The sequence below is a fragment of the Nicotiana tabacum genome, chromosome 11, assembly GCF_000715075.1.
Source record: "Nicotiana tabacum cultivar K326 chromosome 11, ASM71507v2, whole genome shotgun sequence".
In the NCBI taxonomy this organism is placed as follows: Eukaryota; Viridiplantae; Streptophyta; class Magnoliopsida; order Solanales; family Solanaceae; genus Nicotiana; species Nicotiana tabacum.
Window position 1 is genome coordinate 8844331 of NC_134090.1, and position 72089 is coordinate 8916419.

Below are 72089 nucleotides of genomic sequence, written 5' to 3' on the forward strand. Positions count from 1 at the left end.
AAGTGTCTCAAATCTTACCAAAATTATTCCGCATACGATTCGACCAACCCGATACCACAAAACACGGATGAACAAAACATAAAGAAGCAAAAATGGGGGAAACGGAGCGGTAACTCATGAGACGACTGGCCGGGTCATCACAATCAGCCTGGTTGATTGAATATGGACATAAGCGGATATAATGGATCATTCACACATTCGACCGTGTGCCTGTTAGGCCTATTCCTAGCACATGGCCGGCACATTACTCTCAAAATAATAAGAACAAAAATGAGCAATTTCCTTTGCAGGATAAGCTTCGCATATAGATCCTTCAATCCTATTCCTCTTGTATTTGCCAATTGTCCTACATAATTTCAGGTTAGCCAAGAACATTCAAATAAAATAGAAAATTACATCAAACTTATAATATTACCTATCAAAGGGATACATCCATCTGCATTGAACAGGTCCTCCAAGTCGTGCCTCGTGTACAAGTTGGATTGGAAGGTGTTCCATCACATCAAAAAAACAACATGGAAATATCTTTTCATCTTAGTAGAAGTTACACGAATGTTCTGATCCATCCGGAGTAGGTTTTATTCCCTTAATGTGGAAGAACACAAGTATTTAAAAAACAAACTAATCTTTGTGATGGGTTTCCAGATTCTTTCAGGCAAACCACAAAATGCAATAGGCACTAAGGTCTCCATGAAAACATGACAGTCATGACTTTTCAAATGGCTCAACTTCCCTATCTCCATACAATTTTTTTCCAAGATTCGACGCATAATCCTCAGGCATCTTCAATTTCGTTACCCAATCACAAATTTGCCGTCTTTCCTCCAAAGTGAATGTGTAACTTGTTTTGGGCTTGAATATCTTACCATTGTTTTCTGTCTGCAAGTATAATTCAGGTCACCTGCAATATTCTTGTAAGTCCATTCTAGCCTTCGGGTTATCCTTTGTTTTACCTTTAACATCCATCACTGTGTTGAATAAATTGTCAAAATAATTCTTCTCAATATGCATGACATCAAGGTTGTGACAGAGAAGATTATCCTTCCAATAAGGCAACTCCCAAAATATACTCTGTTTCATCCAATTATGAGTAACACTGTATCCAGGGAATCTATAAGGTGGAGCTTTAGTAACTTTACTGAAGTTCTGGACCTTCTCCCAAATTTCCTCACCTAGAAGTATCGGAGGTGGAGAATCATATTCCATTTTATTCTTTTTGAATGCATTTTTCATCCTTCTAAACTCGTGATCAGGAGGTAAGAATTGACGATGACAATCAAACCATGATTGCTTTCGGCCATGTTTTAAAGTGAACTCTTTACTATTTTCCATGCAGTAAGGACAAGCTAGCTTCCCAGCAGTCATCCACCCAGACAACATTCTATACACAGGAAAATCATTAATTTTCCACATTAAATTAGCACGCAAATTGAAATTCTGCTTGGTTGATATGTCATATGTTTCAACACCATCATACCACAATTGTTTTAGCTCATCAATCAAAGGTTGCAAATATACATCAATCAAAATTTTCGGATTACGTGGACCGGGAATAATACAATTTAAGAATATATGTGGACTAGTCATGCACAAACCAGGTGGTAGATTATAAGGTGTAAAAAAGACAAGCCAACATGAATATGTTGTCGCAGATACAGAAAAAGACGTGAAGCCATCCGCACACAGACTTAACCGAATGTTCCTTGGGTCACTAGCAAAATCTGGATATGTCCTATCAAAGTGCTTCCAAGCTTCTCCATCTGAAGGATGACACATAACACTAGGTGGTCTTCTATTTTCAAAGTACCATCTCATATGAGGAGCAGAACTCATCGACGCATATAACCTCTTTAACCTAGGGATAAGAGGTAAATAATGCATTGCCATGATAGCGACCATATTCCCGCTGGAAAGCCTCTTGAAACGAGGCTTTTCGCAAAATTTACAATTGTTTAAAGTTGCATCATCTTTATAATATAACATACAACCATCTTCACAACAATCAATTCTCATTGACGAAAGTCCTAACTTAGAAACTAATCTTTTTGCCTCATAAAAATAACCAGGTAATTTGATATTAGGGGTCAACTAGTTCATTCATAAGGTCAATGAAAGAGTCCATGGCTACTTGAGAAATATTCCAATCAGATTTGATACTTAGTAATCTAACTGCAGCAGACAACTCAGAGTGCGGAATTCCTTTACGTAGTGGATGACTAGCTTCCTCTAACTGTTCATAAAAATATTTTGCGTCATCATTAGGAGTTTGTTCAACATTTTCATTGGGCTCACCCCCTAAGTGCATCCCAAAAGCATCGGCAACCATATCATGAATTCTAGAATCACGATTTGTATTCTACACCGACCTACTACTTTCACCCACAACCATGTTATGAAATATCCCATGGCTACCATCGATCTCTCCATGATTAGTCCACACAAAGTAATTCGCTATAAACCCTTCCTATAAAGATAAAGCTTAACTTCCTCCGATTTTCCAAACTTCATACAATCGCACCTAACACAAGGGCACCTAATTACTCCTTCACTTCGGTATGGTGGAAGTGACATTGCATGTCTAATAAAGTCATCAACCCCTTATACAAAATCCTCCCCCAATCCCCGCCGATTAGGATAATTCCTATTGTGCATCCAAGTATGATGTTCCATCTATACAAATAAAACAAGAAAAAATTAATTTAGTTAATTCATATCCTAATCTTTTTTTAGTTAATTAATTTCATATCCTAAAAGTTCAATTCATAAACTAAAAGTTCAATTCATAAACTAAAAGTTCAATTCATACACTAAAGTTTCAATTCATATCCAAAAGGTTCAATTCATAAACTAAAAGTCCAATTCATATCCTAAAATACTCAATTTATAAACTAAAAGTTCAATTCATATCCTAAAATTTCAATTTATAAACTAAAAGTTCAATTCATATCCAAAAAGTTCAAATCATATCCTAAAATTACAACTTATAAACTACAAGTCCAATTCATAAACTAAAATTTCAATACATAAACTAAAAGTCCAATTCATATCCTAAAAGTTCAATTCATATCCTAAAATTTTAATTTATAAACTAAAAGTCCAATTCATATCCAAAAAGTTCAATTCATAAATTAAAAGTTCAAATCATATCCTAAAATTACAATTTATAAACTACAAGTCCAATTCATAAACTAAAATTCCAATACATAAACTAAAAATCCAATTCATATCCTAAAAGTTTGATTCATAAACTAAAAGTCCAATTCATATCCTAAAATACTCAATTTATAAACTAAAAGTTCAATTCATAAACTAAAAGTCTAATTCATATCCTAAACCCTAGATTCTAACTAAACTACCAAAACAATACAAAGTATAATTCAAATCTAACTAAACTAAATTCAACACTAATTAAACTAATTAGTTAATAAAATTAATTAACAAAACTAATTAAAACAAGACCTAAACCCTAATCCTCAATAAAATACAATATTCAAAGAATTGAAACACTAATTGAAACAATAAGCTACAATATTGAAATAATTGAAACAAAAACTAGAAATAACAAAGATTCAAGGTTATAATTCAAACCTAGGTTATAATTCAAACCTAGTTTTTTTAGGTGGATAAGGAGAGAAAGGGGCAGCGGCAACGGTGGCAGCGGTGGCTCAGGTGGTCACAGTGGTGGCACGGGGTGGGAGAATTGATTTGTGTGAGGGAAATAAAGAAGGGGAGGGGAATGTGTTGAGAGAGAGTTTGTCACGACCCAAAAATACCTCCAAAGAAGTCGTGAAGGCACCTAGTCTCTAAACTAGGTAAGTCTAACATTTACTGTAATAACATGGGTATTTACTAACTTCACCAAAATAGCGACCAATATTGGTCGCTATTTCTAAACAAAATTAAATAATTTTTTTCTTTTTTGGTTTTTAAATATTATACGCTATAAAAAATTATTATTAGCTATAAATATTTATTTTATTTGACTATAATTATTATAAATAATTATAAACTATAAGTATAATCTTTAAAAAAATTATATTAACTAGGTAATTACTTTTAATAGATTATAATAGCATGCATGTAAAGGAATTTTTTAAGTTATATTTAAGTATATGAGTAATTTCATACACACGCATAAACTATATTGCAATTGATGATCAATCTTATACATTACTACGTACGAATAATTAATGAATTGATAAACCAATATAATATTATTCTATTAATTGATATAATAGTATTCATTATTTGTATTATAGCAGAGTTAATAAATTACATTTATTCATCACTAGGTTATAAGTCGATGAATCAATTATAACAGATTAATTGATATAAGTCGAGACGTTTTGTTTTTAATATTCAACAATGCATCTGAGTAGGTTATAAGTCAATGAATTAATTTACAAGTGTATCAATCCCTAAAATATATATATAGATACACACACACACACACAGACACTTCACTGTAATACTATAACGTATATATAACTTGTTATAGTATATGTTAGTGTGTGTATATATATAACACACACACTTCGTGCTACTTTAACTACATATATAGCATGTTATAGTACATGATACTGTATTCATTATTTGTATTATAACAGAGTTAATGAATTACATTCATTCATCACTAGGTTATAAGTCGATGAATCAATTATAACAGATTAATTGATATAAGTCGAGACGTTTTGTTTTTAATATTCAACGATGCATCTGAGTAGGTTATAAGTCGATGAATCAATTTACAAGTGTATCAATCCCTAAAAGAACCCGACCCTATGTTCCTAGCGCTTCATGTTCTTATATATATATATATATATATATATATATATATATATATATATATATATATATGAGAGAGAGAGAGAGAGAGAGAGAGAGAGAGAGAGAGAGAGAGATACACATAGGCACTTCACTGTAATACATTCATTCATCACTAGGTTATAAGTCGATGAATAAATTATAGCAGATTAATTGATATAAGTCGATACGTTTTGTTTTTAATATTTAATGATGCATCTGATTATGTTATAAGTCTATGAATCAATTTACACATAGATATATTTGATGAAAAATTATATTTACTAATTAGGATCTTGGCAAGTCTATCAATCCCTAAAAGAATAACCTACTCAGATGAATCGTTGAACATTAAAAACAAAACGTCTCGACCTATATATATATAACACGCTTCGTTGTACTACTTTAACTACATATATAGCATGTTATAGTATATGTTAGTGTATTCATCCCTTGTATTACAAAAGTGTTAACGGATTACATTTATATTATTTAGATAGTAAATATAAAAGTGATTTTTAATTTTGATCAATGTTGACCTAATATCCGACCAACTTTGGTCGGTTATTTTCCAGAAATTAAAGTATAGCGACCAAAGTTGGTCGGTAAATGCTTCCCTTATATTAACCGACCAACTTTGACCTGTAATTTTAAATAGGATTTCTTTATATTTTATAAAATATTTTAAATAATAATATTAACCACTTTACCGAACAAAAAGTGACCAACCTTAGTCGGTAAATTATTTAATAATTTTCTCCATATTAGAGACCAACGTTGGTCGCTTTTTTTGACCAACCAACTTTGGTCACAAATTTTTGGTCGATAATTCCCAGATTTCTAGTAGTGTAGAGGCAATTGTAATAGGTACTTAGAGTATTCAAGTTAGAGTTAACTTGAAGTTGTCGCAATAGTTAGAGGATGTTTGCCACAACGGGATTAGAGTCAATCCTAGGTTTACAAAAGTATTTTGTAAATGCAGTTTTTGGCTCCGTGATTTAGTGGAGAGTTTGGGAAAATCTTACTGAGAAGTAGGTCGTGTTTTTTTCACCTTTTCAGCCAGGTATTTTCTACGTAAAATACTTGTGTTCTTTACTTTCTGCATTTACTATTTTAGCAATAGTAGGTTAAGGAACACTTAGACGAATCAAGTCCTTCCATAATCAGTTTAAGGGAAAATTGGACACCACACAAATCACCCTCTTGTATGGTATTAAAGTTAAAACATCAAATCTTTATACTACTACTTCTTTCACGTTTATCAAAACGCTTGTTATATCGATCAAGCACACCTAATTTAATCAAGCCTGAAAATATTTTTTCGTTGAGCCTTATTAGAGTTTATAGAACTTAAACCACTTTGTAAAAATAACATTAAACAAACACACACATTAGCATGTCTAGTTGAGTTGATATTTCGATCTTGATCATAGTTGGTCTTAACAAGATCAGAATTCATTCAGAGGTATTTAATATATCGTAACAAAATTAGATGAGTGAATTTTGAACTCGTGAATATCTTTGGATTTTGTTGAAAGAAGTGGACGAAATGAATAATAATTTAACAAGAAAAAGTTGGATTATATAATAGTACTAAACACTAGTGTGTCAATTGGTGCAGCACAAAATAAGGATCTGCCCTTGGACTTAGAAGTTATAATCCTGATGTTGTATTTGCTATTCTTGTTATTATTATTAGCTGCTAATAATAATAATTAGCATAAGACTATAGACAAAAAGTAGCAGTAGTGTCGTTATCCAAGTGAAAATACTCTTGACCAAATCCTTAATTGAAAATGACACGAAAGTCATTCCCTCTTTGGAAAGAAAATTTGGAATCATTATCAATTGCAGGAAAAAAAAATAGAAAAAAGGATAGAGATAACATTAATGACTGCAATTTGAAAAGGTACGTGTGTTAGGGGAGTAAGAATTAACTTAAATAGTCGTCTATCCAAGTGCTTAAACTTAAAATAGCTGGCAGATGTATAACATATGTATACTATATGTATAATATGTGTATAATAGTGTATAACCATTATATAATCTATGTATACTAGCTAAAAAAGTAAACATTAAATTCCACCAGTTATTTGTGTAAGGATCTCGAAATTGTTACGCAATAGCCGGCCGGATTCCATGTTTACTTTTTTAATCGGTGTATATAAATTATACATTAATTATACACAGTTATACATATATTATATATGAATTATACATATATTATACGTCCACCGACTATGATTAGCTTAAGAAATTAGGTAGGCGGTTAATCGGGTTAATCTTTCCAAACTAGGATCCTTACGAAAGGTTGTACATATATTTTCCTTTTCTCCCTCTCTTTTAGCTTTATTATTCTTTTTCTTAAATTCAATTATTCATTATCCAAAATCACTTATGTGACTAATCTAGATTCAGATCTGAGAGATCTACTAAGAGCGTAAAGCACTCTTTAACAGAGAATTGTACTCCTATCTTATATGGATAAATAACATTGAAATTAAATTAAGCTCTTCTTAATTAGACATAGATATCGCACATCGTCGGGTGACTGTATTGTTTTATTATATTGTATTGTTTGATGAATACATTATTTGGTAGATTGTATCGTTTGCTGTCATTTCATGATGTCACGCACCAACAATAAAAAATGATTATTTAATACTAAGGAATATTCTAAAAAAAAGGATATATAAAAGAGTAGGATAAAGTATAAAATATGATTATTTAATATTAAGGAAGGGAAGATGAGAGAAAAAAGCAAGGTGACGACGCCACCACACCAAATCCGTCATTTCATAAAGTGACACTTTTCATCGCTACGTAACGACAGATACAATAAAATTTAAATAACAATTAAAACAAATATTGTATTTAAGGTAACAATATGATACAATACGATAGGTAACAACCATCCAAACAAGTTGTTAAATAGGTAGAGAATAATATGTCCATATGTCAGCCTTCTATTGTCCTTTTGAATTAACCAAAATCCAATTAGTGAAAAAAAAAAATCAACTAAATCCAATTCAAAAGGGTTTTATCTCCACCTCCCATTTCCCTCCTTTTTTTCCCTCCGTTTCCAATTATTTCTCAAATTTTCTTCCTCCCCCACTTGCCACTCTACCCGTAAAAATAGCCATAACGCTATAGTACATAAGTACATGACCACAAGTTTGAAGTGAATTAGTCAGTATTAAGGGTTTCAAATAACAGAAGACGTTCGACTTCACTCAACGAGTGTCAGTTATTTGCATGACGTTATCAAATTCAATTAACGTAAAAACTTCGTGTCACGTCTGTTTTAATGCATGATCAAGTGAACTTTTTTCTTTTATACATGCTAAATTCTTCGCTTTTCTTCTAATTTTGATGTCAAATGTAGATCACATTATCGTAATTGGAGCAAATGCATTCACTATTTTCATCTCGAATTATATATTTAACGTGAGTATTCTTTAACTCACACGTAAGGTGTCATTTCTTGTGGCAGTGACACTTCATATCCATTACCTTAAAGTTTTGAATTCTGATTCTGCCACTGATAGTTAATGTCAACTCTAAGTAATTCTCCCCTCCCGATCACCACTTCCCCTACCGCCACCACTACCGACGCCACCAACCGCCGCCTCTCTCTCTCAAAATGGAAAGGTGCAAAACTAATACCACTAGCAATATCATTAGCAATAGGCTTACTCTTCCGATGATTCTGCTAGGAAACTTGGTGCTTATCTTATTCAAGCTCAATTGCAGGTTAGCATTAATTTTATTCTTTACTTTTATTTACTAAATAGTAGTATAGTACTAGTATGTTTTATGATTTTAACTTATATATACTGACAACGTATATTTTTACACTATTTGTTGACTATAACTTGTTATAGTAGATGACCAGTCTTATTTGCATTGTCAGTGTATAAGGTTCTTATATTAGGGCAGCCCGGTGCACTAAATTCCCTCTACGCGCAGGGTCCAGGGAAGGTCCGAACCACGAGGGTCTATTGTACGCAGCCTTACCCTATATTTCTGCAAGAGACTGTTTCCAAGGCTCGAACGAGTCACCATTATGTTTCTTATATTGTAAGGTCAAATTCACATATAACAATAAACAACTTTTCATAAGACATTTGATATGGTAACCTAAAATAGTAACTTGCTATAACAATATGTAACTTCTTCATAAAAAAAAGTCATGTTACTAATAACACTTTTTATGAATGATTATATGTAATAACAATAGTAATATTCCCAGTATATTTCATAAGTGGATATGGGGAGGGTTATTTGTGTGCAGATCTTACTCCTTCTTGGGCAAGTAAAAAAACTGTTTCCGATAGATCTTTAGCTCTTACAAATGATTATATATAATTATTCTTTACATGATCTGATATTATAAAAATTAAATAAGTTTTTGAAAATAAGAAGATCAACACAAAGTTTAAATACTAAAATAAATTGTTTTAAGCATAATATTAATTTGGTATATGACTCAAAAAAAAAAAAAACCAACTGCCCACTATACTTCTTTTAGATTTAGTTAATTAATTTTAATATTCAGATGGAAGGGGAGCCTTGGCATAACTAGTAAAGTTGCTGTCATATGGAGGTCACGAGTTTAAGCCGTGGAAACCACCTCTTGCAGAAATGTAGGGTAACGAGTTGCGTACAATAAACCCTTATGGTCCGGCTTTTTACCGGATCCCCGCATAGCAAGAGCTTAATGCACCGGGCCCCAGTTTTAATATTCAGATGTTTAGTATTGTGTCTTGTATATTTTAGTTCCATTTCTGATAATTCCTATTGTGGTAGTATTTCAATATTTTTGTGGGCATGCAAGTGGCTACATAAATAGTTATGTGGCTTGATCTCTTTGAAGCTATGGCCAAGTGTATAGAGCCCCTGCCAAATGTCTTGTGCGTGGAAAGTTTTTGACAAGTAGATGAACACTTGTCAGTTTCTTATACAAATCTTATAATTATAAATACTCACTTCCTATATTATCCGAAGACATACCAATAAATATTTTGTTCTCTCATGATTGCTAATGATTAGTAATTATCACTACAAGCCTTCTCATTTTTAATTACGTCTAGCCTTTTGTGTGTTCCAATTTCTTTTATAACCTGTGTGTATTTCCTAATTCCAAACTTGTCGGTGTTATTTAATTTTGTTGATTCCGGTATCCTCTAAATAAATAGAGGTATGCTTGTTTAATCCTAGGGAAACATTTCACATTGCTAAAATAGTTTCTTAAGATAGTGCCTAGCACTGCTCAAGTTAATTTGTGTATTTTCGCTCACAAATAATATTATTGCAGTATTATGATTGTTTTTTCCGGTGTCATTTCCCTACACCTATCACTAATGCTATTTATGTTGTGATGCACTTACAGGCTTCTAATAGCTCAAGTGCCTTATTCCTAACAGCTGCTGCAAATAACTTACTGTGTTTAAAATTGGCTGAGGGGTTAGGAGTGAAAACATCAAGTAAATGGCTAACTTGGTTCAAGGTTTCAAGCATACCAGCAATTATATCTCTTCTAGCAAGTCCAGCTATTCTATACAAGATTTTCCCTCTAGAAATGAAGAACACACCAGATGCTCCATTAATGGCTAGAAGGAAACTGGAGCAGATGGGTCCCATCAAAAGTGATCAGTGGGTTATGATGATAGTCATGCTTGTAACTGTTGCATTATGGATTTCTGGGTAATGTTCAAATACTTATGTTTTTATGTGTTCAAATACGGATGGGTCCCTAATGTAGTTTAGTCGTATGTTGCTCGGACTCTCCGAAAATGTTGCCGGATGTGTGTCGGATTCTCTAAAAATAAGATCCGACAAGGGTGCAGCATCATTTTGGAACGTCCGTGCAACATAGAATGTAGCATGAAGGTAATACAAAATCAAGTTATATATACTGGTGAATGTGCTATCTCTATATTAGATGGTGCAATCACTATTTTTCACACTCAAGAAGAAATTTTCTAGTCTTAGGTTCTCAAAGTTAAGGAAATAGACTGTGGGGCTAGCTCAATCTTAAAAGCGGAATGCCCAGTTGTCTCTTTGTATGATTTTGGACAATATCACCTCAACAATATAGCTTTTATTTGGGGTTAATTTAAGCCCAAACGTTCATTTTCTTAACATGTTATTAGAGCCATACGGATCCTTATTCTTGCTTTACCCTATGTTAGGCTCTTATATTATGTTTTTGTTGCTCCGGATGTCCTCCCTGTGTGTGTGCGCTGACGGAGCGAAGGATGTTAGAGTATCCTATATTAGTTGAGAGAATGAGTTGTTGTCTCCTTAATATGGTCTCGGGCGACACCACTCATGAACTAGATTCTGGGATTGAGTTACACTCGAGGTCCATTTTCTTAACAATCAGCATGATATTTACTTCTTTAGATTTACTAGTACTGCAATAATGAGCGAGGTAGCCTGATGCATAAAAGAACATTTCTTGGTCCAAAAGATTAGAGCTTTTGTTGTGTTTATATATACTTAAATACATGTGCTTCATATCCCTCTGCTCATGACCAGATTAACCTCTGCACTAGTCTTAAAATGTTGCCATGTCTTTTCTTTATTTCTCTATTTCATTGTAGCCTATGAAGGCCGGGAGCTTTGGAGCAACAGTTAAGTTGTCTCTGTATAACCTATAGGTCACGGGTTTGAGCCGTGAAATTAGTCACTGGTACTTGCATCAGGGTAGGCTGCCTACTGATGGAACATGCAACTTTGTGGCTGCTTCTACAGCTTGAACCTGTGACTTATAAGTCACACGGAGACAACTTTACCGTTGCTCCAAGGTATCAGGGCCCCTCGTGAACGCGGGATGCTTTGTACACCGGCCTGCCTTTTTTTTTTCTTCTCCTCCTCATTGTAGCCTATGTTTGATAATGAAACAACTTTCCATTTAATACAGAGAGGCTCTTGGGCTAGCAAGTGTTATCACAGCAATGCTAGGATTGTCACTACTTTTGGCATTTGGAATACTTACTTGGGATGATTGCTTAAGTGAAAAATCTGCATGGGATACCTTAGCTTGGTTTGGAGTTTTAATAGGGATGGCAACACAATTAACTACTCTTGGAGTTGTTGCTTGGATGTCAAATGTTGTGGCTAATTTCCTCAACTCTCTTTCACTACATTGGTTTGGAGCATTTTGTATACTTCTAGGAACATATTACTTCATTCACTACTTGTTTGCTAGTCAAACTGCTCATGTTGCAGCTTTGTACCCAGCATTACTTGGAATGTGTTTGGCATCAAAAATTCCAAATCTTCTTGCTACATTGTTATTGGGATACTTCAGTAATCTTTTTGGTGCATTGACACATTATAGCAGTGGTCAAGCTGCAGTATATTATGGAGGTATTTTCTTCAAGTATATTTGATAAATTATCTCCATTAAGATTATGAAGGGGAGCCTTGGAGTAACGGTAAAGTTGTTTCCTTGTGACTTATAAGTCACGGGTTCTAGCCATGAAAACAGTCACTAATGCTTACACTTAGTGTAGACTGTCTACATCACACCCTCTTGGGGCGCGACCCTTCCTCGGACCCTGCGTAAACGCGGGATGCCTTACGCACTGAGATGCTCTATCTCCATTAAGGGGAGCCTTGGAGCAACAGTAAAGTTGTCTTCGTGTGATCTATAGATCACGGGTTCGAGCCGTGGAAGCAGCCACTGATGTTTGCATTAGGGTAGATTGTCTACATCACACTCTCTTGAGGTGCGGCCCTTCCCCGGACCTGCGTAAACACGAGATGCCTTGTACACCAGGATGCCCTATCTCCATTAAGGGGGGCCTTGGAGCAACGGTAAAATTATCTTTGTATGACCTATAGGTCACGGGTTCGAGTCGTGGAAGCAGCCACTAATGCTTGCATTAGGGTAGACTGTCTACATCACACCCTCTTGGGGTACGGCCCCTCCTCGAGCTCTGCATAAACGCAGGATACCTTATATCTTATCTTCATTAAGATTATCTCTAAGCAGTCTAAGATAACAGTTATCTATATTTTGGTAACTGTTCTCTCTTTTCATTTATGTTTTAGGAAGTTGAATAATTAATCTCATTTGTTGCACTTTGGCAGCTGGTTATGTGGAACTACGCGATGTCTTCAAAATGGGGATTACCATAGCTCTTATTAATATTGCCATATGGGGATTAGTAGGAGCTGGTTGGTGGAAGATTCTTGGCCTTTACTGAGACTGAAAAATATGCAAGTGAATCTTGTGTTAGAAAATATGGCAATATTGACAATAGAAGAACAGAAAACACTTGAAGATTTAAATACTGTGTCAATGTCAAGTCACTGTCTTAAAAGCGATTTCAGCTAGGCTAGGTGCAAATCGTTGAGATCAGTAGCTCCCAAAGGTTACACGACACTCTCAAACACGTGTACTCATGACCGGAAGTTCGGAATTTTGCATAAATACAATTGCCCAGAAACTTATTGAAGAACAAGAGAAAGAGAGGAATGTGTTTTCTGTGTTAGTATAGAAGAGAAATCAGAACTTGTATATACAAGTAAGGAGGCAATGGTTAGGTGGTAATAGCCAAGATCTGAAATGGCTGTAACGTTAATTGTGTTTATGGTTTAAATTCAGGAATGACATAATGACTGCTTTTAATTCCAGGAAATGAACCTGGTAAGCATGCATTTGGAGATATTTTTTGTAAACTCAAAATATCAAAAATAGTTTTTTCCAATACATGATTTGGATTGGGTCTCACGTATATCTGACGCGCATGGGTCAGATTGTGGACCATTATATGTGCTTGTTTATTTCAAAACAGTTTGATTGGTACAAGAGGCTATACTTTCTTAATATTATTGGTACCAGTATCTGAGCTTGTTTATTTTAGCTGATTACCATTCATTTTAACACGTTAAGCCTTGTTGCATCATTAGATTAAATGGGTGAAATCATCCACAATCCACTGCCTTGATCAACTTGGCTACATTCTCCTCGAGATACGCAATAATGCCCTTGATAGGCACTCCAGAACCCACCAACTCTCGTGAAAACCTAGGTAAGTCGGTCCTCCATTCATGTAACCCGGGGTATGGATCACGAGACACTTGGCTGCAAGTGAATTTACCAGATCAAGCATAAAGCAGATGGAGTTTGAGGGGGAGTGTAGTATCATGTATTATTATAAAGTGATAATGATGCTCTTTCTGTTCTGTGCTTTCTTCTTGATTTGCGCCTTGGTAGTCAAGGAACGCGTCTGAAGAAGTGGCGGGCGCCCTCTAAGTTGACCACCCTCCTCCTCTCAACATTTACCTTTAGCTACTTTAAACTTGTCCCATAACATAGAAGAGGAAAAAGAAAGACCAGAGATATAAAAGACAAGAGATCTCTTACTGAATAAGCTCAATTTTTGCCCTGGTTCAAAGGCAAATGCTAGTTGGATTTTTTGTTCAAAATGAACCTCTTCTTTAGGATTGCTGAGACTTTGTCCTTACAGCTCTAAACAGTTGGACTTCTATTATGTAGCCTAAAATTGTGACAATGCTTCGTTTAGGCAGAATTTGTAGAAGTATTACTCCAAATGGTTGAAAATGAGAAGAGACCGAATTGCACAGATAGCATTTGAGAAATTGTAAGACTAATAGCTTATTTGGCCAAGCTTCTAAAATTTGCTTATTCGGAAAAATATTTTTTTCAAAAGTTCTTTTCAAAAAAGTACTTTTGATGAGAAGTAGTTCATGTTTGACTAATTAATTTGAAAATTACTTTTGAGCAACAATTAGTGTTTGACAAAGCTTTTAAAAAGTGCTTCTAAGTTATTTTTCAAAAAAGTGCTCTTGGGAGAAACTACTTTTTCTGCTTCTTCGAAACTACTTCTGCTTATACTCAAAAGCATTTTTTTTTCCTTCTAAAAACTTGGCCAAACACCTTAATTGTGGCAAAAAAGCATTTTTGACTAAAAAAAAAAAATCACTTTAGGCCAAAAAATAAGTTTGGCCAAACATGCTATAAATCTATGACTAGCTCAATGTGTGAAGACCTCCGGGTACTCTTATGTTCTATGAAAAGGAAATATGACTATTGTAAACTCTCTTATTTCTGATTCTGCATTAAACTCAATCAAAGAGCCAAAGAATGAACCATATGTTGCATAATTCTATCATTTTTATTAATCAAATAGTAAGTAACAACTACTCCGTATTTAGTAATTTAGATAACAAGTTATGCATTTTTCTTTTTTTTGGTTATAATTTCCAATTGGATGATTCAATAATCCAACCAACGGAAGATTTGATTTCATAGAATATTAAAGGATTCAATTTAGAAAATTAGAAGATAGATGCAACCTCAGCAAGATTGACACTCTTCTAGCTTTACCTATGCAACATTTTGGGATTGTTTTCCGCGGCTATTTTCTTTATTGCGTTTGCTTATATACTTTTCTCTATCTTTATTGCCAACCTAAAGGCACTAACGAATTCACTTATAAGGAAACTCATCAAATACAGATTTTTCGAGTCTTTCAAGAACTAGTGAAGCTTTAATTGAATTCTTTTTCAGCTCAGCTTAACGGATATCTGCATGTTGAACTTGGTTTTACCAAAGATACCTGGATTGGTACAACAGTTCATGCAGAATGTACAACACCGGATATTCTTAATTCTTAGCTACTTTAAATTTGGTATAAAAAAAAAAAGAAATTATTTTCTTGTAAAGTGAAAGGAGTGAAATCCAAAGCCCAAATCAGTTTTCTACTTTTTCCTTTACTTTTCCAAGTTTTCCCTTTAAACAGCACTCACAAAATAGAAAAAGGGAAAGTATGGAAAGCAAAGTTGCCTACCATTAAGGGGTCTACACTCTAAAAAGATTACTTTTTCATCAAAATCTTTTTCCTCCATTTGTAACTTTTTTATTTTAAATGTATTAATTAATCATTCCCTTTTTTCTATTTATTGATTCTTTGGACAATTCATAGGCCATATCAGCTACCTCAAGAAACAAAAAGATCACTCTCTTTTCCTACTTTCTAAAGTAGAGGGAAAAATATGTTCTTTATTTTATTGCTACTTTTATTTTCTTGTGCGGGTCAATTACTTTCACTTTTGAAAATTAAACTCAAAACTTAGCTATCTATCACTGTCTTCTTGAAAAGTATTTTGTATATATAAACATTCCAATACTATCCATGTGTTACATGCACATGTTGTTATCAAGGTTAATTCGGTCAGTTTTCACATAGTAAAATGCTCCAAGTTTTTTATCGAATTAATACATTAAGACAAATAGTGCATCGGAGAAAATTAAGTTATTTGTACTCCGGAGACTGATAAGGCGCCATAATTCTTTGATTGCTACTGATCAGTGTGGACGTGTATGACCATTTCACCTAAAAACTTAAGTTGTTAGAGAAAGCATACTTTATTTACTTAATTGTCTCTTCAATTAATACATTAATATAAAAATAATAAATATGAACCCATAACTTTAAAAATATAATGGGTTCAATGCTAAAATCTTTAAAAGTTGAACTCATATGATTTAAATCCTGGATCTAGGACCTCAGTCTGCCTCTAATACCTGAATAAAGTGTGTGATCATCTCATCAAAAAAATTAAGATATCAGAGAGCATACTTTATTCACTTAATTGTTTCTTTAATAATCAGGACAAGTTGGTTGGTTCGTTTCATCCTCCTAGTTATATAATTTTTTGTTTTTGTTTGTGATCGTGTTGCACAGAAAGTAGTTGTCTAGGAGTAGTTGTGAAACGTTAAATTTGTGTATAAAAAATTGTTAAAACTAATCCAACGGAAAACCATAGAATTTTAAATTCCTAATGTATGTTATTTATGGTAATCCTAAATCAATTGGTACTAATTAAATGATTATTGACTAACTTAAATAAATCACTTCTCATGTCTTAATATGGTTAGATACTTACAATTGCTTATCAAGAAGCAAAGTCACAATATTTGATTTCTAGGAATTTAAAGTCCACATTTAATAATCTACTCTATCCATATCTTCCTAGTAAATAACAAAATATAGCATTTTTATTTAACAGGTGGAAATTATTAATAAGATTATGATCTTAATGTCAAGATTAGTAGCTGGGATTAATTTTTCTGTTATAATGGGTGTGGAACCCCTAAGCAAGCTGCCATGGGAAAGAAGGAAAAAAAAGAAGTAAAAAGTAACTTTTTATTGAAAAATATTTTGAATTTGTCGGATTTATACTAGTTGATAAAAAGTCTGATTAACAAGTTTAAAATTTTGGCTTATTGTGAAAATTGACGACTGCTATTCTCTTGGAGGCGTTCTAGAACTGCTCCACTTTTGAAAATTGAGTGATTAAAAGGTGTTTCTTGCTAATTAATAACTAGGGGTTTTTTTCACTAGCCCGAGCCACAAATTATATACATTCGATAGCCGAAAAAATATATAAAATTGTATAATTTTTTTGGCTATTATTTTTAGAGCAGTTATACAGTGTCATTTTACCTGTATTAAATTTGAAATTGATTTATTCATTATTTGAATATTGGTATTAGATAATAATAATTTTATACCGAAATCTTGATATTATTTTTCATAGTTTGAACTAAATTTCTAAATCATAGGGTTGGTGGTCTTTTTCTTAATTTTAATTTTTGAGAAATTAATATTTTTAGCCGTTTCAAAATTAATAGCCGATAATATAAATTAATGAGCGTTTCACCGTAGCAGTTAAGTCATTGCAACTAGAGCAATACGCGGAGTTTCCAACTTGTAACTGAAAAACTAATTGAAATTCATTATATGGATCTTGATATATTAAGAAATTTATCAAAGCATTGCAAAGATATGGCAACTATTAAATTACTATTGCCTAGTTTATTTAGAGCCAATCATTTTCCTGTAGGTAGGGGTGTACAAAGGAAACCGACAAACCGTACCAACCCGATAGTCCGAGTCAAACAGAGAAAAAAAACCCGACTATGGTTTGGTTTGATTTGGTTTGGTGTTGGGGAAAAAACCCAACCATAATTGGTTTGGTTTGGTTTTAACTAAAGAAAGTCAAACCGAAACCAAACCAACCCGACATTACATATATAGAAATTTTAGATATATTTAATATATAAATATACTTATTGTGATGTAATTTATAAATATTTCTTAAATTTTTTCATAATTTTATCATTTAAGGTATTATTTCAAGGTTGGACTTAGAACTTTTAAATGCTCCAATAAGTTTTATAGCCATTAATATTAGTAAATTAAATATTGCTAATAAAAGCCCAAACCAAAATCAAATCAATACTAATACTAACAAAAGACATTCAATTCAATATTACGAACGAGAATGTATTGAATATCTATTTTTTGTTTTGCAATAATTTAGATAAAAATGCATAACCTATTTTTATTTTTCTTTAGTCATGTAATTAATACTCCCTTATTAGTCTATTTATTTTAGCATGACTTAGTACTTTTAGATTATGTTTATTTTTATTATGGCTTTTTAATTAGCAATATTTATATTAAATAATTTTATTGTCTTTATTATTGAATATTTTAGGATAATGCCATGACACATATCATATTTTGTATTATTCTCTTGGAAAATACTTTATATAGTTGTATCTTACTAGGATTAAAGAAATATTTTGAGCATACATTATATGTTTTGTTCTACGAGGATTTTACCGAGGAAAAAGAAAAACTCGAGAAAAACGATCGAAAAATCCGAGTTTTATTGGTTTGGTTTGGTCTTTAGATTTAATAACCCGACACAATTGGTTTGGTTTGGTAATCATAAAATCCGAGCCAACCCGGACTATGTACACCCCTGCGTATAGGTATCTTCCATAGATTTTGTTATAGTGGAAGTATTATATTTCTCCAAAACCAAGAAGCTAAGGCGCTTTTTCAAAGTTTTCATTGATGGGATGCATCTATATAAAAAATAAAAATAAAAAGAAACGGAGTCAAAATTTGAAGTTTATGAATTTATAAATTTAATTCTTCTAAATTATTGAGTTTTAAACTAATAGTGTATATATAAGTAATAACTTTTTTAAAACAATGGACCAAAGTTATTAAATTCAGCCGAACCCATAAATTAAAAACTAGCTCTATTCCTATATACAAATGATTAAATCATAGAAAGATGTACATAAAAAAGAGAAGAATATCTAAGAAAAATGTTATGGGGGATTAATATATATACTTTTATGCAGGGTCAGAGACACAATTAATATGTCCCATACTTTTTGATCTCTTATCAACTAGAGAAGAAGATCTTCCTCTTCCCATACCCTTTTTTCAGACCTGACTTTCAGTTCAACTACAGCTCACTAACAAGAAGTTGTATTTTTTCTGGATTTACCGAGCATTGATTTTGAATATCATGACTTAAGAAAAGTAGACTAATAATATATAAAAAAAAAAATCATTCTTTTTTGTTTTCATTTATTATATTTTCACGTTTGGCATGAACTGATGAAAGTGAAGGAAACTAACCATATATTGAGTTCAAGAATGAACTATGGTCTATATATGGTGGGGGTAAAATAACCTTATTTTTTCCTTCCAACGCTTCAACGATAAGAAAGTTAGACGTCGATTTAGAATTAAGGTGACGAATATATTTCGAAACTAATATATATACATGTATTAGTTTGAGTGCACGTATGGATTACTACAGAATTTGGTTCTTTATCGTGTTTCCTAAGCGTAAAGTAAACAACCAATAAAGCGAACACATCGATTTTTTACGTGAAAAATCACCCGACTCAAAAGGTGCAAAAACCACGACCTACTACGTAGGATTTGCAACTCCAACTCCAACTCCACTAGAATAAATTCTTGTACAATGACCCTTATCACTTATAGCAGCCTTCTTCCACCAAACTCGGACTTGGGTAACTTTGAGATGTCTTGTACAGATGTACAAGTATCAATCATGAGGAGCTGATCCTTTCTGCTGAGGATCTGGTTCTTCACAACATTGAAGCAGCTACGTTAAGAACCTAGTTCTTTAAGCATTTGTCATACTTTGTTAATCATCAAAACTTCAATACTCAACAAATTCCCTTTTTTGATGATAACAAACTTTGTACATAGCAGAACCAGGTAATCACATCAAAGAACCAGATAATCACAACAAGTGACAAGTACTATTGACAGACATGTATGTTCACAACCCACAACCTTCCAACCTTATCTTCCCCTTTTTAGTATCATCAAAAACACATAAAAAATGTTAGATATTAAACATAGATAATGTAAGATTTAAGGCCAAACAGGCTACAACACAAACTTAAGAAAAGGCAAATAGACTCGGCTAATTATCCAATATAGTACAAAGTAGTAAAGTAGAGCAATATGAGACATTAAGTAGTGCCAAGAAGCCCAAGGGCTTATCTTCATCATTATAACAAAATAAACTAAGCATACTTCCAACTCCTCAAACTAAGACAAAAAAAGGACAAAAGATAAGGCACCACTGGAATAGTAAAAGAACTAAGGACACTAGGAAGAAACATGTTCATGAGTGAGAAGCATAGGAGGTCAAGGCTTTCACAAGGGTGGCAATCCGTTGGGCATGAGCTTTCCTATCTCTTATGAGCTCTTCTCTGAGTTGCTTTGTTTCCTTTCTCAACCAACTCATCAAGTGAGATTTTGTCTAATTCCTTGGCTTCCTAGATTGCATTGACTTTTGATTCCCATGAAGCTGGAACGATTCTTAGAACTTTGCTAACCAACTCTTCTGAAGCAAACACTTTTTCAAGTGATTTTAGTTCATTGGTTATTATAGTGAACCTAGTCATCATATCCTGGATGAGCTCAGACTTCTACATGGAGAAAAGTTCATAGTTTCTCGTGGGTAGCTCAATCCTTGATCTTTTTACATGGTTTGTTCCTTCATGAGCAATTTGGGGTGCATCCCATATTTGCTTCGCATTAGAGCACACAGAAATTCTATTGTACTCATCAGGACTAAGTCCACAGATAAGAATTTTCTTATCCTTTGCACTTTTCTCCATCATTCTGAAATCTACTGCAATAAATCCGAAGGAGTCTTTAGGAACTACTTCATTTTATGCATTTTGTTTAGTAGGAATCAAATGACCTTGGTTCATTATGGTGTATAGTTCAAAGTCTTCAGCTATCAGGAAGTCTTCCATTCTTGCTTTCCACTAACTGTAATATTTTTTATTGAACAAGGGAGGCCTGGTAGTTGATTGTCCTTCATTATTTCCGGGTGGAGCACTCATCTTGCTTCCAAGTTCTCTCTAGGTGTTAGCCGTGTAAATGAGAGAACCCACTCTGATACCAATTGTTAGTTTGAATGCCCGTATGGATTACTAAAGAACTTGGTTCTTTACCGTATTCCTTAAGCGTAAAGTAAACAAGCAACAAAGCTAACACAACGATTTTTTACGTGGAAAATTACCCGGCTCAAAAGGTGCAAAAACCACGACCTACCACATAGGATTTTCAACTCCAACTCTACTACAATAATGAGCCGAAATGCATTAATTACAAGACTGTAATTAAATATTCTTCAGTAGTCCTACTACTCATATTTGATTCACAAATTACTCTAACTTGTAAAGCAAAAGACTCGATCCAATTCACTAATTGTTTATGACACTTGATTACAACTCATTTCCTAAAACATATTCACTAGACTGACTCAGGAAGAATACTAGGCAAGTACTCAACACTAGTAAACGACTTATGACTCTTTAGTGTAAAAAGATAGTTTAGAAGTCCAAAGTTGGTCCTATTTAAAACACCACTTGTGATCTTCTAGGAGTCGTATTCATAGTCAGCTTCCTCTTTGATAGGACTCCTATTGTTCTAAGGATTCTGCAAGCTTTGGGATTTTTGTCTCTGACTGAATTATCTATATCTTCTTGTGCAACGATCCTTACCACTTATAGCAGTCTTCTTCCACCAAACTCGGACCTGGGTAACTTTGAGATAAAGTTACTGTCTTGTACGGACGTACAAGTATCAATCGTGCGGAGCTGATCCTTTCTCCCGAGGAGCTGGTTCTTCACAACAGTTAAGCAGCTACGTTTAGGACTTGGTTCTTTGAGCATTTAGTCATACTTTGTTAATCATCAAAACTTTAATACTCAACAATATGTGTTTAATTTTCTTAAATATTTTTAATGTGCATGCATGTGCAACTCAAGTTTTAGATAGTAACTGCGCGCTTAACCAGTATTTACATGTCGGATTCACCTCAGAGAGCTTAGGAGAATGGAGAAAACCTATGTTGCGTAAATTCTCTAAAAATGTTATTGCACTCGTATCGAGTTCTCAAAAAATATACTACTTTTTGAATAGTTCGAGTAATGTAGAAGAAAAAAAAATGATGATTTGACTAGTATTAATATACAATTCCAAAGATGAATTTGCCTCATATTTGTTACATGAGATTAATATGAAGTGACAAGAGGGATAAGATCAACCATATTATTTCTATGAAATAGGAACTGAAGACGTAAGTGGGAATTTAGAATTAAGTGAAACAGATGAAACCGACACCAAATAACCAATAATCATATACCTAAAGATTTCCAATTTTTCTTATATGATATAGCCATATGGACAGCTTTCGCTTTGCAATTTGTGTCCTCCTAGAAACCAAGCAAAGTCCTCATTCAAATGTTTTGTTTTCTTCTTGAAACTTTATATAATATGTGAATGAATGTGTAGTAAACCCACATGCACACAACTCATCAATTACCTTTTTCTGTGGGGTTTCTCGTGAGACAATGGGAGAAAAACATAACTCACAATAACACGTGTTGTCCACATTATAAAAGTGAAAAATTATATTCCTTTTTCCAATCACATAGCCATATTATAGCCATACCAAGAAGCAATTCATTAACCACCAAGAATTGCATGGACCGGAGCAGTAAGTATTTTTTTCATCTTCAACAAAAAGCCTTAGGTTTGAATCTTGGGTATCGAAACGTCTTTATTAGAAAGCACTATACCTTCAAATGCAATATTTTTCGGTGCAAATAAACATTTAGTCGGACCCCAAATCATATATTGAACAAGAAAAACTAAAAAAAGAATCAATTGATTCATTTTTCAATCATCTTGGACTTGCTTTTGTTGCCTATGGTGGGCTCCTAAGTCTTTATATGATGAGAAGTTAATAGTATATTACAGCTAAAATCCCACTTGCATGTCTCCTAGATGTCACAACTCGAGAAAAATCCCAATTTTCCTTCCCATCTACTGATCAACATGACTTTTTTGATTGAGGGTTTTGAAAATGAGATCTCATTAGCATCGATCTGAAGTTTTTTAGAACTGATAGTGACCCGTCTGATTCAGAATTTAAATTACTTGCATGGTTACAGCCTTAAGGTTTTTACCACTAAATAAATATAAATATTGCACTGCATTATATATTACACTTTTAAATTTAATTATGAGTTCAAAATTCAATACGGAGTTCAGATGTATCCATAACCAGAACAGTACTATATCCGCCCTCTAATAGTGACATATATACTGTAATTATATGGTTGGATAACTTGAATGCACGATTTTTTTTTTAGCTAAATTATAATCTAAGAACAAAGTAACATTAGTATATGATGCCCAAAACATGAGAACAACGGATGAATAGATAGTTCAAAGTCAGTAATGCATTTCTACAGCTTTTTATATTATCACGACATGGCCAGGATGCAAAACCCTAGTTTCTTTGCCTAACATCACACAATCCTGTAAAAAAGAACTCAGTTAATTAAAAATTTCTTACATTTCGAATAATATATATATATATATATATATATATATATATATATATATATATATATATATATATATATGCCCCCAACAGATATTTTGCACGAGCTGGATGATGAAAAATTTATCATAATCAGTTTCCTAGAAAAATAGATCTATAAGAATTCATCGATCTCAATAATAAAATAACATCAATGGAATCGTCCTGTATTAAGAACTAAATTGACTAAAGCTATAGGTCATATTTATTGTGAAGAGCCCACGTAATTATTATCCTAACAATAGAAACTATATGTAGAGAAACGTTTTCTTCAATCCCCAAACTGATGTGAGATTACTAATAAAAGATAGAAAAACAAATACTACAAGGACTGGTCAAACAAGACAAACTTGTTTTGTTAAAATGTAGGTTGGACCCAAAGTCTATAGTTTTAACTAATTTCTAGTGTCTGCATTTGGCAAACATTTAATTGGATAATCAACTTGCATATTTATGGTTGTCAGTGCAACCAATTTAGATTGATGTTCAGATTTTTCAATCATGTTATAATTACAAGTAGCTTAGATTCACATGCATAGATAAGTAGACCAAGTTGTTCTTTTAGTTATTTTGTTTTCTCACATAAGCAAACAAGATTGGTCATAAACTCTTGAAAATGTCAGTATTGGATTGGATTAAAAATCACTGAAGAAGATAAGATTATATCATTAATTATATATGCTTTACAATACTTTTAACTTTATTGTCAAATTCTGTACTTTGGGATGGGGATGATTATGAAATATAGTTTGAAAAAATCACCAGATGATCTAGTGTACTTTACAAGAAAGTTGGTTCGGTATTTTTCAGACGCTGTTTCTTTATTTTTTTTAGCCGAGGGTTTAATTCGCGTACACTCTATCCTCCCCAAATTCCATTTGTGGGAATCCCCTCCGTATGTTGTTATTATATGACGGTCACTATTTCTGGTTCAAGAAGTTTTTATTTGTGTATAATTCTGTGGGTAGTTACTCGCCTTTATCAAGGCTTTAAATTTCGAAACAGATTAATTGGAGCATCATCTCTCAACGCTCTATTTTAGTATAAAAAAAAAAGAATATTAACAAATTACAAGAGTTAGCAAACTACGCTATTTTAATTTTAGACTGGGCAAACATAAATTTTACGGACGAATACTTGTAGTATTCTACTATGTTCAAAGTCATCCCACTCAATGTTCCGTACTTGACTTGTTATATTTTGATTTACATCGGAAAATTCTACTTTGTAGATAAAATATTTCCTATTAAACTCATACTCATAACTCGAGCCTGAGACGTATGCATGTAGATTTATGTTCAACTTGCATGTTGGTAGTTTCTCTATCCGTAAGTGATGTACAAATATAGTACTTTAAAGAAAACATCATGCGCAAGCTTGTTATACAAACAAAGAGATAATAAGTTTTTAACTATTTTCTATAAATAAATACATACTTCCCATTTTAGGGTGACCCAATACTATGGAACTAATATCTTATTTTACCTCGATTTTTCTCATTAAAAGTTAGTTCAAGGCACATCTTAATCTGAAAAAAATACGTAAAAAAAGTAGTAACTAGTAGTCTAGTACTACTACTACTACCATTTACCTTTCAATTAATCGGCAATATTAACACCGACGCCGAGGAGATAAAGCAGGGATATGCTGACGCTTCCAATATATTTAGCTAGCTCAACTTTAGCCGAGCCGCTCCAAACAAGCCAAGCCATTCCACATTCTGCTTATCACGGGTACATATAGCTTATACTGCTATGTTAACAAGAAAAAAGAAAAGAAAAAACTCATATATTATCACTTAACTCATATCCAGGAACTTAAGGAGAAAATGATAATATCTTCATATTTTAATTTGTAACACTAATTTATTTCATGATTTATGCTATTATCTTTACTTGTCGTATTTTGATTTTTTTAATATAATTTTTTTTAATTTATTTAATGTTAATGTAAAATAGTTACAATTTGATTATTTTACCCTTAATAGTATATTCTTTTATTAACTAATTTATGTCTCTCTATCCCTTCGGGCAGGGGTAAGGTCTGCGTACACACTACCCTCCCCAGACCCCATTAGTGGGATTTCACTGTAGGGGTAAGGTCTGCGTACACACTACCCTCCCCAAACCCCATGAGTGAGATTTCACTGGGTTGTTGTTGTTGTTGTTGTTGTTGTTGTTTTGTTAACTAATTTTATGAATTAACTTATTTCAGATTTCTCAAGTAATTTATGTTCGATAAAATTTTATTGACTAAAATTAAAAAATAAACATGTAATTGTATCAAGATAAATAATTGATAAAGATCAATGGAATGTTTTCTGCTTTCATGGGAAGAGGAGACATGAGGCTGACGGGTATCTTATAGAACATATCTTAACCTTTGTTTTTAATCTATCATTAAAAGAGATTTAAGCATAATAATAGAAAATAACCAAATCAAGTTTCAGCCTTTTGAATTTACGAAAACACATATGGATAATTCAGACCTATATTGACAATTACTGGAGCAAGTTGTAGGCTTGAAGCATTGGTAACGTTGTTTCCGTATAATTTATAGGTCACATATTCAAATCGTGAAATCGGTCGCTGATACTTATTTTATAATAGATTGCCTACATTAAATTCTCTTGAAATACCGTTTTTCCTCGGATTCTAAATAAATACTGAATGCTTTGTGCATTAGGCCGTCATTTTTACAGTTATAGCCTGTGGACAAAATATCTCCTCACACGTTCGAGTTTACAGGTATAGCCAGTGGACGGTGGACTAGAAATCAAATTACATTTGGGTTGAATTTGGAGTTCATTTCATTTAGCCCCTCAAAAATACAAGTGCACCTAACCCCAGTCAGATTCTAACCCTACATCTGACTCAAGTTTTGGTTTTATTTAAAGTGAGAGAAAGTATTGTAAGCAGGGCCAGCTGGTTTTTCTCAACTAGTTTTAACTCTCCCAATTTTCTTCTCCTCTCTCTCTCCTCAAAATTTTCCTTTTGTAGATGAACCAATCTTTAGACTCATCACCTTCAAAACCTTAATGAGTATTCAAGATTTCATTTAAATTATCATGTAAATATTGAGGAACAAAAAAAGAGTGTAAAACTTAGCCCTTTTTTCTTTGCAAAAATAGTCTTTTTCCCCCTTTCTTGATGAGCCTTTTTTCTTTGCAAAAATAGCCTTTTTTCCTCTTTCTTGATGGGTAGTGAAGTTGAGGAGGAATATAAAAAAGAGAAAAATGAAACTTTGGTATTTAGAGAGAAAAATGGTTTGCACAAAATCAATACTTTCACTCAAAACTCTTCTATTTTGGTTGGTTTTAGTAGTGAAAGTCTCTGTTCTCATGTCTTCTTTTTATAAGTGAAAAACCAAACAAAAAAATAGGACAAGAACTCAAACTTAAAGCTTGCTCTTAGCTTCTCACTTTTTCAGCTCTGTTTCTCAGTTTTTGTACAGTTACTCTGCTCACTAAATAAGCTTAAGAATTCAAGAACTGAACTTTGATCCCAAAAAAAGAAACAGATATATTGAACTTTGGATCATCAATTATGAAAAGACCTTGTAGTTCTGATTCTTTGGGTGCTTTGATGTCCATGTGTCCAAATACTACAGGTACTTGTTATAATTTGCTTAAAGTTTTAAACTTTTTTTTCTTTCCTTTTTAATGGTATTTTTTAAACTTTTTTCCAAGCTCCAATTCCCAGTTTTAGCTATAAAGAAACTAATGGGATAATATAAAAATTGAATCTTTTTATTAAATCAAGAACATGGTTTTTTTTACCTTTCCTGTTATAGTAAGTTTTTATGCTTCACTCTTTATACCATTCTGTTCATATCTTTCCATTTTTAGCTTTTCTCAAGGCAATTATGTTGCACTCTTTATTTCATGTCTTTTTTCTAATAATTCTTTTTATTATTTTAGATGAGCAAAACCATGTGTATTCAACAAGGGACTTTCAGTCTATGTTATTAGATGAAGAAGGATGTATTGAAGAATCTGGTCATATTTCTGAGAAGAAAAGAAGACTAAGTGTTGAACAAGTAAAAGCTTTAGAGAAAAATTTTGAAGTTGAAAATAAACTTGAACCTGAAAGGAAAGTGAAGTTGGCTCAAGAACTAGGTTTGCAACCTAGACAAGTTGCTGTTTGGTTTCAAAACAGACGTGCTCGTTGGAAAACAAAGCAATTAGAGAGAGATTATGGTGTTCTTAAATCCAATTTTGATGCCCTCAAACATAATTATGAATCTCTCAAACATGACAATGAAGCTCTCTTGAAAGAGGTAATATAATGAGTTTTAACTTGTATACACATATAGTGTAACGATTTTTAGCATAGTAGTTTACGTAGAAGATAAATATATGAAACTATTCATAAAAAGCGAGATTGGCAACCTTAAAAGAATTCTTTCTTGTTATGACATGTTAGGAAATCATGTATAAATTCTTTACACCGTAAACAGGGGCGGAGCTAGAAGCTTAGCTATAAGTTCACCTAGTAACTTTTGTTCAAATAGGTGTTACGAAATTTATTAAATATATACAAATATCACATTTAGAACCTAGTTATTACCCCTTAAAGTCATTGTTTTAAAATTCAGAATCAAGAAAGTTGAAATCTTTATTCCACATAAGTTAATAGTTAATTCTTGATATAAAACATATAGCATAGCTAGATTAAGTTCTATCCCTTATGTTGTACAAATATTTACTAAATCAAGTTACTTATTAGATTGTTACACGATTAAATCTATGTATAAGCATTAGTTGGTCTGTAAAAGTACTAGATATTCATAAAGTTTGAATCTTTAAGGGTTTTTGTGCTGATTTTTGTGTCTTTTTTAATGGGGTGTTTTTAGATTCTTGAGCTGAAATCAAAGGTGTATACTGAGAATGGAGAAAGCAAAGGTGTTGCAGTGAAAGAAGAGGCTATGGAGTCTGAAAGTGATGACAACAAAGTGATTGAGCAGAGCAAGCCAAATGATAACGACAACAACAATAATAATTTTCTTGAAAATTTTGAAGAAGATGATGAAGAAGAAGAAATCAATTTTGAGAATTTTAATGTTGCTGCTGCTGCTACATCTACCAATATTTTTGGTGATAATTTCAAAGATGGATCTTCAGATAGTGATTCAAGTGCAATCTTGAATGAAGATAACAGTCCAAATGCTGCTGCTATTTCTTCATCTGGTGCTTTCTTGATTTCAACAAATGGAAATGGAAATGGAAATGGATCTTCAACTTCATTGAATTTTTGCTTCCAATTCACAGAATCAAGTTCAAAATCAAATCTTGGAGATGGCCAAAAGGGTAATAATAATTACTACCAGCCACAACAGTATGTGAAAATGGAGGAGCATAATTTTTTCAATGGTGAAGAATCTTGCAGTACTCTTTTCACAGATGAACAAGCTCCTACACTTCAATGGTACTGTCCTGAGGATTGGAATTGGAAAGAATAAAGGAAATGTCTTTTGGGATCAAATTTTTGTATAGTGGCTATAAGTGCAAACATCAGTACAGTAAATGGCCTAATGGGTAAATGTCCAGATATGAAAAAAGAAAAACTGAAGTTTTTGGATTTTGCCCTAGTGGAGTGGGGGTGAAGGAGGAGGGGGGTGGCTCAGGTGGGGTAGGTGGTAGGGGTGAGGAAAGAAGGAAGAGTGTGAGTTGGATCAGAAGTGTTCCCAAAGATCTGATCTTTTTTTACTGTTAAGGGGAGAGGAAAAAACTAAGTAAAAATGGGAAGAAGAAGAATTCCTGTTATGGCAAATAAAAGTGGCTAAAAGTATATTCATGCATTCTATATTTGAGTGATTTAATAGCTTTTTTCCAATGCATAAAGGGAAAATAAAAACCATAATGTTATTACTAAGGTATGACTCTGGCTTCTAACTGAGACACAATTTTGCCTTTTTTTTAATGGTTGGATGAACGGTTATTTAGGTTAATTTTTCTTTAGTGATTCATTTCTTTAGTGATTCACTCCGAAAATTCATTGGCCCATCCAGAAGACTCAATCCCGAAATTTTTGATTCAACACGAAGGGATTCATTTTCATTCCATTCTTGATAGTCGCTTTCACACATTTATCCTTTATATTTTAAAAAAAGAATTCATTTCTTTGCTTTTGTAAAATAAATTTAAGTATAATAGGTTTAAACTATATGATCATTAAATATGAAAAACTATAATATGTAACAATTTGGTGTTACTCTTTTAAGTGTTTGATTTTAGAGAAATTGTCATAAAACACTTTCTTTTAGTAGTAATTAGCCATCTATAGATACCATTTGCTATATTACGTGTTATAGATACCTTTTACGTGTATTTGATGTATTTAACTTAATGTATTCATGAATACAGTAGCAAAAATAAGCGTGAATCAGGAAAGTCTAGCTAATCTTCATATGTATTCAACTATATTTACGAGGTGTATTCAAAAATACAGTAACATTTTTTGTGTAAAATATGGACCTTTCAACTGGTTTAAAACGAAAAGGAAATCAATTTATCTGATATTCTCCTAATATAACTCAACTAATACAAACTATTGCACGATAAATCTAAATTCCTCCATTAACGAAAGTTTTTCAAATCGGAAAAAATAACCTAAAGCAGAGCAACATCTGGAGTTTAAGTTCTCCCTTTATTTTGTGGTTCCGCGTACCCAATTCTCTTTTCAACAACAAAAAATTGCTATTGAAACAATTGTATACATATGACAAGTTTAACAGTGTTGTTGAGGCATTCTGGCAAGTGGAACATTGAGAGCAATTACGTCGATTATTCAATTGAGGGAATACTGGTAAAGGAGTATGCATCGTATAGTGATTTGGTTCAACTAGGCATAGATTTGAGCTCAAAGTCCATTAAAATTCAATACAAAGTAGAAGAAAATTGCACGCCAATGGAAATACACAATGATATAGGTTACAGGGTGTATGTAGAGTTGAAAAAAGAGAATAGAGAATTCGGGAGGTATCCTTTGTGCATAATAACTATTGAAAAAGAACTTGTATCCGGAGGTAGTTTAATTCAAGGCTACATTTTGCAAATAGACGAAGCAGTTCAAATGTATGATTCTGATACAGATGATACACTTGCTCTAGATTTTGTCAGTTCAGGACAAGCAATTGGGGTGTTCGAACTGGACAAGAATTTGATAATTTCAAAAACTAATCAAAGGAAGGTTATGGTGGACAAGTATATAAGGATAAGGCTACATTGAAAGAGGTGATGGAGCATTAGTTTCAATTCTGAGTTGATAGGTCTAATTCTATCAGGTTTGAGTATATTTTATTATTCTTTATTTTTGTCGTATCTTGTATTTATGGTTGGAGTTGTAAGTTATATGTTGATGTGTTTATGCATATTTGTAAGATAATTGATCTTCACTGATGTGGTTAACTAGTATTTTATGATCTTCAAATACATGTATTCTTCTGTATTTTAATGGTATAAACTTATTACAGTGGCTCTCATTGTTTTTCTCTTTGGTTTACTAGTTGTATGCAAATGTATGCATAGTTATAAGTGTATTCAGTTGTATTATTTGCACAAATAACTATAGCCGTATTTGTATTCATGTGTATATGAGTGATTTTTTGTAAGCATTTATGTTAATCATATGTATAATAATAAATTCTTTGCAGCTATGCATTATTATGTATGTCAGAAGATTGTGAAGGGAGGTTTAAGGCTTCGAGCATTAACAAATTAGAACTATTCAAAGTGAGAGAGTTCATTGATAAGCATACATGTACGTTGAAGGACAAGGTGTATGAGCAGCGACAGACAAGTGGCAACCTTATAGGTGGTATGATTAGGCCAAAGCTTACTAATCATAAGAGGAAATACACCCCAAAGGATATAATTGATGATGTAAAATCAGATTTAGATGTAGATGTTAGTTACATGTTGGTGTGGCGGGCTAAAGAAAATGCAATGAATTTTTTGAGAGGTGAACCGACTGATTCATACAAAAAATTACCAGGATACTTATATACAATGGATAAGACATATCCAGGTTCGCACATTAGAATGGTAAAATTACCCAAAAATGAGTTCATGTATGTGTATATATATTTGTATGTTTTTATAAAGGGGTTTGATCATTGTAGACCCATTATGGTTGTGGATGGAAGTCACCTAAAATCTTACTACACCGGGACAGTCGTCTCGGCCAGCACGTTGGATGGTGCAGGTGAGTACGTGAATTATAATAAATTTTGTTAAAATTGTAAAGATTGAAATACATATTTTAAAAATATGTATGCAATTGTCTTTACAGGTCATATATTGCCACTAGCATATGGTGTTATTGATTTAGAGAACGATGCTGCTTGGACGTGGTTCTTTGAGCAATTCAAGATAGCATACGGTGATAGGAAAAACATGTGCATCGTTTCAGATAGAAATGAAAGTATCATTAAATCTATATCGAGAGTGTATCCAGATGTACCGCATTTTGCCTGTATATGGCATCTACGGAACAACGTATATAAGAAATTCAAAAAGAGCCATGCAAAGTTGAGCGAGATATACTTCTCGATGGCAAAAGCATACACACAAGCTGTTGACAGTCTGATGGAGAAGGTAGATATTAGGGTGAAAGAATACTTAGAGTCAGCTGGATACGAAAAGTGGGTTAGGTTGTATGCACCCGTTAACAGTGGATGGACCATGACGTCAAATATTGTTGAGTCAATCAATGTCGCACTAGTGTCAGCAAGGGAATTGCCAATATACGACTTCCTCGAAGAAGTTAAAAAGATGTTTGGACATTGGAATTGCAGTAACCGCAAAGAAGCTACACAAACTTACACAACGCTTGGAAAAAAATACCAGGAGATGCTGACTTTGAATGAGGCAATGTCTACACGCATGACTGTAAATTTTATTGTAATGTAATTGTATCATATATTTAGCTCTTTCTTTAGATAGCTTAATGTTTTCTGAAATAATTTATACCTTTTTTAAGATAGATGTATTCAATTGTATTATCATGCAAAGTCCTATAATGTTTTTGTTTCTTTTCAACTGCCTAAAGTTAACCAGATTTTAGATGTATAACAATGTATTCATAAGATAAGACGTAATTATAGTTTATAATTTTCCAGTCTACATAAATGATGTATTCTTCTGTATTCAAACATTTTAGTTGTATTTAACAGAATAATTCTGCATTATACATATAGAAATTCATTTGTTTAACTGAAATATTTATGCATTATGCATATATGATGCATTATTTAACTTAATAATTCTGCATTATACATACAGAAATATGTTTGTATTCAGTACATATTTGATTTAATTCATCCTGTTGTATATTTAATTCGTCTATTCTATGGTATATAAATGAATTTTTTTGTTTATATATGCTCAAAACTTATAGGTCTATGTTTAAATATAGGTGATACCATCGACTGAATACTTACATATGGTTACTGATGGAGGGAGGAATTACACCGTCTACCTGTTAGAGAGAAAATGCGTTTGCGGGAGGTTCCAAGTTGATGAGTTACCATGCCCACATGATTGGGTTGTATTGAAGAGCAAGTTTCTAATGCCAGAAGATTATTGCTCTAACTATTACAAACCGAATTCTGTTGTAATGACATACGATGTGCCTATGTACCCGCTACCGGACAGAAATGAATGGAATATACCAGCACATGTTGCAGAGGAAGTTGTATTACCCCCAAATGGAAAAGACCTCCTGGAAGGCCAAAGAAGAAGCGCGATAATCCTTTCAGTGAATTGCTACAGCCGAAAAATCAATATTCATGTTGCATATATGGGCAGAGAGGACATAATAAGCGAACGTGTAGAAATGCTCCACGTAGGATTTAGTTAACACTCTGGCATGTACTAGTGCTCCAACGATTTGTAATTACTTCTAATGACATTGTGAAATAATACATTTTGAACCTTTAAATGAATATATCCAGTGTACTAGTTAGTTGTAGCATTGTGTTAAATACATTCGAATACAACCTTTCAACAGATACTTAGACAATCTATCATAGACAGTGGCTGAGTTGTATATACATAACCAACCACAATACATCTGAATACAACTATATAACAATTTCAATAAATACATATACAATCTGCTGAATATATAATTACAACAATTGTATTATTCAGTCTCTGATTTAGATATAACACACGTGAGGAGCTGATTACATACTAATATACAATGTTGAATACATACAAAAATATAAATTGTCTTATACATTGTGTCTGCCTTGACTATACAAATCAAACCAAATGAATACAATTACTTATAGATTTGTATATGTATGAATATAACCTGCTTAAGTAAAATAAATACATCAAGTTGAGTACATACATATAAACCTGTAATATACAGTTTCTGACTTTGATATACATACAAAGTGACTGAATCTTAATACATACTTATACGCCCTGTTGAATACATATGAATATATCCTGTAAGATACATATGAATAGAAACTGTAGACTAAGTATGAATACTTATGAACAAAACAATAAAACATAGATTGAAAAGTTGCAATGGTCATATATGAACAATGTTGATAAAGTGATTAAAACATGGATTTTTCTAACTGAATACCATCTTCACCAAAAAACTATTCAAAAAATAGTATTCAACTAAAACAACCTTCTAAAACTACATTCACCTAAAGCTACTCTAACACTATCTGCAACTTTGAATCTGACTCTGTGATTTGCCTAGCAATCTTTGTGGTGCTTTATTCTCGCTTATGGTATCGGCGTCTATCTTCTGCATAGCATAGTCCCAGAGGAGAGCACCATATCTGTCACGACCCTGGTTCGCCCTCCGTGAACCATCGTGACGGAACCTAGTCTCTACGACTAGGTAAGCCTAATTTGCGAAAGAAAAACCAAAATTTACGGAAGTAAACAATTTAAACAGAAATAAAGTAGTAACAGTGTTTAAATGTACCGCTCGGCATACAACACATTTAACTCTCAATACCAAACAAAAATCCAAGACCCGAAAACCCATGAATCACAAGCTAAGATCAATAACATATAGCTCTAACTCCGGAATGTCTAATAAAAATAGAAAAAATACAAAAGGGCTAAATACTAAAAGCAGGAATAGAAAGGGACTTCTCGGTCTGCGAACGCGGCAGATGTACCTCGAAGTCTCTAGAGTAGTCTCCTCCTTAATGATGATAGGCCTGAGTAGCGGTACCTGAATCTGCACATGAAAAACATGCACAGAAGAGGCATGAGTACACCACATCGGTACTCAGTAAGTGCCAAGCCTAACCTCGGTTAGGTAGTGACGAGGAAGGTCAGGGCCCTACTAAGATCAAATAGATAATAAGATTGTCACACCTCCTTTTTCCGCACCCGAGAGGGCGCAAGGGAGTTTTTCCAATTAAAGGACAATCGGAACGGGATTAGTTTATTTATTTCAGAGTCGCCACTTGGGAGATTTAGGGTGTCCCAAGTCACCAATTTTAATCCCGAATCGAGGAAAATAATGACTCTATATTACAGTCTGCGTACCAGAAATCCGGATAAGGAATTCTGTTAACCCGGGAGAAGGTGTTAGGCATTCCCGAGTTCCGTGGTTCTAGCACGGTCGCTCAACTGTTATATTCGGCTTATTTATCTGATTTTTAATACAATTATGAACCTATGTGCCAATTTTATCTTTTATCCGCTTTTATCGTTCACCGTTATTTTTATAGGACTTGCAACGTCGTGAAAACATATCTCGAACCACGCTACATCAATGCACCCGTGGTTATTGATATATCTCGACTCGGCTGAGATTTGGATTTGGGTCACATAAATGTGCACCCGAATTAAGAAAAATAAATTATTTAAGACGCGCCTAAAGCAACTAACGTATGGTTGTTTTGGGGAGGGCCGTAACATTCGCTAAATGACCTATCCCGAATTCTAAGTGTTTTAATATATATACAGTTGGAGGGCCCCGTGGCTGTGTACATTTTTCATTTTTTGACGAGGCTCGTCTCGTTCTACTTTTAAAAGGAATTAGCGACGTCATGGATATGCCTCTCGGATCACGTCACAATCAATGTACCCGTGATTAGAAATACATTTCGAATCCGTCGAGATTTGGATTTGGGTCACATAAATGTGCACCCGAGTTTTTAAGAAGGCAAGGCTTATTAAAGCGCATCCTAAAGAGACTAACGTATTGTTATTTTAGGAGGGTTGTGAGATTTGCTAAACAACCCGTCCCGGAAACTAAATGCTTCAATAATATACATTTAACAAGGGCCCCGCATCTGCGTGTTTTGTTTATTTTCGTCGAGGCTCATCTCGTTCTTATTTTTTTTAAAGGATATCCTATAGCAACTACGTTTCTTGTCGTGTTCGTCTCTATCAATCGAGAACAGTAGATAGTCCTAATTAATTATATGCTTGCAAGTTGTTTGTGATGTAATTAGGAAATGCTTCAAAATCAGGACCGAAGTTGCGTGCACAGTCGGCCAAACGAATAATCATGGGCCCAAATCCAGCCCACGCGCGGTTGGCCAGACCTGGGCCACTGCTCGTTCGATGCGGGCCTGTCTAGTCTGTCTTCGACCTGGGCTCGACCCTTGTGAGGTTGAGGCCGTGAACTCGTTCTGGGTTCTATTGGCGTGGTATAAAGGGATCGCCTATTAAAGGGAAAGAAATTAACTAGTAGGGGATAGTTTTCATGCTTGGCCTACATTAAAGAATATACTACACAGTTAAACTAAGTCTAAGATACAACCTATTATATTGGGAATATTTCCACCTAACAACATACATATATAAACTAACATTCAACTAATCCACATTGATATATACTGGGCATACAGGCTACTTCCATTGTCAAAACAGAAATGAAAATCATTATACAGTACATGATGTCTAATGTAACAATTTATGTATAAAAGTCACTCTTCAGGTCTTTTCTTTTGTATTCATGCTCAACTTTCCAATTACATTTGACAGAGTATTAGTCATGTACCTGGTATAGAGAGACAAAAGAAGAAGGAAATGATCAGCTGGGCAGTATGCAGTAAATACAGCAGCAACACAGACACGCAGCAACAACACAGCAATAACCAACTAGACCAAGTGTTTTCCACAGCCACAGATAACCAACAATATCTCCCAGAATACAAGGACTAACAGATAGTCGAAACCAAGCCAGCAATCCCAGGAAAGAATAATGAAACAACAGCAATAACTGAGTGTTCAATGCAGCAAAACCACCAGTTCAACAACCCCAAACAGCTCAGTCAATGCAAACAATAGAACTTGGCCAAGACAGCTTGACCAATATGCACTCTTATACAACTTTCAGGCAGTGTTTGGTTACAATGTTTATTGGAAACTGCCTTATACTTTTCAGTTTTCTTTAAGCTCACTAGACCTCTCTTTAGACTAAGAGTTCCAGCCTCAAGACTAAAATTCCAACCTTTCGTTTTCTCCTTTTCTGAAGACTAAAAGTCCACCTTTAAGTTATCAAATGGCCTATTTATAAGCCAAATGACTCAGTGCAGCTAGGCTGCCCTTTTTGCTGCAACTTGCAGCCTGCCCATACCCCTTTAAGCCCCATGCCTCAGCATCTTCTGGTGTCAGCCCCCCTTTATTCCCCACGCCTGGTTTTTGTTTAATCCAGAATTATGGGCTCATTTGTTTACTCATTTTAAGCCCCATACCCTTGTGTCTTGTTCCCCATTGGTATTAGTTTAATCCTAAATTAGTACCCTACTTGTCAGCCCATTTATACTAATCTTTTTTGTCTTTTTCAACACCCCAGAATGCCCTTGTTATCCCTGGATTATTACTGCCTTGCCTATTGCAGCATCAGGGCATTTTGGGCTTTGAACATTCGATCTCAGAACTGCCCCGACCTGGCCTTTAATTGTTTACAATGTAGTTACAAACTACCATTCATGGGTAATGCCCCTATTCCAAATCACAATACAGGCTCATTAGTGATGCGACATTATTAGCTCATTCGATTCATTAGTTATAGAAAACTAATCGACGACATTTATCGAGTCGACTATACTAATTATAGCAGGTAATAATCGATCGCTCACATAAACAATACATTTAGGGACCTAAAGGGCATCGGACAATTTTTGTTCAATTACTGGGGCCTATATGAGTCAACTTATCTGACGATTAAACTAATCGACGATCATGTTTACTCACAGAGTACATTCAGAGTCATACACAGAATACAATCGACCAAATAAAAAGGCCTTTACAGGGAAGAAAGAAATCCGGATGAAAATAACAGAAATAACAAACAAACACAACGAAACATGCTGACCACTTAATCAAAACTAACACAAAAGAAAGGAAAAACTTACCGAAAATGTTTAAATCAAACAGACCCAAACTTGATTCAACGTCGACCTTCTGAGGCCGAACAAACTTTTAATCAGGGTGTTCTCACACGAGAACACCTTGATTAAGGTCTATTAGACCTCAAACCCATGTCAAAACTGGCCGGGTTCCCCAGGTGCATGTGTTTCAAAAGTCTGGATTTCCAGATCTGGATTTTTGGGAGTTGTGGGTAGATTCGGACCAAACCAAGTTTGGTTTGGTCACGAGGAAGGTCAGGGGAGTGTCTGGTATGAAGATGGGATGATTTGGCATGGATCCGGGTTCGGCTCAAATCTTCAAACGAAGATTCGAGACGAACGGAAGTGATTCGAGGCTCGTGGTTAGTGGATTCGTGTTCAGGACAGTGAGGTGGTCCTAGGGTGTTCAGGAGGTGGCCACCGGCGTCCATGCCGCCGGCTTTAATGGCAAGGGAGACGAGGGCGGCTAGGGTTTCTAATGGGAGGTCTGGGTTTGAACTTGGGGACGAAGGGGTGGGGTGTTGGTATAGGGGGCGTGGGTGTAAGGGAAGGTTTATATACGGAGTAGGGGATTGGATCTGAGCCGTTAGATCAAATGATCTCAACGGCTTGGATCTGATGGTGAGAAATGAGACGGGGTCGTTTGGTAGTTAAACGAGGTCGTTTGGTTTAAGTGAGGGGTTGGGTCGGATTGGTTATTGGGTCGGGTTTGAACACGGGTTGTTGAAAAAGGTCCTGAGCCGTTGGATTGGCCTGGACGGACGGCTCAGATCGAACGCCCTATACGGCGTCGTTTTGGGGGCGTGCCTGGGCAGGCCTGGTTTGGACTGGGTCTTGCCTTGGCTTTGGGCCTCATTTTGGGGCCCAATCCGATTTTCCCTTTTCTTCTCTTCTTTTTTTTCTCTTTTTCAAATCAACAAATTAAACTAAAAATTCCTAAAAATTGTAAAAATTAAAATAAACTTACACACATATTGGTTAGCACCTATAACAATTTAACATAAAATAAAAATAAAAATGGTTAACTCACAGCTGAGAATGAACGATGCACACATACACACATTTTTTGAATTTTCTTTTAACGACAGGCCTTTTTTGTATTTTTGTTTGATAATGACTAGATGCAAAACGGACAGACTCACAAACGATTAACAAAACATGTCACGGAAAGACCGAAAAATTGTACAGCGAAGCCCTTTGCCGCTATTTTTATTTTCTTTTGGAGCAATTGTCCGTGAAGCAAAAATCACGTGCTTACAGCTGCCCCTCTTTGCACGAAGACACGAAGGGTTTTTGCGCAAAGATAAAGCGAGCGATTTTTGCCCGTCCGAATACTCCGTGTGAAGCATTTTTGAAAATGATTTGACCGAACCTTTGCTTCAGAGGTTTCCTACATATCCTGGGCTGAAACAGGAATCAGGTCAATGTAGTTCGGGAAATTTTGGTAGCTGGGACTACCGTGCGACTGTAGTGTTTACTGTTGTTGTGCGCTGTTGTATGCTGCTGTAGGATGCTACTGCTCAACCGATCCCCCTATTACATTGCTCTAAAAGGAAAACAAGAAGCTAAGCTAAACTGAGGATCCTGAGATCTCATCCATCTTCAACTTGTTCTTGCTGCCTTGCTTTCTTGTCGGCTAACGTTTTCCTCTGACGCCTTTATTTTGTGAACTTGGAGATGATGCTGGTCCTTCACCTTTTCTGACTGTCAGTTCTCATCACTTTGCTTGATTTGCTGGGGATACGGCTTTCTTCTTTAAATCTTCCAATGGTTTCTTCAGTGGTATGGCTTTTCATCAGAATTGTTATACTAGGCATGCTACAACGTTCCCAAACTGTTCCTTTTTCCTTTTGAATGGCGCGCTTGCCTCTGCAGTTGTCTGCTTCTTGGTGCTGGGGATTTCATTGTTTCCCGTTTGGGGATCTCTGTTGTACCCTTCCGTCTTCAGGTGGGGCGACTGATTCCAAAATCTAGAGCTGAATGTATTCCCGCATTATACTGGTGGGCGACCTAGAACTTAAGAGTATTCCCGCATTATACTGGTGGGCGACCTAGAACTTAAAAGTATTCCCGCATTATACTGGTGGGCGACCTAGAACTTAAATGTATTCCCGCATTATACTGGTGGGCGACCTAGAACTTAAAAGTATTCCCGCATTATACTGGTGGGCGACCTAGAACTTAAAAGTATTCCCGCATTATACTGGTGGGCGACCTAGAACTTAAAAGTATTCCCGCATTATACTGGTGGGCGACCTAGAACTTAAAAGTATTCCCGCATTATACTGGTGGGCGACCTAGAACTTAAATGTATTCCCGCATTATACTGGTGGGCGACCTAGAACTTAAAAGTATTCCCGCATTATACTGGTGGGCGACCTAGAACTTAAAAGTATTCCCGCATTATACTGGTGGGCGACCTAGAACTTAAAAGTATTCCCGCATTATACTGGTGGGCGACCTAGAACTTAAAAGTATTCCCGCATTATACTGGTGGGCGACCTAGAACTTAAAAGTATTCCCGCATTATACTGGTGGGCGACCTAGAACTTAAAAGTATTCCCGCATTATACTGGTGGGCGACCTAGAACTTAAAAGTATTCCCGCATTATACTGGTGGGCGACCTAGAACTTAAATGTATTCCCGCATTATACTGGTGGGCGACCTAGAACTTAAAAGTATTCCCGCATTATACTGGTGGGCGACCTAGAACTTAAAAGTATTCCCGCATTATACTGGTGGGCGACCTAGAACTTAAATGTATTCCCGCATTATACTGGTGGGCGACCTAGAACTTAAAAGTATTCCCGCATTATACTGGTGGGTGACCTAGAACTTAAAAGTATTCCCGCATTATACTGGTGGGCGACCTAGGACTTAAAAGTATTCCCGCATTATACTGGTGGGCGACCTAGAACTTAAATGTATTAAAATTGCTTCCTCGTTCTTCCGAGAAAATTTTCGACAACCGGCAGAAAATTTTCTGCCCCGGTCTTGGTGACTCCCTTGGCGTTGCTGTTCTCGTCAATCCTTTGCTTTCCTGCAGCAGACAGAAGGATTTAATTAGTTTTTATCGTGGTGGTAGAGGGTGCCTTTCTGGCGGATGGTCTTCCTTTCTTCCCCTTTTCTTGCTCTTTGTCCCCATAATTGGTTGGCGGGCAAAGTTGCCTGTTGGGGGTCTCTCGCCTGCTGGGGATCGGTTTTCAATTTATCCCCTTTTCTTCTTTCTCTTTAAACACATGATGTGGGGGTCTGCTTCTAACTCCCGAAACCACTCCCTTTTGGAGCTTACTTCTTCCAAAATTTCCGGGCACAATCCCTGCATTGCCTGGGACCGGCCTTTACGACTGTTTGTATCATCCGGCATTTGGATGAATTCTCCTTTGGTTTCTGGTAGTAAGCTTTGAAAAATCCTTTCAAGACACATTTTAGGAAAAGAAATAAAGATATGGAAAAAAGAAAAACTTTCTGAACCAATATTTTTGTGGGAGGAGACAATCCAAAGAACTTATCTGGAGGACACAATTGGTCCCCGTGATCATGACGTGCACCATAGATTCCCGACCCAGTCTATTTGTATCAATCAATTTGTCCGACGGTCTGACTTGCTGGGGATGATAAATGGATGTTCATCTTGTTGCAAATGTGGTAGCTTCGCTGATCTATCTCGTCGCCTCATAGTGCCCTTCGAGGGGTTTTCACTAATGAGACTCTCTCTTTTCTCTCATCTCCCGGCGCCTTATGGTGCCTGTGAAGGTTTTCACCAATAAGACTCTCTCATTTTATATCCCTCATCTTACATCGCCTCTCGGTGCCTGCGAAGGTTTTCACCGATGAGACTCTCTCATTTTATTTCTTTCGAGGAATCGGGGTGTTGTAGATACGACCCTCTTTTCTGGAGATTCCTTTGACTATCAATTCGTTCCCAATCTTACGATCCTCTTCTTTGCTGGGGCTTGGTGTATTATTCTCGGCCTTATTTTCCGGATTTGGCATCTCTCGAACATTGATCGGGAGGTCTTTTGGATGTTGACGTTGGTTTTGGTGTGGGATTGAAGAAAGGCTACAAAAATGAAAACAATTTGAAGGGTGATGTGCTACAACTTTTGGAATCTAACCTTTGTTGGAACTTAAAACATAACCTCTGCCCCAGTTTTCTTGCTTGGGGAATTTTATTTTTTATGCTTATGTTGAGTTACGTGCGTTACGCACATTGTGCTATATTGTGCACACTATGTACATTATGCATCCTATATTTGCTATGATGCATACTATGACCGAGCCGTGAGGCGCCTACGTATCCTCTTTGAGGAATCAGGTCAAACGTAGTTCCCACGGTTTTATATTCCTTGATTTTTCTTTTCTTTCTTTTCATTTTCTTTTCCTTTTCTTTTTCTTTTTCTTTTCTTTTCCTTTCTTTTCTTTTTTTTTTTTTTTTTATATCTTTCCCATTAGTGATTCCAAAAGAGGGGTATTGAAAGAATTTGCTCAAGGCTCAAAGGGGAAAGCGAAGGTTAAAAGTGTTTGGATAGAAGAAAGAATTGCCTCCGTCATCTCATTATTCAACAAATGCCAAATACAAACAAATAAACCAAAATTGCCATAATTTAAAGAAATTACGCATAATATCTCTTGACTGCATCTGAATTGATAGCCATGTCGACACATCCACCTTCGACATCTGTCAAACACAAGGCACCATTGGCCAAGACTCTGGTCACAATATAAGGCCCTTGCCAATTTGGGGCGAATTTGCCTTTCGCCTCGACCTGATGTGGGAGGATCTTCTTCAATACCTGCTGCCCTACTTCAAACTTCCTGGGGCGCACCTTTTTATTATACGTTCTTGCCATTCTCTTCTGGTACAGCTGACCATGGCACACTGCTGCCAATCTTTTCTCATCTATCAGGCTCAACTGTTCCAATCGAGCTTTGACCCATTCATCATCATCAATCCCGGCTTCAGCGACAATTCGGAGGGACGGAATTTCGACCTCCGCTGGTATCACGGCCTCAGTCCCATACACCAACAAATAAGGAGTTGTGCCTATGGAAGTCCGGACGGTAGTGCGGTAGCCCAACAAAGCAAAGGGCAATTTCTCGTGCCACTGTCTGGACCCTTCCACCATTTTTCGCAGTATCTTCTTGATATTCTTATTGGCTGCTTCGACTGCTCCATTTGCCTTAGGACGATATGGGGTGGAATTGCGGTGTGTAATCTTGAATTGTTGGCATACCTCTCTCATCAAGCTGCTATTAAGATTCGCACCGTTATCCGTGATGATCACTTTTGGGATCCCAAATCTGCAGATGATATGGGAGTGAATAAAGTCCACCACTGCCTTCTTGGTTACCGACTTGAAGGTTTTAGCCTCAACCCATTTGGTGAAGTAATCAATGGTCACTAGAATGAACCTGTGACCGTTGGATGCTGCTGGCTCGATGGGCCCGATGACATCCATGCCCCAGGCCACAAACGGCCAAGGTGCTGACATCGTATGTAACTCTGTTGGCGGAGAATGAATCAAATCTCCATGTATCTGGCACTGATGGCATTTCCTCACAAAAGTGATACAGTCGCGTTCCATGGTGAGCCAATAACACCCTGTTCGAAGGATCTTTCTTGCCAATACATATCCGCTCATGTGTGGTCCGCAAACTCCCGCATGTACCTCTTCCATAACCGTCATTGCTTGACTGGCATCTACGCATCTCAACAATCCCAAATCCGGGGTTCTTTTGTACAACACTCCTCCACTGAGGAAGAAACCATTCGACAAACGCCGAAGGGCTCTTTTTGGTCTCCCGAGGCATGTTCTGGATATATCCCCATTCTGAGGTATTCCTTGATATCATGAAACCAGGGTTCGCCATCTGCTTCTTCTTCTATGGTATTGCAGTAGGCGTGCTGATCACGGACTTGGATATGCAGAGGATCAACATACATTTTGTCAGGGTGGTGCAGCATTGATGCTAAGGTGGCTAAGGCATCTGCAACCTCATTGTGAACTCTCGGGATGTGTTTGAACTTCACCGATCGAAATTGCTTGCTCAGATCATGCAAGCATTGTCGGTATGGTATGAGCTTTAGATCTCGTGTTTCCCATTCCCCCTGAATTTGATGTACCAAGAGGTCCGAGTCTCCCAAGACCAAGACGTCTTGGACATCCATGTCAGCAGCCAAGCGCAGACCCAGAATGCAAGCCTCATATTCGGCCATATTGTTAGTGCAGTAGAAGCGCAGTTGGGCCGTAACAGGATAATGCCGTCCTGTTTCAGAAATGAGTACTGCCCCTATTCCAACCCCTTTTGCGTTTGCAGCTCCATCGAAGAAAAGCTTCCAACCTGATTCCTCGGGTAATTCCAACTCATTCGTATGCATCACCTCTTCGTCAGGAAAATACGTTCTTAAGGGCTCGTATTTTTCATCAACGGGATTTTCTGCCAAATGGTCTGCCAGTGCCTGGGCTTTCATGGCCGTCCTTGTCACGTAGATGATATCAAATTCTGTGAGCAGAATTTGCCATTTTGCCAACCTCCCCGTGGGCATAGGTTTCTGAAAGATATACTTCAATGGGTCCAAGCGGGATATGAGATAAGTAGTATATGAAGACAGGTAGTGCTTCAACTTCTGAGCTACCCAAGTCAGGGCGCAGCATGTTTTCTCGAGTTGAGTGTACTTGACCTCATGCACTGTGAATTTCTTGCTAAGATAGTAGATGGCCTGCTCCTTCCTCCCTGTGTCATCATGTTGCCCCAGTACACAACCAAATGAATTTTCCAAGACCGTCAGGTAAAGGATTAGGGGTTTCCCGGGCTTAGGCGGGACCAATACGGGTGGATTAGACAGATACCCTTTGATTTGGTCGAAAGCCTCCTGGCACTCTGCCGTCCAACCTACTGCAGCATCCTTTCTCAGTAGCCGAAATATGGGCTCACAAGTTGCTGTGAGTTGAGCGATGAACCTGCTGATATAATTGAGTCTACCCAGCAAGCTCATTACCTCTGTTTTGTTCCTTGGCGGTGGCAAATCTCGGATGGATTCAATTTTGGATGGGTCCAACTCAATCCCCCGTCGACTGACGATGAATCCTAGCAACTTCCCTGATGGAACCCCGAATGCGCATTTGGCCGGGTTAAGCTTGATATCATACCTCCGGAGTCTTTGGAAAAATCTCCTTAGGTCTGCTACATGGTCCTCCTGACGCCAAGATTTGATGATCACATCATCGACGTACACCTCAATTTCCTTGTGTATCATGTCATGAAACACCGCAGTCATTGCTCGCATGTACGTTGCCCCGGCGTTCTTTAACCCGAACGGCATTACCCGATAGCAGTAGGTTCCCCATGGCGTAATAAACGCTGTCTTCTCAGCATCCTCTTCGTCCATTAGGATCTGATGATAACCCGCATAGCAATCCACAAAGGATCCGATCTCGCGCCCAGCGCAATTATCGATCAGGATATGAATGTTGGGTAACGGGAAATTGTCCTTGGGACTTGCTTTGTTGAGATTGCGGTAGTCGACGCACACCCTGATTTTTCCATCCTTCTTTGGGACTGGTACCACATTGGCCAGCCACTCGGGATACCGAGTGACCCGAATGACCTTAGATTGTAATTGCTTAATCACCTCTTCTTTGATCTTTACACTCATTTCTGTTTTAAATTTCCTTAGTTTTTGCTTGACCGGAGGGTATGCCGGGTCAGTGGGCAATTTGTGAACCACTAAATCGGTGCTCAATCCAGGCATATCATCATATGACCATGCAAAAACATCTTTGAATTCCCTGAGAGTTTCGATCAATTCTGCTTTGACATTCGGCTCAATGTGGATGCTAATTTTGGTCTCTTGGATGTTATCAGCGTTTCCTAGGTTCACAGCCTCAGTGTCATTTAGGTTAGGCTTGGGTTTCTCTTCAAATTGGCATAGTTCTCGATTTATTTCTTCGAAGGCTTCCCTTTCGTCACATTCGGATTCATTATCACAAACGACCTCTTGCATCATTGAGTCAGATTCAGAATGATTTATTAGACTAGGTCGAAGATCCGTTGTGCATGCCATGTCATTAGGACCAGTAAAAAGAGAACTGTTCAGAAAGAAAACAAAACCAGAAATTAAAATGGGACAAAAGAAAAGAACTTTATTAAATTTGCAGGATAAAAAGGGTTCACACTTTTACAAAACGAAAGTAAAATTGGGATTACACCCTTGGATAATCCGATCAAACAAACAAACAAACAAAACATTAATCAAAGCCTACTACCAAGACTCCCCTCGGACAGGGAGAGGAGTAATCGTCCAATTGTTGGTCTTGGCCTCAGGCCCCACAAATTGTATCTCTGCCCTGCTGGAACCCTCTCCAGCTTCCACCATACTGACATCTGCGAATAGTCTCTCAAAACTCTGATTCAGGTCTTCATTTACACCGATCAAAGGTCCTCGAATCTTTGGGATCGCTGACCCCTTGGCACTTGCTTTAACAAAAGACCTTGAGAGGCGTGGCACTGGTTTAGGCAGAAACCAGACCTTCTTCTTCATTCTTCGCGCCTCCTTCCTGTCTGCTGCGGTTGGTTTGAACCCCAACCCGAAGGTTTCCAGATTCTTAGGAAGGGAAACAGGTTGGACTATCCCTTGAAGTTCAACTCCCAGGCCTTTTCCCGGCACAAATCCGTTACCCAGCATCTCCGATACCATCATGACTGTTGCGGCAGCTACCCTAGGGTGCGGGATGATTTCTCCTTCAGAGATTTTGTTGGCCGACCCTGTATCGAGAATCTGGTAGACCCAAGGACCCTTGTCATCACTGGTCTCTATGAAAGGCACAATGATTCCGCCCATGGTGTATGTTGTATCCTCACCGTGCAACACGACCTCTTGTCTTTCCCACTCGAACTTCACTGTCTGATGTAGGGTGGAAGGCACCGCTTTAGCTGCGTGAATCCAGGGTCGTCCTAACAGCAAGTTGTAAGATACCGTGGCGTCCAATACCTGGAATTCCATGGTAAACAGGACCGGGCCAATGGTTAGTTCAAGTACAACATCCCCCACAGTGGCTGTTCCGTTTCCGTCAAACCCTCGGACACAGATGCTATTCTCCCGGATTCTTCCACGGTCAATCTTTAACTGGTCCAGGGTGGACAATGGACAAATATTGGCGCTTGAGCCGTTATCCACCAATACTCGGGTTACCACCGAGTCTTCACATTTGACAGCTAGGTATAGAGCTTTGTTATGCTCCGTACCTTCCACCGGCAGGTCATCATCTGAGAATGTCACTCTGTTCACCTCGAAAATCTTGCTAGCAATGGTTTCCAGGTGGTTTACAGAAATCTCACTGGGTACATGAGCCTCGTTCAATATCTTTAACAGGGCCCGACGATGTTCCTCGGAATGGAGGAGTAATGACAATAGTGAGATCTGGGCAGGTGTTTTTCTCAGCTGCTCAACCACAGAATAGTCTTGTACTTTCATCTTCCTCAGGAAGTCTTCAGCCTCTTCTTCTGACACTGGCTTCTTGGTTGCCACTGGGTTGGTTTTTCTTAACTCCGCCGGAGCAAAACATCGACCTGATCGAGTCAAACCTTGCGCTTCACAACTGACTTCTTCCACCTGTTTTCCTTGGTACGTTACCACTGCTTTTTCATATTTCCAGGGCACAGCCCTGCTGTCAAGCACAGGCAGTTGGACCACCGGCTTTATGGTCACCCGTTCTCTACATACCCCTTTCAACATGACTGCCGGTGTGGGCAGGATCCCTGGTATTACCAATTTGCTTGGCTCGGGTTTGCTTGTTATGACGGACGGGTTCTTCCCCCATATTACTACCGGCTTGACACCTTCTCCCTGCGACTGTACATTTGTTCCTCCCCTGGTTAAGACTTCTTTTGGGGCAGCTTGGATCATCATCACTGTTTGTGAGGGTTTTCTTAATTCACCTCCCTCACACACCAACTCAATCATGTGAGCTTCGTGGTGCGCTGGCAGCGGGTTTTGGTTGATGTTAGGAGCCTCCGGTGTCTGGACCTCGATCTTATTGGTGTCAATAAGATCCTGTATGGCATGCCTTAACTTCCAACACTTCTCGGTATCGTGCCCGAGCATCCCTGAACAGTATTCACAACTGATTGAACGGTCCAAATTCTGAGGCGGGGGATTTGGTTCCCGAGTATGGACGGGACTAACCAAACCCAATTGTCGCAGCTTGTGGAACACAGCGGTGTAGGTTTCTCCCAGTTCGGTGAAGGTTCTTTGCTTCCGCAACCTGTCATTTCTGGCATCTGGATTTCCCCGGAAACCTGCCCCTGAAGGATTTCTATATGCCCTTGGTGGAGGGTAAGTGTTTTGTGGTGGTGCATATATGTTCTGGGGAGCCGGTGCGCGCCATTGTGGGCGAACCGGGGGCTGAGTGTATATCTGGGCTTGGTGTACGGAACAATGCGGTTCTCGAGGTGGATAGAAATTTTGTGGTGGGTTGTATGGATAGTTTGACCTGTGAGGCCTGGGTTGGTTGTAGTGTGGCCTGCCAGCCCTGGGCCAACTGCCTGCCTCGATCGTGGCAACCTCTTCTTTCTTTCTTCTTAGCGCACCTCCCGTGCCGCTTTGAATAGCCTGGGTTGTGGCCTTAAGTGCCGAATAGTTTAAGATCTTGTCCGACCTCAAACCTTCTTCTATCATGACCCCTATTTTGACCACCTAGTTGAAAGATTTTCCAACCGTTGTCACCAAGTGACCAAAGTAGGTTGGATCCAATGTCTGCAAAAAGTAGTCTACCATCTCTCCCTCTCTCATGGGAGGATCGACCCTAGCTGCTTGTTCTCTCCAGCGGAACCCGAACTCGCGAAAACTTTCCCCGGGTTTCTTCCCAGTTCTCAATAACGTGAGACGGTCTGGGACTATCTCCAGATTGTATTGGAAATGACCTGCAAAAGCCTGCGCCAGGTCATCCCACGTGTACCACCTGCTGAAATCCTGCCTGGTATACCATTCCAGTGCAGATCCGCTCAGACTTTGGCCGAAATAAGCTATCAACAGCTCATCCTTGCCTCCTGCCCCTCTCATTTTGCTACAGAATCCCCGTAAATGTGTCATGGGATCACCGTGCCCTTCATATAAATCAAACTTGGGCATCTTGAACCCAGCCGGGAGTTGGACATCTGGGAAAGGGCACAGATCTTTGTATGCCACGCTGACTTGATTGCCCAGCCCGTGTAAGTTCCTGAAGGATTGCTCCAGGCTTTTGAACTTTCTCAACACTTCATCCTGTTCAGGGGCCTTAACCGGCTTCTCAACCTCTGCCGGGACTTCCAAATGGGGATTGTAAGCCTGTGGTTCGGGTGCATGGAATGTAGGTTCAGGGGGATAGAATTGTGTATCGTGAGCCTGAAACAATGGCTCACTGGTCATTCGTTGCAAAGGGGCCGATGCAGGTCCCACAAAAATGGGAATATTGGGTGTTGGGAGAGGTTGATGGGGTGGTGGAGCTTGGGAATCATGAGGGCTTCTTTCTTGATGATAGAGGGGATTTGGGCGGCTTGTGGAGGGGCCAGAGTGAGGGTATTCCGGCATGTGTCCCAGTGTCTCAGGGCTCTTTTGTGTTTTGGCCAGGGCTAGCTGCATTGCATGCATCTCTAGTCCCATCCTTTCAATCTTTTCCATTGCCTCTTTTAGCAACTGGCTCATCGGCCTTTCTTCCTCATTACTATTCTCTGAAGTAGTCATGCTTGTTGCTACCGGTCCTTTGGATCTGGTTTGGTATGAATGTGTTGCCAGAATTCTTTAACAACTAACTGTCTGGTTATCAGACAACAACAAACTTTGTTAGTGTTAGAGCTTAACAGATTTGATCATAACACATAGAGGATGCAATGCACCTAGGCAGTTAACCGTTTCTACATGCTTTGCTTCAAACCACATGCGTCATCCCGGTTTGTTCATTCGTCTCTTTTTAGAGTATTCTGCGAAACCCCGCGTCTTATTTTATTTACATTTTCTTTTCTTTATTTATTAAAAGCGGTCGAATCTTATGGGGATTGCCTACGTATCACGTCCCCGCGTGAATCAGACCAGGCGTAGTTCTGCCTTAAAGTAAAAACACACAATTTTTGTGAAATCATTGAATTCATTCTCAAAGTTTTGCTATTACAAATTACATCAAGCAAGGAATAGCAATAGTACAAACTCGACGGTTTCAAACTCGGTTTAACGAAAAAGAAAACAACATATGGAAAAACAACCAAAGCCAAATAAACAGGACTTGACCAAAACTAATTCTCCAATTTAAGGGGCCGTGAGGCATCATCCGGCCTTTTTGCGGCTCTAGGTGTAAGGTCTCTTTGCAAGCTCTTCAATTCGTTCATAATCCGGCGGACGCAACCCATGATGGAAACAAGGAGGGTCTTCCGAGGTGTTCGCTCATATGCCAAGCATTTCATGTAGATGTAATGCCCTATTTCATCAATCCTTCCCCGGATGTTGTCCCTTTCTGTGAACAAATGCCTTATCTGTTGGTTCTTCAATCCCAGTGTTTGCGCATTGTTGGCAAGCTGATCCTGGAACATCTCCATTTGCCTTTCCATTCTGGTCATTGCATCGTAATATTGCCTTCTGTCGTCTTGGGCATTTCGTGTTTGCTTGAGGATCCTTTCTCGAAGAGAGGCATTCGTTTCCCTTAATGTCCCGATGCTCAGTTCATACTCCCTTATGACTTGTTGCAGGCGCTGCCTCCGAGCCATCGCACCCTTTGCCCACTTGGTTCGCAATTTTGCTGTGCTGGCCCTGGCTTTTTCCAAATCTTCCTGGCATTCCGCAACCTGATCTTTTAACCCTGCTATCAATCTTTTATCTGCCTGGCTTCTTAGCTGGCTATTAGCCTCTTTTTTCATTCTCCGGATCTGAGCTTTGAGGATCTCGCCTTCTCTGATTAACTGGTTCTTTTCTCCCTTGTGGGCAGCTGACTGTAATTGGCACTCAAACTTCATATCCTGGATTTGTTGCTTCAGTTTGCCTGCTTTGACAAGATATTCTTGCTCTTTGGCCAACCAGTCCCACTGTTCTTGTGAAGATTTGGCAAATTCTTGCAGGTGAGGTCTTTTGGTCGGTCTTCCAGGTGATGTCTCCCTTTTGTACCAGGCTTGATACCCGGGCGAAACTTCCCCTTTTGCCCGATTCATTACACAAGTATTTGCTTCTAAGTATTGACATTGGCTCCAAATTTGACGAACCCTTGCTTCAGGAAACTGGCCGTCGGGACTGATCTCGATTACCTGGATGCTCAGATCCTCGTCTTTCGGCACTATCTGATACCTCCCAAGTTGCCTTAAAACCCGATGCGGCGCGTATGGTTGAATGCTCTTAAGTCCCATTAAAAGAAAATGGGGCCTGGCTGCTGGCATGTATATGACTTCGTCGATCGGTAACCATCCTAGCGCCCACTGTATTTGACTGGCGTTGAGGGTTTGGAAATATGAGGTCCATGCTACAACTCCTTCTGGTAGGTAGGTTTCATCAACTCTGGTATAGAACTCCTCTATGCAGGTCTTTCCAGCGGATCCATGGCTCAGAAACTGGGCTCGGTGACATAGGTGTTCGATCATCCACATTTGCAACAACAAATTGCAACCCTCGAAAAAGCTTCCTCCGGCTTTGCAAGAAGTGAGTGCCCGGAATATATCAGATACTATCATGGGCGCCAACGTACTATCACTCTGTGTGAGCAACGTACTGACGACCCCTGCTATCTTTATGTCAATATTCCCATCTTTTCTTGGGAATATTAGTAGTCCTAAGAAAGTTATCATGAAAGCAATTCGTCTATGTTCTTCCCACTTCTGGCGATTACCTTTGCTGCACAACTGGTTTTCTGGCTTGTCGAATCCTCCTATGTGACCATATCTTTGATATATGAAACTCGTGCTGCAAAAACCTTTTGCCAAGTCAGGGTTATGAACTGTTCTGACTATCTTTAAGGAGTCCAGGAACCGGTGTACTGCTACAGCTCTTGGAGCAATCAGATATTTGTGCCTCAAAGGAGTCTCAGTGCTGCCGATATACCCTGCTATTTCTTCTAAAGTTGGGGTAAGTTCGAAATCTGAGAAGCGGAAGACATTGTGCGCAGGATCCCAGTGGGGGACTAGTGCCCTTATGATATCTCCTCGTGGCCTGATATCCAACAAACTCGTGAGGCCTTTCAGATACTTCTTGATTTCGTCATGCCCCTCTTTGCCCAAATCATTCCACCAGAGCCGCAATTGGAGGGGAATTTTATTCATGATTGAAAAGGGTTCATTCGGAATCGTGCTCATTCTGCACATTTATTAACAAGATTTTAACAAACGACACTTATCCTGCTAAAAACAAAAATATATGCGATTTTTTATGAATTTTGAATTTTCATATATATATATATAAAACTTTCTAAAGAAGTCAATAACGGAAAATATTTTGGATTTTTTTTTTTTTTTTTTTTCGAAAAACTGGGAGCCTGAAAGGACTTTTCTAGACCTTTAACAAGATAAATACTTTTGCCATAAATAAAGATATATACATTTTGAAATAAAGCAAAACTTTTGAATTTTTCATATATATATATATATACATATATTTGTAACAAATAATAAAAGTAAAGACCACACAAGACTTTCTTTTTTATTATAAAAAAATTTTAAAATAAGATTTTTTTTTATTTTTATGACAAGACAACTCTATATTTCTATTGATATATTTTTTATTATGAAAGGCAGAACAACGACTTTTCAAAATTTTGGCAGAGTTTTGACAGTATTTGTTTTTTTTTTTCAACAATAAACAATCAATTCCTAACCGTTATTTCCCTTTTTTTCACAATATTCCAAATATTCAAACACCGGTCAGCATGCGGGCATGAGACAAATAAATGCACGGAAAACAGTGGGATGCACCAGAATGGTCTTTTCATATCAGGTTGCTAGTCCTAGACGGACCCAACCCCTGTGTTGAGTCCCCTAAGTCATATGCAACGTGATGCAAATAAGCGTTCCTACTAGGGATCCGGCATGAAGTCACGTTATTCTATGTTCAAAACCTGGGTCGGTGTTCTAGACAGTGTACCCGAGCGGACAACTCGAGTTGAGGAAGGAGCTCCTTTCCGGGAACCAAAAGGCCAGCCGGCTTAGAAACTTTCCGAACCTCTTTTATTTAGGGTATGACACTAACAGAATAAGGAGTCTCAACCAGTGAGCACATCCCCGGAGGTGAGAAGAGAAAGGTTTCGGCACAGTTTATATACAGTTCAAATAATATCAAAGCGGTAACAGCAACATTTAGCACATTAGTCTCAAAAACATGTAATAATCAGATAATAAATAAAGCCAAATAATAACAATTATTCTAAGCTCGACTTCTTAACCCTGAACCATTGGTTCTGGGTTTTATGTTCCCCAGCAGAGTCGCCAGAGCTGTCACACCTCCTTTTTCCGCACCCGAGAGGGCGCAAGGGAGTTTTTCCAATTAAAGGACAATCGGAACGGGATTAGTTTATTTATTTCAGAGTCGCCACTTGGGAGATTTAGGGTGTCCCAAGTCACCAATTTTAATCCCGAATCGAGGAAAATAATGACTCTATATTACAGTCTGCGTACCAGAAATCCGGATAAGGAATTCTGTTAACCCGGGAGAAGGTGTTAGGCATTCCCGAGTTCCGTGGTTCTAGCACGGTCGCTCAACTGTTATATTCGGCTTATTTATCTGATTTTTAATACAATTATGAACCTATGTGCCAATTTTATCTTTTATCCGCTTTTATCGTTCACCGTTATTTTTATAGGACTTGCAACGTCGTGAAAACATATCTCGAACCACGCTACATCAATGCACCCGTGGTTATTGATATATCTCGACTCGGCTGAGATTTGGATTTGGGTCACATAAATGTGCACCCGAATTAAGAAAAATAAATTATTTAAGACGCGCCTAAAGCAACTAACGTATGGTTGTTTTGGGGAGGGCCGTAACATTCGCTAAATGACCTATCCCGAATTCTAAGTGTTTTAATATATATACAGTTGGAGGGCCCCGTGGCTGTGTACATTTTTCATTTTTTGACGAGGCTCGTCTCGTTCTACTTTTAAAAGGAATTAGCGACGTCATGGATATGCCTCTCGGATCACGTCACAATCAATGTACCCGTGATTAGAAATACATTTCGAATCCGTCGAGATTTGGATTTGGGTCACATAAATGTGCACCCGAGTTTTTAAGAAGGCAAGGCTTATTAAAGCGCATCCTAAAGAGACTAACGTATTGTTATTTTAGGAGGGTTGTGAGATTTGCTAAACAACCCGTCCCGGAAACTAAATGCTTCAATAATATACATTTAACAAGGGCCCCGCATCTGCGTGTTTTGTTTATTTTCGTCGAGGCTCATCTCGTTCTTATTTTTTTTAAAGGATATCCTATAGCAACTACGTTTCTTGTCGTGTTCGTCTCTATCAATCGAGAACAGTAGATAGTCCTAATTAATTATATGCTTGCAAGTTGTTTGTGATGTAATTAGGAAATGCTTCAAAATCAGGACCGAAGTTGCGTGCACAGTCGGCCAAACGAATAATCATGGGCCCAAATCCAGCCCACGCGCGGTTGGCCAGACCTGGGCCACTGCTCGTTCGATGCGGGCCTGTCTAGTCTGTCTTCGACCTGGGCTCGACCCTTGTGAGGTTGAGGCCGTGAACTCGTTCTGGGTTCTATTGGTGTGGTATAAAGGGATCGCCTATTAAAGGGAAAGAAATTAACTAGTAGGGGATAGTTTTCATGCTTGGCCTACATTAAAGAATATACTACACAGTTAAACTAAGTCTAAGATACAACCTATTATATTGGGAATATTTCCACCTAACAACATACATATATAAACTAACATTCAACTAATCCACATTGATATATACTGGGCATACAGGCTACTTCCATTGTCAAAACAGAAATGAAAATCATTATACAGTACATGATGTCTAATGTAACAATTTATGTATAAAAGTCACTCTTCAGGTCTTTTCTTTTGTATTCATGCTCAACTTTCCAATTACATTTGACAGAGTATTAGTCATGTACCTGGTATAGAGAGACAAAAGAAGAAGGAAATGATCAGCTGGGCAGTATGCAGTAAATACAGCAGCAACACAGACACGCAGCAACAACACAGCAATAACCAACTAGACCAAGTGTTTTCCACAGCCACAGATAACCAACAATATCTCCCAGAATACAAGGACTAACAGATAGTCGAAACCAAGCCAGCAATCCCAGGAAAGAATAATGAAACAACAGCAATAACTGAGTGTTCAATGCAGCAAAACCACCAGTTCAACAACCCCAAACAGCTCAGTCAATGCAAACAATAGAACTTGGCCAAGACAGCTTGACCAATATGCACTCTTATACAACTTTCAGGCAGTGTTTGGTTACAATGTTTATTGGAAACTGCCTTATACTTTTCAGTTTTCTTTAAGCTCACTAGACCTCTCTTTAGACTAAGAGTTCCAGCCTCAAGACTAAAATTCCAACCTTTCGTTTTCTCCTTTTCTGAAGACTAAAAGTCCACCTTTAAGTTATCAAATGGCCTATTTATAAGCCAAATGACTCAGTGCAGCTAGGCTGCCCTTTTTGCTGCAACTTGCAGCCTGCCCATACCCCTTTAAGCCCCATGCCTCAGCATCTTCTGGTGTCAGCCCCCCTTTATTCCCCACGCCTGGTTTTTGTTTAATCCAGAATTATGGGCTCATTTGTTTACTCATTTTAAGCCCCATACCCTTGTGTCTTGTTCCCCATTGGTATTAGTTTAATCCTAAATTAGTACCCTACTTGTCAGCCCATTTATACTAATCTTTTTTGTCTTTTTCAACACCCCAGAATGCCCTTGTTATCCCTGGATTATTACTGCCTTGCCTATTGCAGCATCAGGGCATTTTGGGCTTTGAACATTCGATCTCAGAACTGCCCCGACCTGGCCTTTAATTGTTTACAATGTAGTTACAAACTACCATTCATGGGTAATGCCCCTATTCCAAATCACAATACAGGCTCATTAGTGATGCGACATTATTAGCTCATTCGATTCATTAGTTATAGAAAACTAATCGACGACATTTATCGAGTCGACTATACTAATTATAGCAGGTAATAATCGATCGCTCACATAAACAATACATTTAGGGACCTAAAGGGCATCGGACAATTTTTGTTCAATTACTGGGGCCTATATGAGTCAACTTATCTGACGATTAAACTAATCGACGATCATGTTTACTCACAGAGTACATTCAGAGTCATACACAAAATACAATCGACCAAATAAAAAGGCCTTTACAGGGAAGAAAGAAATCCGGATGAAAATAACAGAAATAACAAACAAACACAACGAAACATGCTGACCACTTAATCAAAACTAACACAAAAGAAAGGAAAAACTTACCGAAAATGTTTAAATCAAACAGACCCAAACTTGATTCAACGTCGACCTTCTGAGGCCGAACAAACTTTTAATCAGGGTGTTCTCACACGAGAACACCTTGATTAAGGTCTATTAGACCTCAAACCCATGTCAAAACTGGCCGGGTTCCCCAGGTGCATGTGTTTCAAAAGTCTGGATTTCCAGATCTGGATTTTTGGGAGTTGTGGGTAGATTCGGACCAAACCAAGTTTGGTTTGGTCACGAGGAAGGTCAGGGGAGTGTCTGGTATGAAGATGGGATGATTTGGCATGGATCCGGGTTCGGCTCAAATCTTCAAACGAAGATTCGAGACGAACGGAAGTGATTCGAGGCTCGTGGTTAGTGGATTCGTGTTCAGGACAGTGAGGTGGTCCTAGGGTGTTCAGGAGGTGGCCACCGGCGTCCATGCCGCCGGCTTTAATGGCAAGGGAGACGAGGGCGGCTAGGGTTTCTAATGGGAGGTCTGGGTTTGAACTTGGGGACGAAGGGGTGGGGTGTTGGTATAGGGGGCGTGGGTGTAAGGGAAGGTTTATATACGGAGTAGGGGATTGGATCTGAGCCGTTAGATCAAATGATCTCAACGGCTTGGATCTGATGGTGAGAAATGAGACGGGGTCGTTTGGTAGTTAAACGAGGTTGTTTGGTTTAAGTGAGGGGTTGGGTCGGATTGGTTATTGGGTCGGGTTTGAACACGGGTTGTTGAAAAAGGTCCTGAGCCGTTGGATTGGCCTGGACGGACGGCTCAGATCGAACGCCCTATACGGCGTCGTTTTGGGGGCGTGCCTGGGCAGGCCTGGTTTGGACTGGGTCTTGCCTTGGCTTTGGGCCTCATTTTGGGGCCCAATCCGATTTTCCCTTTTCTTCTCTTCTTTTTTTTCTCTTTTTCAAATCAACAAATTAAACTAAAAATTCCTAAAAATTGTAAAAATTAAAATAAACTTACACACATATTGGTTAGCACCTATAACAATTTAACATAAAATAAAAATAAAAATGGTTAACTCACAGCTGAGAATGAACGATGCACACATACACACATTTTTTGAATTTTCTTTTAACGACAGGCCTTTTTTGTATTTTTGTTTGATAATGACTAGATGCAAAACGGACAGACTCACAAACGATTAACAAAACATGTCACGGAAAGACCGAAAAATTGTACAGCGAAGCCCTTTGCCGCTATTTTTATTTTCTTTTGGAGCAATTGTCCGTGAAGCAAAAATCACGTGCTTACAAAGATGACTGGATAAGATAAGCAGTACAATTGAGAATCTATAGTCAGAATCTATACAGAATGATAAGAGTACAGTAACGATAAGAGAGATAAAGGTAAACCACAAGGAAATACCATTCACAGCAAGGATGATAACCAGTGATCTCTTGGTATCCCGAGAATCTCTCGGTATCCTCAATATGTGCTAGGGATTTCTCGGTATCCCGAGGATCTCTTGGTATCCTCAATTATATGCTAGGGATCTTTTAGTACCCCGAGGATCTCCTGGTATCCTCAATTATATGTTAGGGATCTCTTGGTACTCCGAGGATCTCTTGGTATCCTCAATTATATGATGGAGATCTCTTGGTACTCCGAGGATCTCTTGGTATCCTCAATATACGTGCCAGGGATCTCTTAGTATCCCGCACCTCAGTCCAGATCATAAATAGGTACAGGGGATCTCCCGGGGTGCCGTCCCGTAGTCCCAAAGTAAAACACACAGCAGCAACCAGATTATAAATACGTACAGGGGATCTCCCAGGATGTCGTCCCGTAGTCCCAAAGTAAAACACACAGCAGCAACCAGATCATAAATACGTACAGGGGATCTCCCGAGATGCCATCACGTATTCCCAAAGTAAAGCACACAACAACAACACAAGAATACCCAATTAAGCTAAATTTCGTACCAAGTAAACAGTTAATTCTGGCCTAACATGCTCCACATAATGCAATTAAGGCAGTTTAAGCAAATAGGCAATTAGGCCAACTAAACATGCTTCTATAAACTAGAAACGGGCTAAATTCACAAGTAGAATAAAACGGGAAAAAGAACTTAATTGAAATACTTAAGGAAAAATCGGATTTTCAACAATTAGCTCAAGTACGCGCTCGTCACCTCACGTAAGGCATTTCAATTTTTAAATATATCATATCCTAAGGAGAAGGTCCCCCACGCAAGGTTAGACAAGTCACTTACCTCGAACCGGCTCAAAATCAACCCAACACTACGTCTTTGCCACGAGTACTCGACTCCAAATGGCTCAAATCTATTCAATTCAATTGCATAATGTAAATAACACTTCAAGTAACTGATTCTACAATTAAATTCTAAGCTAATAACGGAAATTATGTAAGATGACCAAAATGCCCCTCGGGCCCACATCTCGAAATCGGGTAAAATTTATATTTTCAGAAATCTCGTACTCTCACGAGTCTATACATAATAAGAACACTGAAATCGGAGTCTAAATGGCCCCTCAAATCCTCATTTAAAGGCCTCTTAAACTCAAGCCCTAATTACCCATTTTTCTCAAATTTCTTACCACTAATGAGGTTTTTAATCACATAAAAATGAGTTATTAAGTCAAGGATGTTACCTCCAGGTGATTTCCCTTTGTTTTCCTCAAAATCACTCTCAAAAGCTTCAAAAACTATTAGAAATGATGGAAATAAACTCCCAAGTCGCGGATCCCCTTTTAAAATAAAGGCCAACAGTTTCCGCATCTGCGGTCCCGCTTCTGCGGAACAAATGTCGCATTTGTGACTTCCCACTTAAGGCCAAATTCCGCATCTACGGCCCTTTACCCGCAGGTGCGGTACCGCTTCTTCGAAAAAATATACCGCATCTGCGGTTCCTGGAGAGATGGCCAATTTTCGCTTCTGCGGCTCCTTAGCCGCTTCTGCAGCTCCCAAACCGCAAATGCGAAAATACCAGAAGGCCAGCTGCTGCACAAGTTCAACTCCAAAATTTTCTCCGTTAACCATCCGAATTCATCCCGAGGCCCCCGGGACCTCAACCAAAGGCGTCAACATATCCTAAAACCTTATTAAAACTTGTACAAATCTTCAAAACGCTTCAAACAACATCAAAGCAACCAAAACACATCGGATTCAAGCCTAAGTTTCAAAAATCTTTCGAATTCCGTTTTCGATAAAAAACCCAACCAAAACACGTCCGAATGACCTGAAAGTTTGCACACACATCCTAAATGACATAACAAAACTACTGCAACTCTCAGAATTCCATTCCGGCCATCTGATCAAAATCTCACTATCGAACCGGAAACTTTCAAAATTTAACTTTTGGCATTCAAACATAAATTAGCTACGGACCTCCAAAACACAATCTGAACACGTCCCTAACCCCAAAATCACCTAACGGAGCTAACAGAACTATCAGATTTCCATTCCGAGGTCATCGTCACACTGTTCCGACTATGGTCAACTTTCTAGTGCTTAAGCTCTCATTTAGGGACTAAGTGTTCCAAAACTCCTCGAAACTCAAAACCGAACATCCCGGCAAATCACATTAGCAGAAAATAACTTGGAGAAAGCAGTTAATAGGGAATCAGGACGTTAATTCTTAAGACGACCGGCCGGGTCGTCACATCCTCCTACACTTAAACATTTGTTTGTCCTCGAACGAGCATAAAGACATACCTGAAATAGTGAAAATATGAGGGTAACGGCTGCGCATATCCTGCTCGGTCTCCCAGGTCGCCTCCTCGACCAGCTGGCCCAGCCACTGAACCTTTACCGAAGCAATGTTCTTTGACCTCAGCTTTCTAACCTGCCTGTCCAATATTGCCACTGGCTTCTCAACATAAGATAGATCCTTATCCAACTGGACTGAACTGAAATCTAACACGTGCGACGAATCACCGTGATACCTTCGGAGCATCGAAACATGGAATACCGGATGAACTCCGGCCAAGCTGGGAGGTAAGGCAAGCTCATATGCAACCTCCCCAACACACCTCAATATCTCAAAAGGGCCAATAAATCTCGGACTCAACTTTCCTTTCTTCCCAAATCTCATGACGCCCTTTATAGGCGAAACTCGAAGCAAAACCCGCTCTCCAATCATATAGGAACCATCACCAATCTTCCGGTCCTCATAACTCTTCTGTCTGGACTGGGCTGTACGGAGTCTATCATGAATCACCTTAACCTTCTCCAAAGCATCCTGAACCAAATTTGTACCCAATAGTCTAGCCTCCCCCGGCTCAAACCAACCCACCGGGGATCTACACCGCCTACCATATAAAGCCTCATACGGCGCCATCTAAATGTTGGACTAATAACTATTGTTGTAAGCAAACCCCGTCAATGGCAAGAACTGATCCCAAGACCCTCCAAACTCAATCACGCACGGAGCATATCCTCAAAAATCTGAATAGTGCACTCGGACTGTCCGTCCATCTGAGTGTGAAATTTTGTACTCAACTCTATGTGAGTACCTAACTCATGCTGAACGGCCCTCCAAAACCGTGATGTAAACTGAGTACCTCTATCTGAAATAATGGAAACTAGAATACCATACAGACGAACAATCTCTCGGATATAAATCTCCGCCAACCTCTCTGAAGAATAAGTAGTACACATAGGATTGAAATGAGCGGACTTGGTCAGCCGATCCACAATCACCCAAATAGCATCAAACTTCCTTAAAGTCCGCTGAAGTCCAACTACAAAGTCCATGGTGATCCGCTCCCACTTCCACTCCGGAATCTCTATCTGTTGAAGCAACCCACCCGGTCTCTAGTGCTCATACTTCACCTGTTGACAGTTGGGACATCGAGCTACGAATCCAACTATATCTTTCTTCATCCGCCTCCACCAATAGTGATGCCTCAAATCCTGGTACATCTTTGCGGCACCTGGATGAATGGAATACCGCGATCTATGGGCCTCCTCTATAATCAACTCTAGGAGCCCATCAACATTGGGTACACAAATCTGACCCTGCATCTTCAATACCCCATCATCACCAATAGTCATATCCCTAGCATCACCGTGCTGAACCTTGTCCTTGAGGACAATCAAATGAGGGTCATCATACTGCCTCTCCCTGATACGATCAAGTAAGGTAGACCGAGAAACCACACAAGCTAGAACCCAACTGGGCTCCGAAAGATCCAATCTCACAAACTAGCTGGCTAAGGCCTGATATCCATCATTGTAGGCCTCTCTGATGCTGGTAAATAAGCCAAACTCCCCAAACTCTCTGCCCGGCGACAAAGCATCAGTCACTATATTGGCCTTGCCCGGGTGATACAAAATAGTGATATCATAGTCCTTTGGCAACTCTAACCACCCACTCTGGTGCAAATTTAGATCCTTTTGCCTGAACAAGTGCTGCAAGCTCCGATGGTCAGTATAAATCTCACAAGGCACCCCATATAATTAATGGCGCTAAATCTTCAGGGCATGAACAATGACAGCTAACTCAAGGTCATGAACAGGGTAGTTCTTCTTATGTATCTTCAACTATATGGATGCGTAGGCAATCACCCTACCGTCCTGCATCTACACCGCTCTGAGGCCAATCCTCGAGGCATCACAATAGACCGTATAAAACCCCGAACCTGTAGGCAGTATTATAATTGGGGCTATGGTCAAGGTTGTCTTGAGCTTCTGAAAGCTCGTCTCACACTCCTCCGTCCACTAACACAGTGCACTCTTCTGGGTCAACTTGGTTATAGGGGCTGCAATCCATGAAAACCCCTCCACAAAATGACAGTAGTAACCCGCCAAACCAAGGAAACTGCAGTTCTCTGTAGCTGAGGATGGTCTGGGCCAACTCTACACGACCTCTATCTTCTTCGGATCCACCTGAATACCCTCACTCGATACCACATGGCCTAAGAATGCCACTGAATCCAACCAAAACTCACATTTCGAGAACTTAGCATATAACTTCTTCTCTCTCAAAGTTTGAAGCACAATCCTCAGGTGCTGCTCATGATCTTCCCGACTTCAGGAATACACCAGAATGTCATCAATAAATACAATGACGAACGAGTCAAGATACGACCGAAACACACTGTGCATCAAATGCATAAAGGGTGCTGGGGCATTGGTCAACCCAAATGACATAACAAGGAACTCGTAATGACCATACCGAGTCCTGAAAGCATTCTTCGGGATGTCTGGCTCCCGAATCTTCAACTGATGGTAACTTGAGCGCAAATCAATCTTACAAAACACACGTGCGCCTAGAAGCTGGTCAATAGATCATCAATACAAGGCAAAGGATAACAGTTCTTCACTGTAACATTGTTCAACTAGCGATAATCAATACACATACGCATAGAACCATCCTTTTTCTTCACAAACAAGACAGGAGAACCCCAAAGTGATACATTGGGCCGAATAAAACTCTTATCAAGCAACTCCTGTAACTGATCCTTCAACTCCTTCAACTCAGGAGGAGCCATACGATACGGAAGAATAGAAATGGGTTGAGTGCCCGGCAACATATCAATGCCAAAATCAATATCTCTATCAGGCGGCATGCTTGGAAGATCAGCTAGAAACACATCGGGAAAATCTCGTACTACTGGAACTGAATCAACTGAAGGGGTATCAATACTGACATCTCTCACATAATCTAAATATGCGTCACACCTCTTCTCAACCATACCCTGAGCTTTAAGAAAAGAAATAACTCTACTGGGAGTGTAATCTAAAGTACCTCTCCACTCAACACATGGTACATCTGGCATAGCCAGCGTCACAGTTTTGGCGTGGCAATCAAGGATAGCATAATGGGTCGACAACCAATACACCTCTGGTGTACCAGTTATCGTGCCCACGGTAAATGCTGGGTAGCCAAGTGCGGAGCGGATAACTGCTGAAAGCATCTAAGTCGTAAGCCCACCCCAAGATGAGTGCTCTCATATTCCGACTTCCCCAGAGCCTCCGGTAGCACAGTCGAGACAGCGGCGGGTTCTCTGCCCCTGCGGGGATAGAGCGACAGAAGTTTTTTTGAGAATTCAAGAGAAGGTCATGATTCATTTTGGACTCAAAAGCAATAACTTTGCGGTTCTTATAGATCTAATTCATTGAAATTCCATCCAATAAAATGGAAGAATTATAAATCTCTAAAATAATAGATAGAAATACCGCAAATAAGGCCATTGCGACACCCATCGAAGGAGTATCTTATTTCCTATCAGACTAAGCATAGAAATCCAATCACTAGGATTATTAACTAATAAGGATTGTGAGTATTGAAAAAAAGTTTTGAATCTGGGGGAACACTTTACTATATATTAATATGTTGGAACCCCCTTTATATTATTAAAAATAATATAATAATATAATTTTTAATAAAGGGCGACTTCTCCTATGTCGTGTCAAATTCGCATCGAAAAAAGAGCCCAAGATAATATCAAAATCAACCATGCTGAGTAATAATAGATCGGCTTTGGTCTCAAAACCACTAAGAGCAACCAAACACGACCGATAAACGCGATCCACAACAAGTGAATCTCCTACAGGAGTATAAACATAAACAGGGGAACTCGAAGAATCCCGAGATACACCCAAATGTGGAGCAAAATAAGAAGAGACATAAGAATAAGTAGAGCCTGGATCGAATAGAACCGATGCATCTTTGTGGCAAACCAGTATAATACTTGTGATGACAGAATCGGAGGCAACAACCTCGGTATGGGCAGGAAGGGCATAGTATCTGGCCTGGCCTCCCCTCTAGGGTGACCTCTACCTCCCCGACCTCCACCTCTAGCTAACTGAGTAGGTGGGGTAGCAACTAGAGCTGTAATCATAGCCTGAGAACTTTGCGGGGCACGCTGTGGCCGAGAAGTCTGTAGAGGTGCACTCTTACCAAGTCTAGGGCAATCCCTCACCACATGGCGTGTGTCACTACACTCAAAACAAGCTCTTGGAGGACGTGGCAGTGGGAACTGTGCGGTACGGGTACCCCAAAACCCCTGAACACCTGAACACTGTGTGAAATCTGAGATGCAAACTGAGCTGGCTGACCCACAAAACCTCTACCATGCCATACTCTTCCTCCAAAATAAGGACCAGTGGGTCTCTCCAATCTACGAGGTCTCCTTACTTCCCTATACTCTTTCTCCTGACCTTATTTATCATTTCTCTCCTCTACTCGGCGAGAGGTCCTTACCACCCGCTAAACGAGGACCAAAAGTTGTGTCGCCATGACACCTAGAACTTGAACAATGGGAACTCGCTGCTCTGGAGTGGGGGTGGTGGAAGTCTGGGTCCCTTCCCCGATCTGTGAAGTAGTTGGTACAACCTGAATTAACCCCGCCTGAACTAACGTACCAAGCATGCTCAAAACTATGCAAATGTCTCCAGAAAGGCTGGAACAGTAGTAGCAGTAGGCACATCCGTTGCTTGGGCTCTGGCTGGAACTGCTAGTGGCTCCTCGATGGCAGCTCGCACGGGTGCTCTTACTTCATCGCGTGCGCGTGCACGTCCTCGGTCTCTACCTTGGCCCCGACTTTTGACCACTCTCACAGGGGCGTGGGTGCCTAATCATTTCATACAACGCGTGTCCTCACCATCGGGGAGAGAATAGAAGACAGAAGTTCAGAATTTGTGATGTCAAAAATCTCGCACGATAGGGAAATCAAATGAAGTGGAATTTTCCTAACGGTTACATAACCTCTCTTAGATAAGTACAAACATCTCCGTACCGATCAACGAGACTCTAATAAACCGTCTTGTGATCCATGACTCCTATGAACTAGAGCTCCGATACCAACTTGTCACGACCCCGGTTCGCCCTTCGTGAACCATCGTGACGGCACCTAGTCTCTACGACTAGGTAAGCCTAATTTGCAGAAGAAAGACCAAAATTTGCGGAAGTAAACAATTTAAACAGAAATAAAGTAGTAACAGTGTTTAAATGTGCCGCTCGGCATACACCACGTTTAAATCTCAATACCAAACAAAAATCCAAGACCCGGAAACCCATGAATCACAAGCTAAGATCAATACTACATAGCTCTAACTTCGGAATGTCTAATAAGAATAGAAAAAAATACAGAAGGGCTACATACCAAAAGTAGGAATAGAAAGGGACTTCTCGGTCTGCGTACATGCAGATGTACTCGAAGTCTCTAGAGCAGTCGCCTCCTCAATGATGATAGGCCTGAGTAGCAGTACCTGGATCTGCACATGAAAAACATGCGTAAAAGAGGCATGAGTACACCACAGCGGTACTTAGTAAGTGCCAAGCCTAACCTCGGTTGGGTAGTAACGAGGAAGGTCAGGGCCCTACTGAGATCAAATAGATAATAAGATGACAGGATAAGATAAGCAGTACAATTGAGAATATACATTCAGAATCTATACAGAATGATAAGGAGTACAGTAACGGAAATAGAGATAAAGGCAAACCACAAGGAAATACCATTCACAACAAGGATGATAATCGGGGATCTCTTGGTATCCTCAATATGTGCTAGGGATCTTTTGGTATCCCGAGCATCTCTTAGTATCCTCAATATGTGCTTGCAAGGATGATAATCAAGGATCTCTTGGTATCCCGAGCATCTCTTGGTATCCTCAATTACATGCTAGGGATCTCTTAGTACCACGAGGATCTCTTGGTATCCTCAATTATATGCTAGGGATCTCTTAGTATCCCAAGGATCTCTTGGTATCCTCAATTATATGCTAGGGATCTCTTAGTACCCCGAGGATCTCTTGGTATCCTCAATTATATGATAGGGATCTCTTGGTACTCCGAGGATCTCTTGGTATCCTCAATATACATGCCGGGGATCTCTTAGTATCCCGCACCTCAGTCTAGATCATAAATAGGTACAGGGGATCTCCCGGGGTGCTGTCCCGTAGTCCCAAAGTAAAACACACACAGTAGCGAGATTATAAATACGTACAGGGGATCTCCCGGGATGTCTGATAACTGTGATTTCTACATGTTTTATACCCATTCTTACCTAAGCTTTGTGCATTAACTGCCATAAATTAGTCCTAAAATGCTTACAAGTTGCGCTTGATTGCAGGTTTGAGCGACAAGATGACAAATACCAAAGATCGGCTCAAAGAGGAGTGAAATCTGCCAATTGTCAAAAGACAACTGAAGTGGGGAACAAAATGACCTGTGCGGTCCGCACTGATTTGTCACGCGGCCACACAGGAGAGTTTAGAGGCTGGGCAATTTCCAGGTCAACCTGCGCAGTCCGCACTGCTTTGCCATGCGGCCGCGCAGGATAGTTCAGTGACCATACAGTTTTCAAGTCAAGATGCGCGGTCCGCGCTCCTTTCCACGCGGTCCGCGCCCAAGAGTGTCTGAAACTCAGTCATTCAAGGCAAAAGCCCACGCGGTCGCACACCTAATCAGTGCGGTCCGCATGGAAATGCCCTACGCGGCCGCGCATCACATTTGCGCGGTCTGTGTCCCCAAGTGTCAAAAGCAAGATATGAAGACCCAAACCCCTACGCGGTCGCACGTCATTTGTGCGCGGTCCGCGCCAGACCCTCAGGGGTATTTTTGTCCGGTTTTTCCTGTGTAGTATAAATAGAACATTTTACTTTTTAGGTGCAGTTTTTCAGTTTTGGTTTTTTATCAGATAGCAGCTGAACTCGAGACTTCATAGTTTTAGCCTATTTTGGGCAATTTCTTCTAGTATTAACGTGGATTTGAGTAGATTAATATTGTAGTTAATTATTATGTCAATTTCATCTACTATCTCTTTAATTTCTGTTTCTATTATGGCTAGCTAAACCCATTAGCTAGGGTTGTGGCTCAACCCTAGTGTAGGTAATTAATGGGTGTGATTGTTTAGTACATGAATGATGTTGGGTATTTGTTTTTTGGATTAATCTTATATTTTCATTAAGATTTGGTGGTTGCAAACACTAAGTCTAGCTTAGTGAGTTTTGACTCTTCTTGAGAAAGAGAGTCTATGACCCCAAGATTAATTCCAACAAGGAATTGGGATGGACCCATGAGAATGGTAGTCCCAATTAACGGGTTAAACCTCGAGAGAGTAATTACCCAACTTGAACCATAAGTTGCTTGGGCAAATTGGCCTACCCAATTGGTCTCGAGAGAGGCAATTGGGCAAAATCACTCTCTCTACCGAGAGGTGTGAGAGTGGGTACAAAAGTGCAACGGTTATAGCATAAGTCCCATATTCATCATTCTTGCATTAGGAATCTCTACCCGTTAGTTGACCACCTAGGTACATGCCACGACCCTAGTGCCTTTCTCTATATTGCATACAACTTAGAATCTATATCTTAGCCTAACTTAGCTTTAAACTTGTAGTTGATAAATTGTAGTTGATAATCAAAAGAAAACCAAAAATGTTAGAAGATCAATTAGGAGCTAAAACATAGTCCTAGACCATACAAACACTCAACTCCAAATTGAAGCTCCCTGTGGAAAATTGACCCCGATACCGCTATTGGGTAAAAGTATTAGCGCCCATTCTTCCTTATGTTGAGTCCGCTACGATCACTTTTTGGCGTCGTTGCCGGGGAGCTTTACAGTGTTGACTATTTGTGTAGCTAGTATGGTGTTTTGCTTCTCTTTCCTTCTTATTTACTAACTTTGTTTGTGTCGATCAATCAGGTACAATGGCTCTTAATGCAAATGACCCTCTCGGCAATGTGATAGCGGGGGAGGAGGTAGAGGATCTAGAACAAGATGAGGTCTTACCTCAACTTCCACGGAGAGGCCAACATGTCAATAAAAATGCAAATGAGAACAACAACATTCCAGACCCTCTTCCGACACCGCCGAGAGTGGCTCCCAGAGTTCTACCCAATCAAGGATACGCCAGTGCTATTGTTCCTCCCCGAATCCGGGCGGGGAACTTTCAAATCACAAATGTTATGCTTACCTTGCTCGAGCAAAGAGGTTATTTCACGGGTGCCTCCGATCAAAATGCCTACAAGCACTTGAAGGGGTTCGTGGATACATGTTGGGGTAGCAAGCAGACAAACGTGTCCGAGGATGCGTTGAGATTGAGGCTTTTCCTGTTTTCTCTTCGGGGTAAATCATTGGATTGGTTAGAAAGGCTCCCCAATCATTCTATTACAACATGGGATGAATTGGCGGACAAATTTATTGCCAAGTTCTTCTCTCCAAGTCATATGGTAGCTCTTCGGGATGAAATTCTAGCTTTCAAGCAAGAGCCAACGGAACCTTTGCATGAGATATGGGAAAGATATAGAACAATGGTGAAAGAGTGCCCTAATAACGACATGACCGAGGCTATGATTCAACAAACCTTTTATCGGGGCATTAACACCACAAATCAATGCATCGTTAACCAATTGGCCGGAGGGAACTTTATGAAACTTTCTTACCAAAAGGCATGTGATGTACTTGATGAAATGGCCGACACCTCTTCGTCATGGCAAAGCCGAGCAAACGTGCCCCAAGGTGACCCCACGGTCATCCATTTGCACAAGGAATTGCACGATCATGGCCAAGCTATAGCCGAGCTTACAACAACTATGAATCAATTGGCAAAGGCGCAATTGCAACAAGTCCAAAACTCGTGCCAAGTCAACGCAATGGAAGGTGTTTCTATGTTGAAAAGGAGGCAAAAAGGGCAACAACCTCAAGGTAATTGTGAACAATATGACAACAACAATGTTGGTGGTGGTTATTCAAATGAGTGCTATGAGGATCAAAGCAAAGAGGTCCAATATGTCAACAACTATCAAGGGAATAGAGGTAACTCCTCAAACCAACAATGGCGTCCTCAAGGTAATTGGGGAAATCAACAACAAGGCGGAGGTAATTGGAATAACAACAACCAAAACAACAATTGGGGTAATCAAGGAAACCAAGGAAATTGGCATGGTAATAACAATAATTGGGGCAACAACAACAATCAAGGAGGGTGGAACAATGGCTGGAACCAAGGCAACCAGGGGCAAGGTTTTCAAAGGGGCCCCATGTACCAACAACCGAACAATCCACCCCTTTATTTCTCAAGGTCCGAGTTCGTCCGGAAGCGAGATGGAGAGAATTGAAAGCATGTTCGAGCAGATGATGAAAAAGAACCAAGATTCTGAGTCCCAATTAGCTTCGCATAACACATCTATCCGGAACTTGGAAGTGCAATTAGGCCAAATCTCTCAGTCTTTAAATACTCGCCCAAAGGGTGCTCTACCAAGTGATATGGTAGTAAACCCCAAGGGTGGGCACAATAATCATGTGATGGCAGTGACAACGCGAAGTGGAAGAGGTGGTGAAGTGCATGCCTCACGAGGAAACCAAGTTACGGTAGATGAAGATGAGTTACGAAACGATGAGATCCCGTTGGTAGTTGAGTATGTTGTTGAACAAAGTGCAAGTAATGATGTGAGAATTGAAATTGATGAGGGTTAGGAGGAGACTCAAGAGGTCGTGAACCCGTCTAGGGAACACATCATTGATATACCCGAATCGGTGGTGCCAAAAGCCAAGGCACCCTTTCCTAGACCTCCTCCGCCCTATCCTCAATGGTTGGCCAAGCAAAAGGGTGACAACCAATTTAAGAAATTCATTGAAATGATGAAGAGTTTGACTATCAACGTGCCTTTGGTGGAGGCACTAGAGCAAATGCCAGGATACGCAAAGTTCATGAAAGATTTGGTTACAAAAAAGAGATCAATGGAGTGTGAGACAATCAAGATGACCCATCAAGTGAGCACAATTGTGCATTCTATGGCTCCGAAACTTGAGGATCCCAGAGCATTCATAATACCATGTACCATTGGAAGTGCCGATTTCGCAAAAGCCCTATGTGACTTGGGGAAAGTATCAATCTCATGCCATATTCGGTCTTCAAGACCTTGGGTATCGGACAACCTCGTACAACTTCTATGAGGCTTCAAATGGCGGACCGGTCAATGAAGCGGCCTTTGGGGATTATTGATGATGTCCTTATTCGTGTTGATAAGTTCATATTGTCGGCCGATTTCGTGATCTTGGATTGCGAAATGGATTTAGAGGTGCCTATCATTCTTGGAAGGCCCTTCCTAGCTACAGGGAAGGCCTTGGTTGATGTGGAAGTGGGAGAATTGACCTTCCATGTTGGAGATGAAAAGGTGGTGTTCCACGTGTGCAAATCAATGAGGCAACCGGATAGCACCGATGTATGTTTGTTTGTTGACATTGTCACGGCGGTGATAGTGGATGACACAAGCGCAATGGCAAATGTTGAGGACCCACTTGAGGCCGTGCTATTGAACATGGATGTTGATGATGATGCTGGAAGGGTGGAGTGTGTGAACGCATTACATGGCATGGGCTCGTATTCTTATGAACCGAGGAAGTTATCTCTTGATCTTGAAAATCGCAAAACTCCACCCACCAAGCCATCTATTGAGGAGCCACCGGTGTTGGAGTTGAAACCACTTCCTCCGCACCTCAGGTATGAATTTCTTGGTCCTAATTTCACTTTGCCAGTTATTCTTTCTTCTTGCTTGACTAACGTGCAGGTTGATGCCACTTTGGCAGCTCTTCAAAAGCGCAAGCGGGCGATTGGATGGACATTGGTGGATATTCGGGGTATTAGCCATGCGTTTTGCATGCACAAGATAATATTAGAGGAGGATGCTAGGCCGTCTCTTGAACATCAAAGGAGACTCAATGAGGCCATGCAAGAGGTGGTCAAAAAGGAAGTCATCAAGTGGCTTGACACCGGTGTGGTGTATCCAATTTCTGACAGTTCGTGGACTTCTCCGGTACAATGTGTGCCAAAGAAGGGAGGAATGACGGTGGTGACCAATGACAACAATGAACTAATTCTGACTCGTACTGTGACGGGTTGGAGGGTATGCATGGACTACCGGAAGTTGAACAAGGTGACTAGAAAGGATCATTTCCCATTGTCGTTCTTGGACCAAATGCTTGATCGTCTTGCGGGCCGGGCTTTCTATTGTTTTCTGGATGGGTATTCAGGCTATAACCAAATTCTCATTGCCCCAGAAGACCAAGAAAAGACAATCTTCACATGTCCTTATGGAACATTCGCCTTCTCTCGAATGCCATTTGGATTATGTAATGCACCGGCGACCTTCCAACGATGTGTGATGGCAATCTTCACCGACATGGTGGAGGACATATTGGAGGTCTTCAGTTTTGGTTTTTTATCAGATAGCAGCTGAACTCGAGACTTCATAGTTTTAGCCATTTTGGGCAATTTCTTCTAGTATTAACGTGGATTTGAGTAGATTAACATTGTAGTTAATTATTATGTCAATTTCATCTACTATCTCTTCAATTTCTGTTTCTATTATGGCTAGTTAAACCCATTAGCTAGGGTTGTGGCTCAACCCTAGTGTGAGTAATTAATGGGTGTGATTGTTTAGTGCATGAATGATGTTGGGTATTTGTTATTTGGATTAATCTTATGTTTTCATTAAAATTTGGTGGTTGCAAACACTAAGTCTATCTTAGTGAGTTTTGACTCTTCTTGAGAAAGAGAGTCTATGACCCCAAGATTAGTTCCAACAAGGAATCGGGATGGACCCATGAGAATGGTAGTCCCAATTAACGGGTTAAACCTCGAGAGAGTAATTACCCAACTTGAACCATAAGTTGCTTGGGCAAATTGGCCTACCCAATTGGTCTCGAGAGAGGCAATTGGGAAAAATCACTCTCTCTACCGAGAGGTGTGAGAGTGGGTACAAAAGTGCAACGGTT

General features: G+C 38.6%; 3 protein-coding genes across 6 annotated transcripts; all 3 read left to right on the forward strand.

Annotated features, from left to right (window-relative positions):
• The first annotated feature begins 8011 nt into the window (after window positions 1-8011).
• On the forward strand, window positions 8012-13455 carry LOC107789764 (dicarboxylate transporter 2.1, chloroplastic-like). 4 transcript variants are annotated; one of them, XM_016611637.2, is made up of 4 exons: window positions 8012-8556; window positions 10196-10509; window positions 11732-12180; window positions 12907-13455. In XM_016611637.2, the coding sequence occupies exons 2-4, from the start codon at window positions 10385-10387 to the stop codon at window positions 13020-13022; spliced, it is 690 nt and encodes a 229-aa protein (XP_016467123.2). In that variant the 5' UTR covers window positions 8012-8556; window positions 10196-10384; the 3' UTR covers window positions 13023-13455. The 4 variants fall into 4 exon arrangements, with proteins under 4 accessions (XP_016467123.2, XP_075080845.1, XP_075080844.1 ...); XM_075224744.1 differs by lacking the exon at window positions 8012-8556 and adding an exon at window positions 9801-10003; XM_075224745.1 differs by lacking the exon at window positions 8012-8556 and adding an exon at window positions 9825-9854.
• A 13050-nt stretch (window positions 13456-26505) lies between these two features.
• LOC107820637 (homeobox-leucine zipper protein ATHB-5) lies at window positions 26506-29477 on the forward strand. The gene is made up of 3 exons (XM_016646951.2): window positions 26506-27210; window positions 27521-27879; window positions 28456-29477. The coding sequence occupies exons 1-3, from the start codon at window positions 27147-27149 to the stop codon at window positions 29059-29061; spliced, it is 1029 nt and encodes a 342-aa protein (XP_016502437.1). The 5' UTR covers window positions 26506-27146; the 3' UTR covers window positions 29062-29477.
• An 843-nt stretch (window positions 29478-30320) lies between these two features.
• On the forward strand, window positions 30321-33461 carry LOC142165732 (uncharacterized). Its single transcript, XM_075224094.1, has 5 exons — window positions 30321-30805; window positions 31255-31645; window positions 31706-31805; window positions 31893-32491; window positions 33018-33461. The coding sequence occupies exons 1-5, from the start codon at window positions 30321-30323 to the stop codon at window positions 33459-33461; spliced, it is 2019 nt and encodes a 672-aa protein (XP_075080195.1).
• Window positions 33462-72089: the final 38628 nt, after the last annotated feature.

Bases quoted from the DNA above. Each gene is read 5' to 3' on its own strand.
- LOC107789764 (XM_075224743.1), top strand. From the start codon at position 10,184: ATGCACTTACAGGCTTCTAATAGCTCAAGTGCCTTATTCCTAACAGCT. The intron at 10,510-11,731 runs GTAATGTTCAAA...CATTTAATACAG, and splicing joins GTTGCATTATGGATTTCTGG to AGAGGCTCTTGGGCTAGCAA. The intron at 12,181-12,906 runs GTATTTTCTTCA...GCACTTTGGCAG, and splicing joins AGCTGCAGTATATTATGGAG to CTGGTTATGTGGAACTACGC.
- LOC107820637 (XM_016646951.2), top strand. From the start codon at position 27,147: ATGAAAAGACCTTGTAGTTCTGATTCTTTGGGTGCTTTGATGTCCATG. The intron at 27,211-27,520 runs GTACTTGTTATA...TTATTATTTTAG, and splicing joins CATGTGTCCAAATACTACAG to ATGAGCAAAACCATGTGTAT. The intron at 27,880-28,455 runs GTAATATAATGA...GGGTGTTTTTAG, and splicing joins ATGAAGCTCTCTTGAAAGAG to ATTCTTGAGCTGAAATCAAA.
- LOC142165732 (XM_075224094.1), top strand. From the start codon at position 30,321: ATGACAAGTTTAACAGTGTTGTTGAGGCATTCTGGCAAGTGGAACATT. The intron at 31,646-31,705 runs GTAAAATTACCC...GTTTTTATAAAG, and splicing joins CAGGTTCGCACATTAGAATG to GGGTTTGATCATTGTAGACC. The intron at 32,492-33,017 runs GTAAATTTTATT...GTTTAAATATAG, and splicing joins CAATGTCTACACGCATGACT to GTGATACCATCGACTGAATA.